The sequence below is a fragment of the Muntiacus reevesi genome, chromosome 10 (genome assembly GCF_963930625.1).
Source record: "Muntiacus reevesi chromosome 10, mMunRee1.1, whole genome shotgun sequence".
Taxonomy (NCBI): Eukaryota; Metazoa; Chordata; class Mammalia; order Artiodactyla; family Cervidae; genus Muntiacus; species Muntiacus reevesi.
The window spans coordinates 25,670,629-25,742,717 of record NC_089258.1 but is presented as its reverse complement, the minus strand read 5'-3'; the positions used below and the strand labels follow the sequence as shown (position 1 = coordinate 25,742,717).

The 72,089-nt window shown below is 36.7% G+C and overlaps 1 protein-coding gene and 1 pseudogene across 1 annotated transcript; one reads left to right on the top strand and one right to left on the bottom strand.

The window, feature by feature from the left end:
* Window positions 1–30,450: 30,450 nt before the first annotated feature.
* Window positions 30,451–33,378, top strand: LOC136176329 (olfactory receptor 13F1-like; annotated as a pseudogene).
* A 17,744-nt stretch (window positions 33,379–51,122) lies between these two features.
* LOC136176679 (olfactory receptor 13C8) lies at window positions 51,123–52,085 on the bottom strand. The gene has a single exon (XM_065947163.1). It carries the CDS (start codon window positions 52,083–52,085, stop codon window positions 51,123–51,125), a length of 963 nt encoding a protein of 320 aa, XP_065803235.1.
* Window positions 52,086–72,089: the final 20,004 nt, after the last annotated feature.

Here is a 72,089-nt window from a genome sequence, read left to right as displayed (position 1 = left end):
ATTTGCTACCATATTGAGTGGAGCATTTTCACAGCAGCATCTTTTAGGATCATAAGTTTTAAATAATTGATTTTTATATATTTTGAACTGATTTAAAATGTGTAGAAAATTTACAAAATTAATTCAAAGGCCCTTACATCTCTCAACTAAACTCTAATGTTAATATCTTACATAACCACAGTATAATTTCCAATAGTGAGAAATTCAGGTTGCTTTGCTGTTGTTTAGCTGCTAAGTCATGTCCAACTCATTTGCAACCCTGTAGACTATAGCCCACCAGGCTCCTCTGTCCATGGGATTTCCCAGGCAAGGATATTGCCATGAGTTGCCATTACCTCTCGAGGGGACCTTTCTGACTCAGGAATCAAAGCCATGGCTCCTGCATTGGCAGGCAGATTCTTTACCACTGACCCACCAGGGAAGCCCTGGATCCAGACTGCCAGTTATTAAATCCTGGTTCTAGCTATATGATCTTGAGCAAGTTACTTTAACTTCCCTTTATCTGTTTCCTCTGTAAAATAGGGATAATGATAGTTTCTTATACTACTATTGTATATAACACTTACAGGCTTACAGTGAAATAATAAATGACTTAATAAAGTGGTTATCACAGTATCTGAAACAGAGTTAGTTCTCAATAAATATTAGCTAGCTACCATTGATCCAGACATACTAATACTTATCAGTATTCATAAGATTTTTGTGCCACACTGTGATAAGGACATTTTATATATTATCAAAAGTTCTCTGTCATTAAAAAAATATACTATAGGAGATTTAGAGACATACTCCTGGGTATTCCTTAACTTATACTAGGGTTACATCCAGATAAACTCATCCTACCAAATACAGCTTAGCCTTAGTACAGTTCAGTTCAGTCGCTCAGTCATGTCTGACTCTTTGTGACCCCATGACCGCAGCATGCCAGGGCTCCCTGTCCATCATCAACTCTCAGAGTTTACTCAAACTCATGTCCATTGAGTTGGTGATGCCATCCAACCATCTCATCCTCTGTCATCCTCTTTTCCTCTTGCTTTCAATCTGTCCCAGCATCAGGGTCTTTTCAAATGAGTCAGTTCTTCGCATCAGGTGGCCAAAGTATTGGAGTTTCAGTTTCAACATCAGTCCTTCCAATGAATATTTAGGACTGATTTCCTTTAGGATGGACTGGTTGGATCTCCTAGCTGTCCAAGGGACTCTCAAGAGTCTTCTCCAATACCACAGTTCAAAAGCATCAATTCTTTGGCACTCAGCTTTCTTTATAGTGCAACTCTCACATCCATACATGACTACTGGAAAAACCAGAGCCTTGTCTAGACAGACCTTTGCTGGCAAAGTAATGTCTCTGCTTTTTGATAAGCTGTCTAGGTTGGTCATAACTTTTCTTCCAAGGAGCAAGTGTCGTTTACTTTCGCAGCTGCAGTCAACATATGCAATGATTTTGGAGCCCCCAAAAATAAAAAAAGCCACCATTTCCACTGTTTCCCCATCTATTTGCAATGAAATGCTGGGACCAGATGCCATGATCTTTGTTTTCTGAATGCTGAGCTTTAAGCCTACTTCTTCACTCTCCTCTTTCACTTTCATCAAGAGGCTCTTTAGTTCTTCTTCACTTTCTGCCATAAGGGTGGTGTCATCTGCATATCTGAGGTTATTGATATTTCTCCCAGAAATCTTGATTCCAGCTTGGGCTTCATCCAGCCCAGCTACTCTGCATATAAGTTAAATAAGCAGGGTGACAATATACAGCCTTGAGGTACTCCTTTTCCTATTTGGAACCAGTCTGTTGTTCGATGTCCAATTCTAACTCTTGCTTCCTAACCTGCCTACAGATTTCTCAAGAGGCAGGTCAGATGGTCTGGTACTCCCATCTCTTTCAGAATTTTCCACAGCTTTTTGTGATCCACACAGTCAAAGGCATTGCCATAGTCAATACAGCAGAAATAGATGTTTCTTGCTCTTGCTTTTCGAACTCTCTTGCTTTTTCGATGATCCAGCAGATGTTGGCAGTTTGATCTCTGGTTCCTCTGCCTTTTCTAAATCCAGCTTGAACATCTGGAAGTTCACAGTTCACATATTATCAAAGTCTTGTTTGGAGAATTTTGAGCATTAGTTTGCTAGCATGTGAGATGAGTGCCATTGTGCGGTAGTTTGAGCATTCTTTGGCATTGTCTTTCTTAGGGATTGGAATGAAAACTGAACTTTTCTAGTCCTGAGGCCACTGCTGAGTTTTCCAAATTTGCTGGCATATTGAGTGCATCACTTTCACAGCATCATCTTTTAGGATTTGAAATTGCTCAATTGGAATTCCATCACCTCCACTAGTTTTGTTCATAGTGATGCTTCCTAAGGCCCACTTGACTTCACATTCCAGGATGTCTGGCTCTAGGTGAGCAATCACACCATCGTGATTATCTGGGCCGTGAAGATTTTTTTCCTACAGTTCCTCTGTGTATTCTTGACACCTCTTCTTCATATCTTCTGCTTCTGTTAGGTCCCTACCATTTCTGTCCTTTATTGAGCCCATCTTTGCATGAAATGTTCCCTTGGCATCTCTAATTTTCTTGAAGAGATCTCTAGTCTTTCCCATTCTATTGTTTTCCTCTGTTTCTTTGCACTGATCACTGAGAAAGGCTTTCTTATCTCTCCTGGCTATTCTTTGGAACTCTGCATTCAAATGGGTGTATCTTTCCTTTTCTCCTTTGCTTTTGGCTTCTCTTCTTTTCACAGCTGTTTTCAAGACCTCTTCAGACAGCCATTTGCTTCTTTGCATTTATTTTTCTTGGGGATGGTCTTGTTCCCTGTCTCCTATACAATGTCATGAACCTCCATCCATACATAGTTCATCAGGCACTCTGTCTATCAGATCTAGTCCCTGAAAATGACAAAACGTGGTCCACTGGAGAAGGGGATGGCAAACCACTTCAGTATTCTTGCCTTGAGAACCCCATGAACAGTATGAAAAGGCAAAAAGATAGGACACTGAAAGAGGAACTCACCAGGTCGGTAGGTGCCCAATATGCTACAGGAGATCAGTGGAAAATAACTCTAGGAAGAATGAAGAGATGGAGCCAAAGCAAAAACAACACCCAGTTGTGGATGTGACTGGTGATCGAAGGAAAGTTCGATGGTGTAAAGATCAATATTGCATAGGAACCTGGAATGTTAGGTCCATGAATCAAGGCGAATTGGAAGTAATCAAATAGGCAAGAGTGAACGCCAACATTTTAGGAATTAGTAAACTAAAATGGACTGGAATGGGTGAAGTTAACTCAGATGACCATTATATCTACTACTGTGGGCAAGAATTCCTCAGAAGAAATCTAGTATCCATCATAGTCAACAAAAGAGTCCAAAATGTATTACTTGGATGCAGTCTCAAAAATGACAGAATGATCTCTGTTTGCTTCCAAGGCAAATCATTCAATATCATAGTAATCCAAGTCTATGCCCTAACCAATAATGCTGAAGAGACTGAAGTTGAACAGTTCTATGAAGACCTACAAGACCTTTTAGAATTAACACCCCAAAAAGATGTCCTTTTTTTCATTATAGGGGATTGGAATGCAAAAACAGGAAGTCAAGAAACACCTGGAATAACAGGCAAATTTGGCCTTGGAGTACAGAATGAATCAGGGCAAACGCTAATAGAGTTCTGCTAAGAAAACACACTGGTCATAGCAAACACCCTCTTCCAACAACACAAGAGAAGACTCCACACATGGACATCACCAGATGGTCAACATCGAAATTAGACTGATTATATTCTTTGCAGCCAAAGATGGAGAAGCTCTATTATGTCAGCAAAAACAAGACTGGGAGCCGACTGTGGCTCAGATCATGAACTCCTTATTGCCAAATTCAGACTTAAATTGAAGAAAGCAGAACACTTACATTAGTCTATAGTTGGGCAAAATCATCTAACACAAAACTTATTATATATAGTGTTTAATACTTTCATGTAACTTATTGATTACTGTACTTAAAGTGAAAAGCAGAAGAGCTGTTTGGACTCAGAATGGTTGTATCAGTTGCTGATGCTCATGATTGCTTGGCTGACTGTGAGCTGCGGTGGCTGCTACCCAGTATCTCAGGAGAGTATCATGTATCACTAACTCAGGGAAAGATAAAAATTCAAAATTTGAAGTAGACTCTCCTCTGAGTGGTACAGCTTTGTTACCATCATCGAGTCGAACAAACAAGTCAAAACATCAGAAGTTGGATACCATCTGCATACATATGAACAGGGAAAAAAAATTATCATTCAGTACTGAGTAAAATTATATTAACTTACCTGAAAAAAATATATGCACCTAGGAGTTTCATGACCCAAAAAACAGAGGAATTACAGAATTTAGAGTAAGGCAAATGTTATGAAGATAACTTATACACTAAGGGAGATGAAATTTCAGGTTCTAAAAAATTGTACTTAATGCAGACACAGGCTGTTTAGTCTATGGGAAGGTCCTCACAATTAATCACAAATATTTCCAGGTTAACTCACAACTGGTCCTTGAAAGAACCAATAGATCCCCATCTGAGAAAATATTGTGTCTGCCCAAATTTCAGTACCATCACCTTAAACACAATATATAAAATTTCCTTTTTAAGCCAACAAGGTCTAATAATTATAATCAAAAATTAAACATAATATTAAAATGTAATTATAAAAGTATAACTCCAGATACATATATGCCTGATATATGCCTAGGAGTGGGACTGAAGTGTGATACCCATTATTTTTATATTGACTTTTAGATAGTTCTCATAGAAATTTATTTGTTTAAAATCTTAATTCCATCTCCTCTTCTACCTGAATAATTTTTCTATATCTAACATATCTAGCCTCAAGCTCGCTAATTCTCTTTCATATAATCTGCTCTACTTTCAGCATATCCTAATACATCCTTCATACCATTTATCAACTTCTTCAGGTCCAGAATTTCTGCTTAGTTCTTTTTATAAAATTTATATCTCTTTAATAAGGCATTTCTTCTGTTCATAATTTTATATCTGAGATCACTGTATTGACTTTCTGAATCTTCCTGTAGCTCACTGAATTTCTTCATAACAGCTATTTTCAATTATCAGTTAGATCACAATATTCCATGCCCTTGTGTCTAGTTGTTGGAAAATATTTTTCTTTGGGGGATGCCATGTTACTATGATCTTTCATGGTATTTGATGATATTTGTCTCTACTTCTGCATTTGAAGGAGTAAATACCATTCTTATTTAGGCAAGGCTTTACTTACTTTCATTCTAATAATTTAACAGATTGGGAGTTATGAGTCTTCCTTTTATTTTCTGAAGGTGGCACTATAGCACATGTTTGTTTTCTATTACCAGCGCTGACTCTGCTAAGATTGGGAGCATGCACTTTTTTTTTTTAAAATTTAAATTAAATTTGACATGTTTTTTATAATCTTTTATCTCTAATTGGAGGATAGTTAGTTTACAATACTGCACATTTAAAAAAGAAAAAGGTGGATCGGGATGGGGAATACATGTAACTCCATAGCTGATTCATGTCAATGTATGACAAAACCCACTGCAATGTTGTGAAGTAATTAGCCTCCAACTAATAAAAATAAATGAAAAGAAAAAGAAAAAGGTGGAAAAGGTGGCAGCAGAGCAAAAGAATGCATGTACTTAGCACTTAGGGCTCTGGCGGTTCCCATGGCCCAGTAGGAGGATCCTCAAATGGGGTGGTCCCAGAGGTCCATGGGCAGTCTTCCTCATTCCTATGGCAGACTTAAGGGATGCTGTCCTTCAGCACTCTGTCTACCTACTTCCTTTTTTCCTGTTCCCCTAGTCACTGTGGTCTCTCTTCAGAGACAGCAACTGGTCCCTCCAGCTGCAGAGTATGTGGCTGGGCAGACCTGCCACTCACCACCTCCACCCACCACTTCCTTTGCCAGAAGGACTGGCACCCTGCCCAACTGGTAGCTGTCTTCCCTGCAGTGACTGCCTCTGCAGCTACGAGCTCCACAGTCAACAGTCCTTGCTCTACTACTTCCTCTGTGGTCTAATTCTCTCACTTTTAATTGTACAGACAAATGGATCTCTCAGGTGTCCTGGTGTGATGTACAGAGGCCATTTTTTCAGTTATGGATGTCTGATTAGTTGCAAATCAAAGGAGAGTGCAAAGAGTAATGATTCACACTGCCATTTTGCGAACATTATTTACCAACTATGTATTATTCTTAAACAAAACAAGTGTCCTTATTTTTAAAAAAGGTTTCATTTCAAAATATTCATTAATAATGAGATTGATCTATATCTAGATTTAGAATTTTGTTGTCGCTCTTATTATAATAGAGAACTAATACTTCATAGCACAATTCTTGGGGTTATTGGTAACATTGCCTCTCTTACTACATTGCCTTATAAAGTATTAGATCTGTCAGTGCTTTAATTTCATCATCAACTAAGTTAAAATTGTACCCAGGACTTTCCTGATTTCCAGAAATGTTCTCAAAATCAAAATATTGTTGTTCGGTCACTCAGTTGTGTCAGACTCTTTGCAACCCCATGGACTGCAGCACGCCAGGCTTCCCTGTCCTTCCCCATCTCCTGGAGCTTGCTCAAACTCATGTCCATTGAGTCAGTGATGTCACCCAATCGTGTCATCCTCTATCATCCCCTTCTCCTCCTGCCTGAAATCTTTACCAGCATTAGGGTCTTTTTTTTTAAATTGGAGACTAATTACTTTACAATATTTAATATTAAAGATTTTCCTTCTCCACTATTTTCTAAACTGGTTCCTTTGTTTGCATTCAAAGGAAATGCATTCATAGTATGTTGGATCTTTATTGCGCTAAAGGAGTGAGGGTAGAATAAGACATTTCAAGAAGTCAGATCTCTGATATCCCCTAACCCTCTAGCTGGCTCTGCCTTTGTTTGTTTTATATGTTCTGTATTTCTTCATAATATTTTATTTGGGAAAAATAAAAGGTCCTGGGAAAAGTTTTAAAACTACTACGGTGTAGTAGTAAGAGTTGAAATCCAGTAAGAGTTGTAAGAAAGAACTGGATACTTTTGGATTGGTGTTTTAGAGGGATCATTTGGAGCTGCAGAGGATGAAGTGTTTTACCTCCGGCTGATAAATTCTTGGTAACTTTCACATTTCTTGACCAGCCACTTGCCCTTACCTTGTTTTCCTTCCTGTAGGCTTCAGAGTACTGAGATCCACCCGTTTCCTTGCAGTTTTTATTCCCATCCTGATTGGTTAAAAGTTTTACTTTAATTAATAGAGGCAACAGAGAAGAAAAAGAAGGTAACATGAATGGGAACATTCCACATGTTTAGAAAATCTTCCAGACATTTCCAGAATTAGCTCTGATATAAGAGAACCAATTTGACTCCTGAATGCAAGTTTCTTCCCTCATTCTTTCCTTATATTTCTGTTCCCTTTTTGGTTTTAAGCTTCACTAAGTACTTATGTATTTTTTTTTTTTTGTCACTGACTAACACTATGCTCTGTAGTATTTCCCCCTCAACTGTTCAGTATTTACATTATTCTACCTTGTTCATTTGTGTTTACAAATATATTCCTATATGAAAATGTAAAGAACATTTTAAGGAAACCTGGAGTTAAATAGTATGGTGTTAGACCAACTCTGAAATCACATGTTCTCTGAGTTCTACAGTTATTAAAATCCAACTTGAAAAATATCAGTTGGTCAATGTGATGTGAGTATCGAATGCAATCCTTTATATAAAAATGTTTGAAAACTTTAAAGTACTAGAGAAATGAGAAATATGATTATTTTATTCATTAGTTTCTCAATAGCAGATCAGAGCTCAAGACCAGATCCTGTATCACTATGGACTTCCATATTAGAACTAATTTTGCTGCATCTCATCAATTTTGTAAGGTTGTTATTCATTGTCATTTATATTGAGGTATTTTCTGATTTCCTCTTTTATTTCATTGTGGACCCATTGGCTTTTCAATATCATGTTTAGTATCCATGTATTTATTTTTTCCTATTTTTCTTTCTGTTTGATCTCCTAGTTTCATAATGCTAGGGTCAGAAAAGATATTTGAAATAATTTCTGTCCTCTAAAATTTGTAGAGGCTTATTTTCTGTCCTAGTATGTGGTTCATGAACACTTGAAATGAATGTGTATTTTTAAAGTTTTTTGAATGTAGTGTCCTGTAGGTGACGATTATGTCTATCTGGTCTATTGTGTCTTTTTGTTTATTTGTCTCTTTTTAAACATTTTTTAAATTGGAGGATAATTTCAATATTGTGTTGGCTTCTGCCCTACATTAACATGAACATCCTTCCCACCTCCCACCCCATACCGCCCCCTAGGTTGTCACAGAGCACCAGATTTGATTTCCTTGAATCATACAGCCAAATTCCCACTGGCTATCTGTCTTACAGACAATAATGTATATGTTTCAGTGCTATTATCTCAAATCCTACCCCTCCTTCTTTCCCCTATTGTGTCCAAAAGTCTCTTCTTAATGGCTGCATCTCCTTTGCTGCCCTGCAAATTTGTTCATCAGTGCTATCATTCTAAATTTCACCCTGTATATCTTGATTAGAGCAGTTAGTCCAGTGCCATTGAAAGTAATTATTGATAGATATGTACTTATTGTCATTTTAACCCTTCTTTCCAGTTGATTTTGTAGTTCATTTTTGTTTATTTTTTCTTCTTTTTGTTTTTTATTTTTTGATTTGATGGTTTTCTTTGATTTTTATGCTTGAGTTACTTTTTTTTGGTGAATCTATTGTACGCTTCTGGTTTCTGGTTACCCTAGTTTTCAAGAATGTTAACCCATTATAATATCTACATGCTTCAGACTAATTGTCATATAAATTAAAATGCATTCTGAAAAGATCTATGTTTCTTTTTTACTTCCCTCCACCAAATTTTGTGATTTTCCTTTCCTATTTTACATGTTCATGTTTATGTATTTATTGTAGCCATAATTGCTTTACAATTGTTTTTTTAAATCTATGTACTGGTTTAGAGTGATCTTCAGTCCTTTTGTATATTTGTCTTTCCTGTTGTGATTTTTCCCTTCCCTATAGACTCTTGCTTCTTTGCTGTTTGGAGAGGACCTTTCAGTATTTCTTTTAGATTAGGTTTAGTATTGCTGTAATCTTTTAATTTTTGCTTGCTTGAGAAATCCTTTAGTTTTCCTCCTATTCTAAATAATAATCTTGCTGAGGAGAGTATCCTGGAGTTCAGGTTTTTTTCCCTTTCTGGATTTTGAATATCTCATGCCACGCCCTTCGGACCTGAAAAGTTTCTGCAGAGAAATCAACTGACAGCCTTATGGAGGTTCTCTTGTAACTGACTATTTATCTCTTGCTACCTTTAGAATCCTCTCTTTAATTTTTGCCATTTTAATTAGTTATGATATGTCTTGATGTGAGTCTGTTTGATTTCATCTTGTTTGGGACCCTCTGTGATTCCTTCACCTAACCCTTTTATAGATTTGGTAAGTTTTCAGCCTTAATTTCTTTTTATGCATTTTCAATCACCTTCTCTCTCTGTTCTCCTTCTGGAACATATTATGCCTAGGTTGGCACTCTTTATATCTTATCATAGATCTTGTATATTGCATGTCTATATATATACAGGACAATGCTGCTGCTGCTGCTGTGATTCTTCAGTTGTGTCCACCTCTTTGTGACCCTGTGGGCTGTAGCCCTCCAGGCTTCTCTATCCATGGAATTCTCCAGGCAAGAATACTGGAGTGGGTTGCCATTCCCTTCCCCAGGGTATCCTCCCGACCTAGGGATCAAACCTGGGTCTCCTGCACTGCAGGCAGATTCTTTACCATCTGAGTTACCTGGGAAGCCCATACATGGGACAGTAACAGTTGACAAACCTAGACAGCATATTAAAAAGCAGAGACATTACCTTTCTGACAAAGGTCTGTATAATCAAAGCTATGATTTTTCCAGTAGTCATGTATAGATGTGAGAGCTGGACCATAAAGAAAGCTGAGTGAGTCGGTGAGTGAAGTCGCTCAGTCGTGTCCGACTTTTTGTGACCCCATGGAGTGTAGCCTACCAGGCTCCTCAGTCCATGGAATTTTCCGGGCAAGAGTACTGGAGTGGGTTGCCATTTCCTTTTCCAGAAAGAAAGCTGAGCACTTAAGAATTGATGCTTTTGAACTGTGGTGTTGGAGAAGACTCTTGAGAGTCACTTGGACTGCAAGGAGATCCAACCAGTCCATCCTAAAGGAAATCAGTCCTAAATATTCATTGGAAGGACTGATGCTGAGTCTGAAACTCCAATACTTTGGTCACCTGATGGGAAGAACTGACTCATTGAAAAAGACCCTGATGTGAAAGATTGAAGGTAAGAGGAGAAGGGGATGACAGAGGATGAGATGGTTGGATGGCATCACCAACTCTATGGACATGAGTTTGAGCAAGCTCTGGGAGTTGGTGATGGACAGGGAAGCCTGGCGTGCTGCAGTCCATGGGGTTTCAGAGAGTTGGACACAGCTGAGTGACTGAACTGACTGAAGGAGAGAGAAAAATGAATGATTCATGGTGCCATAATGTTGATGTTATTCCAGGTTTTGGATTCTTTATCGCCTCTATTTGGGCTTCCCTGATAGCTCAGTTGGATCACCTCTATTCTTTTGTTAAACCCATTCCATGAATTTTAAATTTCTGATATTATAGTAATACTTTCCAGTTATAGACTTCCATTGGTTCTTTCTATAGTTATTTCTCCACTGAGATTTGGTATTTTTTCCTTCTTTGTGAATATTTTTTCCTTTATCTAAATAGTTATACTAGTTGTTTATCATCCTTTCTTATAATTTCAACATTTGGGCCATCTCAGAGTTTTGGTTCCTACTGACTGCCTATTATCTTGAGAGTGTGTCATCTGTTTCAGCTTCTTTATATGATAAGTACTTTTGGATTGTTTCCTGGACAGTGTGATATTTGGAGACTGAATTACAATAAATTCCTATGTGCTGGTTTTGTGATGAACCTGGTTTGAATCAAAATGTAAATGTGGTCTTTTTGTTAACTGTTCACATTTTAGTTAAATGTACATTTTTCATCTTTATCTGAGTTGTGCATACATAGCATAGGAGTCAATCAGAGAACCTGGTTAAGATTTTAACATAGAACATGATGCTTTTTCTGTATCTCTTCTTTCTGGAATTCTCTCTTTAAGTTATAGTGGCTGTGTTTTCCTAGAACACAGCTGGCTTGTCCAGAGAAAGTGCTGGTTTAATATCAGAGTTTTTCCCATTCTATACAATGCCTAGTTCAGCCAATAGCCCGAAATGTGAAACTGACATAAAAACATTACTTCTCTGAATAATTTTTTTTATACTTTGTACAAAGTTTATAGTTGTCATCTCTGAGAATCTTGAGTTTCATAGGAACTCTTTCAGTCACAGTGAAAACAATAGAAAAATTAGAAGCTCCTGCCACATATTTTATGACTAAGAAGGTTTATACCTCTTCCTTTCTATGAGATTGCCCTCTTCCTAATTCATTAACTAATCACACTTATGTCATTTCCTAGTATACATCAAAAACAAAGTAATGCTGATATTTGGAATGGAGAATATGCTACAATGAAAAAGGAATTTGAAATTCTCCTGAGGCCAGATTTGAGCATACCATAAGGGTTAAACTATTAAGAATAACTGAATAGTGAAATTTGAGTGTATTATTGTCTTACTAAGGGTTAAATGAGGCATTATTTGAAAGCATCTGGCTCATAGGAGGCCTCATTACATTTTGTATTTCTCTTTTTTTTCTGTCTGGCTTGTCAGTCTCTTTCCACCTCAAGTCTCCCCATCATCTATTCCTTCCTTGATCAGGTAAAATGAAGGCTGAACTCCCAAGTGTATTTCCTTTGGCCAACTCCTCCTCTTTAGTCACTTCCTATTAGTGCTTCGTCCGATTTGCACTTTACTCAAATGGAACCACTCAGGAATTCATGATTAACTACCTTATTGTCCCAAACTCAGAGAACATTAGATAATTGGTATGTACATAAAATATACTAGGTAAAAAAAAATAACAGTAAGCTCATTTATACTATCTTAAAGTTTCTTTTAATTAAGTAATAACAGTGAAAAGTGCAGCATAAGATTGTCTCTCACTGCCTCATTCAGGTACAGACACCCATGAATCATGGCTTAACTTCTTTATTTTCAAAAACCAGAGAGCAAATAAGGAAGGCAAGTAGGTAAAAGAGGCAGTATAATTTAACTAATTTATAAGACATCTTTGTGGTGTGCTAGATGTCCTGTATACACCATCTTTTTAAAAAAAATATTTATTTTTAAATTGAAGGATAACTACTTTACAGAATTTTGTTGCTTTCTGTCAAACCTCAACATGAATCAGCCATAGGTGTACATACATCCCCTCCCTTTTGAACCTCCCTCCCATCTCCTTCCCCATCCCACCCCTCTAGGCTGATATACCATCTTTTAAATTTTGTTTTGTTAATTAATAATGATAGATAGTGTTAATGTTAAGTGCCGACTCGGGGTTGATTTCTTCTTTAATTTATTCAACACTGTGGATGTGCCTTGTGTGGACTAGGGATTCATTATAGATATAACATTTTCCCTACTCTTAAGGATTATCACCAGGTAATGTTGTAAGATAGATGAGAAAATTTAGGCTCGAATAAAGATCACACAGGTCATATATGGTGGCCAAGACTTGAGCCCATTGTATACCTGTATTCCCTATGTTACTTTTAGAAGATATTTGAGGAATAAGCTAAATATGAGCAAATATTTCAGGAAGACAAGAAGAATTGTGAGAAATTCTTGAAAAAAAAAAAAGGGTTGTCTATTAGTCTTACTTCCATTTCTCTGAAGAAGTATTACAATTTTGATTCTTAATTTTTATTTTGAATCAGAGAAATCTTTCCATTTGTGCTGCAAACTGAGTTTTTTTCATGGCAAAACAAAACAACAAAAAATCTTTATCTTCCATAGACTTTTGACAACATAATTATCACCAGCATATATGTGGAGGTAACTTAAAATTTGTTCTTAAAAGTAAAACCTGAGTTTATAGTGCAGAATTAGAGTGGAAATATAAAATAAGAGGGTCAATGGGATCTTAAGAAACAGCACCATGCATTATAACTCATTAGTCAATCAAAGGGAGAATTTTTTAACTTCTTCAGCATATTCTACTCAGTTGTTTATCTTCCATTGTTTTACCCTACATATAAAGATTATGTTCTATTTTACAAAAATATTTGGAATTGTGGTTTGGGGGATTAAATAATATATAAATTTTTCTTATTGTGCAATATTTTAGATACTTGGATTTATATTTATACTATTTTTCATTTTAACTAATTCAGTGGTCAATGATGGCCTACTATTATTTTTTTCATTTATTTTTATTAGTTGGAGGCTAATTACTTTACAATATTGTAGTGGTTTTTGCCATACATTGACATGGATCAGCCATGGATTTACATATGTTCCCCATCCCAATCCACCCTCCCGCTTCCCTCCCTATCCCATCCCTCTGGGTCTTCCCAATGTACCAGCCCTGAGCACTTGTCTCATGCATCCAACCTGGGCTGATGGTCTGTTTCACCCTTGATAGTATACTTGTTTCAATGCTATTCTCTCAGAACATCCCACCCTCACCTTCTCCCACAGAGTCCCAAAGTCTGTTCTGTACATCTGTGTCTCTTTTTCTGTTTTGCATATAGGGTTATCGTTACCATCTTTTAAAATTCCATATATATGCATTAGTATACTGTATTGGTCTTTATCTTTCTGGCTTACTTCACTCTGTATAATGGGCTCCAGTTTCATCTATCTCATTAGAACTGATTCAAATGAATTCTTTTTAAAGGCTGAGTAATATTCCATTGTGTACCACAACTTCCTTATTCATTCGTCTGCTGATGGGCAGCTAGGTTGCTTCCATGTCCTGGCAATTATAAACAGTGCTGCGATGAACATTGGGGTGCACGTGTCTCTTTCAGATCTAATTTCCTCAGTGTGTATGCCCAGAAGTGGGATTGCTGGGTCATATGGCAGTTCTATTTCCAGTTTTTTAAGAAATCTCCACACTGTTCTCCATAGTGGCTGTATTGGTTTGCATTCCCACCAACAGTGTAAGAGGGTTTCCTTTTCTCCACACCCTCTCCAGCATTTACTGCTTGTAGACTTTTGGATAGCAGCCATCCTGAATGGCGTGTAATGGTACCTCATTGTGGTTTTGATTTGTATTTCTCTGATAATGAGTGATGTTGAGCATCTTATTAAACTTAAAAGCTTTTGCACAACAAAGGAAACTAGAAGCAAGGTGAAAAGACAGCCCTCAGAATGGGAGAAAATAATAGCAAATGAAGCAACAGACAAAGAATTAATCTCAAAAATATACAAGCAGCTCCTGCAGCTTAATTCCAGAAAAATAAATGACCCAATCAAAAAATGGGCCAAAGAACTAAACAGACATTTCTCCAAAGAAGACATACAGATAGCTAACAAACACATGAAATGATGGCCTACTATTTTTAATTAGCTTAGCCCTGGACTTTTTACAGAGAACAGTGGACGATAGTATGCCATTCGGAAGATTTCAGAAGCTAATAAGTGGGTATAGCATAAAAGAAAAATTGCTGGAGTAGGTAAGGGTCAGGGTAGCATAGAGGGAGGGAGTAACTAACTCGACGGAATCTTGAAAGGCTTTACAGGGGATGTAAGATTTGACCTGTGTCTTCTGTTGTTGCTAAGATTTCACCAGAGAAGGAGAAATGTCACAATACAGAGGAAATTGTGTGTATTATTGTCGTTACATGAGAAAAAACATGAAATAATTGGGTAACGACACTGAGTGCAGCACAGTATGTGATAAGAAAAGGGGGCAATATTGATAGGAAACCAGAGTTGAAATATGTGGTTCAAATGTACGCTGGGGCAGATGAGGTCTCTAGATAAAAAAAATAAGCAAACATATATAAAAATATTTCAGGTAAAAGGTACTGGAAATATTTGTGTTGAATTTTCTGGAAAAGATAATTTTAAATATATTTTTTTGTTTTGTCCTCCTAAGTTTACTTACATTTCTTAGATTACTTAACCCTACTTAAAAAAATTATTTATTTTTTATTGAAAGATAGTTGCTTTACAGAATTTTGCTGTTTTCTGTCAGACCTCAACATGAAACAGTCATAGGAATACATACATGCCTTCCCTTTTGAATCTCCCTCCCATCTCCCTTGCCATCCCACCCCTTCAGTCTGACACAGAGCCCCTGTTTGAGTTTCCTGAGCAGTACAGCAAATTCCTGTTGGCTATCTATTTTACATATGGTAATGTAAGTTTCCATGTTACTCTTTCCATACATCTCACCTTCTCCTCCCTCTCCCATGTCCATAAGTCTATTCTCTATGTCTGCTTCTCTACTGCTGCCCTGTAAATAAATTCTTCGGTAACATTTTTCTAGATTCCATATTTATCTTTCTCTTTCTGACTCACTTCACTCTGTATAATAGGTTCTAGGTTCATCCACTTCATCAGATCTGTCTCAAATGAGTTCCTTTTTATGGCTGAGTAATATTCCATTGTGTATATGCACCACAACTTCTTTATCCATTCACCTGTCAATGGGCATCTAGTTTGCTTCAACCTTCTAGCTATTGTAAATAGTGCTGTAGTGAACAATGGGATACATGTGTCTCAATTGATTTCCTCAGGGTATATGCCTAGGAGTGGGTTTGCTGGGTCATATGGTGGTTTTATTCCTCATTTTTAAAGGAATCCCTATACCGATTTCCATAGTGGCTGTATCAATTTACATTCCCACCTACAGTGCAAGACCGTTCCCTTTTCTCCACACCCTCTCCAGCATTTATTGTTTGTAGACTTTTTGATGATGGCCATTCTGATCCATGTGAGGCAATAACCTTATTGTAGTTTTGATTTGCATTTCTCTAATAATGAGCAATGTTGAGCATCTTATCATGTGTTTGTTAGCCATCTGTTGGTCTCCTTTGGAGAAATATCTCTTTAGATATCTTTTCCACTTTTTAATGGGGTTGTTTGTTTTTCTGGTATTGAGTTGTATGAGCTGCTTGTATATTTTGGAAATTAATCCTTTGTCAGTTGTTTCATTAGCTATTATTTTCTCCCATTGTGAGGGTTGTTTCACTTTCCTTAGAGTTTCCTTTGCTGGGCAAAAGCTTTTAAGTTTAATCAGGTCCCACTTGTTTACTTTTGTTTTTATTCCCATTACTGTAATATGGGGTTTCCCTCATAACTCAGTTGGTAAATCATCTGCCTGAAATGCAGGAGACCTGGCTTCGATTCCTAGGTTGGGAAGATTCCCTGGAGAAGGAAGTGGCAAACCACTCCAGTATTCTTGCCTGGAGAATCCCATGGACATAAGAGCCTGGCAGACTACAGTCCATGGGATCACTAGAGTTGGACACAACTTAGTGACTCAACCACCACCACTCTAGGAGGTGGACCATAGAGGATCTTGCTTTGATTTATGTCATCGAGTGTTCTGCCTATGTTTTCCTCTAAGAGTTTTATAGCTCCTGATCTTACACCTAGGTCTTTAATCCATTTTGAGTTTATCTTGTGTATGGTGTTTGGAAGTGTTCTAATTTCATTCTTTTACACGTAGCTGTCCAATTTTCCCAGCATCATTTATTGAAGAGGCTGTCTTTGCCCCATTGCATATTCTTGCCTCCTTTGTAAAAAATAAGGTACCCAAAGCTGCATGGGTTTATTTCTGGGCTTTCTATCTTCTTCCTGTGTCTATATTTCTCTTTTTGTGCCAGTACCATACTGTCTTGATGACTGCAGCTTTGTAGTATAATTTTAAATCAGGAAGGTTGAGTCCTCTAGCTCCATTTTTCTTTCTCAAGACTTCTTTGGCTATTCGGGGTCTTTTCGATTTCCATATGAATTGTGAAAATTTTTTGGTCTAATTCTGTGAAAAATGCCATTGTTAATTTGATAGTGATTGCATTGAATCTGTAGATTTCATTTGGTAGTATAGTCATTTTCAAAATATTGATTCTTCCTGCCCAGAAACATGAAATATCTTTCCATCTGTTTATGTCATCTTTGATTTCTTTCATTAGTGTCTTGTAATTTTCTGTGTACAGTTCTTTTGTCTCCTTAGGTAAGTTTATTCCTAGTTATTTAATTCTTTATGTTGCAGTGGTGAATGGAATTGATTCCTTGATTTCTCTTTCTGATTTTTCATTGTTAGTATATAGAAATGCAAGTGATTTCTGTGTATTGATTTTGTATCCTGCAACTTTGCTAAATTCACTTATTAGCTCTAGTAATTTTCTGGTACTATCTTTATGGTTTTCTATGTACAGTATCATGTCATATGCAAACAGTGAGAGCTTTACTTCTTCTCTTCTCATCTGGATTCTTTTATTTGTTTTTCTCCTCTAACTGCTGTAGCTAGGACTTCCAGAACTATGTTGAATAATAGTGGTGAAAGTGGACACCCTTGTCTTGTTCCTGATCTTAGGGGGAATGCTTTCAGTTTTTCACCATTAAGAATAATATTTGCTGTGTGCTTATCATATATGGCCTTTACTGTGTTGAGGTATGTTACTTCTATGCCCATTTTTGAAGAGTTCTAGTCATAAATGGGTGCTGAATTTTTTCAAAGACTTTCTCTGCATCTATTGAAATTATCATATGGTTTTTATCTTTCAATTTGTTAATATGGTGTATCACATTGATTGATTTGCATATATTGATGAATCCTTGCATCCCTGGAATAAACCCAACTTGATCATGGTGTATGAGCTTCTAGACGTGTTGCTGAACTCTGTTTGCTAAAATTTTGTTGATGATCTTTTCATCTATGTTCATCAGTGATATTGGCTTATAGTTTTCTTTTTTTTTGTTTTGTCCTTGCCTTGTTTTGGTATCAGGGTGATGGTGACCTTGTATAATGAATTTGGAAGTGTTCCTTCGTCTGCAATTTTTTGAAAGAGTTTAGAAGGATAGCCATTAGCTCTTCTCTAAATGTTTGACTGAATTCTCCTATGAAGCCTCTGGTCCTGGGCTTTTGTATTTTGGGAGATTTTTGATCACAGCTTTGATTTCAGTGCTTGTAATTGGGTTGTTCATAATTTATATTTCTTCCTGGTTCAGTATTGGAAGATTGAATTTTTCTAAGAATCTGCCCATTTCTTCCAGGTTATCCATTTTATTGCCATATAGTTCTTCATAATAGTCTCTTATAATCCTTTTTATTTCTACTTTGCCTGTGGTAACCTCTTTTTCATTTCTAGCTTTGTTGGTTTGATTCTTCTCTTTTTTTCTTAACGAGTCTGTCTAAAGGTTTGTCAATTTTGTTTATCTTCTCAAAGTACCAAACTATTTTATTCTTTAATAAATTTAATTAATTAATTAAAAATTATTTTATTAACCTTTACTATTATTTCTTTCATTTATTTCCACTCAGATCTTTATGATTTCTTCCCTTCTACTAATTTTGGAGGTTTTTTGTTCTTGGTTTTCCAGTTATTTTAGGTGGAAAGTTAGGCTGTCTATTTGATGTTTTTCTTGTTTCTTGAGGTAGATTGTATTGCTATAAACTTCCCTCTTAAAACTGCTTTCACTGTATCCCATAGGTTTTGAGTTGTTGTGTTTTCATTGTCATTTGTTTCTAGAAATTTTTTTATTTCCCGTTTGATTTCTTCAGAAACCTGTTGGTTATTTAGAAACAAGCTGTTTAGTCTCCATGTTTCTGTTTCTTACAATTTTTTTTCTTGTAATGGATTATCTAGTCTCATAGCATTGTGGTCGGAGAAGATGCTTGGCATGATTTCAAATTTTCTTAATTTTACTGAGGTTTTATTTGTGACCCAAGATGTGGTCTATCCTGGAGAATGTTTCATGTGCACTTGAGTGAAGGTGTGTTCTTCTGCATTTGGATGCAATATCCTGAAGATATCAATGAGACTCATCTGATCTAATATATCATTTAAGACTTGTGTTTCCTTATTCATTTTATGTTTTGATGAAAAGTCCATTGGTGTGAGTGGGGTGTTAAAGTCTCCAACTATTATTGTGTCACTGTCAACTTCTCCTTATATATATGTTAGTGTTTGTGTTATGTGTTGAGGTGCTCCTATGTTGGGTGCATAAATATTTACAATTGTTATGTCTTCCTCCTGGATTGATCCCTTGATCATCATGTAGTGTCCTTCCTTATCTCTTGTAATCTTCTTTATTTTAAGGTCTATTTTGTCTGATATGAGGATTGCTATTCCAGCTTTCTTTTGCTTCCCATTTTCATGGAATATATTTTTCCATTCTCTCAGTTTCAATCTATATGTGTCTTGAGGTCTGATGTGGGTTTCTTGTAGATAGCATATATATGAATCTTGCTTTTGTATCCATTCAGCCAGTCTGTGTCTTTTGGCTGGAGCACTTAATCCATTTACATTTAAAGTAATTATTGTTATATATGTTCCTATTGCCATTTTCTTAATCATTTGGGGTTGATTTTGTAGATCCTCTTTCTTCTGTTGTAGTTCTTGACAATATAAGTCCCTTTAAATTTATTGTAAAACTGGTTTGGTGGTACTGAATTCTCAACTTTTGCTTGTCTGAAAAGCTTTTTATTTCTCCATCAATTTTGAATGGGATCCTTGCCAGGCACAGTCATCTTGGTTGTAGATTTTCCCCTTTCAGTACTTTAAATATATCCTGCCATTCCCATCTGACCTGAAGAGTCTCTGCTGAAAGATCAGCTGTTAAGCATATGGGGTTTCCCTTGTATGTTACTTGTTGCTTCTCCCTTGCTGCTTTTAATATTCTTTCTTTGTGTTTAGTCTTTGTTAGTTTGATTAGTATGTGTCTTGGTGTGTTTCTCCTTGGGTTTATCCTGTATGGGACCCTTTGTCCTTCTTGGACTTGATTGACTATTTCCTTTCCCATGTTGGGGAAATTTTCAACTATAATATCTTCAAACATTTTTTCATACTCTTTCTTTTTCTCTTCTTCTTCTGGGACCCCTATTATTTGAATGTTGGTGCATTTGATACTGTCTCAGAGGTGTCTGAGACTGTCCTCAGTTCTTTTCATTCTTTTTACTTTATTCTGCTCTTCAGAAGTTATTTCCACCATTTTATCTTCCTGCTTACTGATTCATTCTTCTGCTTCAGATATTCTGCTATTGATTCCTTCTAGAGTATTTTTAATTTCAGTAATAGTGTTGTTTGTCTATGTATGTTTATTCTTTAATTCTAGGTCTTTGTTAATTGATTCTTGCATTTTCTTGATTTTATTTTCAAGGTTTTTATTTTTATCATCTTTACTATCATTATTCTGAATTCTTTTTCTGGTAGTTTGCCTATTTCTTCTCCATCTATTTGGACTTCTGTGTTTCTAGTTTGTTCCTTCATTTGTGCAGTATTTCTCTGTCTTTCAGTATTTTTTTGTTTTGTTTTGTTTTAAGTTATTGTGTTTGAGGTCTCCTTTCCCAGGCTTCAAGGGAAGTTGAGTTCTTTCCTTGAAGCAGGTTGAATTCTTTCTTCCTTTTGGTTTCTGCCCTCTAAGTTTGGTCCACTGGTTTGTGTAAACTTCTTATAGGGTGAGATTTGTGTTGAGTTTTTGTTTGTTTGCTTTTCTTCTGATGAGCAAGGCTGAGTGAGGTGGTAATCCTGTCTGCTGATGATTGGGTTTGTATTTTTGTTTTGTTTGTTGTTTAGTTGAGGCATCCTGCCCAGGGTGCTTTGGTGGTTGGGTGATGCCAGGTCTTATATTCAAGTGGTTTCCTTTGTGTGAGTTTTCACTATTTGATACCCCCTAGGGTTAGTTCTCTGGTAGTCTAGGGTCTTGGAGTTAGTGCTCCCACTCTAAAGGCTTAGCACTTGATCTCTGGTCAGGAACGAAGATTCCACAAGTGGTTATGGCATTAAGTGAGATTAAATAAATATCCAAAAAATGAGAAATCAAAGATGAACCCCAGACAAATGGCAGTTACAAAATCAGGCAAATAATAATTAAAATAATGAAATATGCACATATATATGTACACCCATGAGCAAAGTCAAAAGAGTCCAACAAAAATAAAGTACAGTAGATTGACCTGGCAAACAAAGGAAATCAAAAATTATAATTAGCAGTTAAGAACAAAACTAACTTAAGCACAAACTGGAAAACAAAACTAAAGCAAGATACCAAGGAGGGAATAAAGCAATGAAAACAAAATTAACAGATATGTTGAGAGGAAAGAAAAGAAAGAAAGGATATATATGCAAAGTTAAACAGAGGTAGATGAAGAAGATTTATATACGTTAAGGATTAACTGCAAGAGGAAAAGAATAGTGGGAAAGGCAAACAGAGGAATAAATGTAGAAAAAGTATAATAGGTTTAAAAAAATGAAAGTTAAAGTTATGAAAAAGAGAAAAAAAACCAACAACAATAAAAATCAGAAGAAGTTAAAAAGAAGAAAAACTCCACGGAACTGCAAAAGCCCAATGTAGAGGCAGAGGTTTATAACAACAATGACAAGTGTGACTGAATATATACCCATAAGCAAAATCAAAACAGTCCAACAAAAATAAAGTATGATAGGTTGACCTGGCAGAGAAAAGAAATCAAATATATCTACCAGAACAAAACCAATTAAAGCACAAGCTGGAAAACAAAACTAAAGCAAGGTGCCATTTGGGGAATAAAGCAATGAAAATAAAACTAACAACTATGTTGAGAGGAAAGGAGAGTAAGAAAAGAAAGAAAGGATAGCTATGCAAAGTTAAATAGAGGTAGAAAAAGAAGAATTATATATGTTAAAGATTAACTGCAAGGGGAAAAGAACAGTAGGAAAAATAAGCAAAGGAATAAATGTAGAAAAAAAATAATAATAAGTTTTAAAAATTAAAAATTGAAATTTAAAAAAAGAGAAAAGAAAAAAAAAAAGAGGAAAACTCCATAGAACTGCAAATACCCAATGTAGAGCACAGATTTGTGACAACAATAAAAAATGTGACTGAGAGAAAAAAAAAGCTCAAAAGTTTAACTGGATTTCTTAGTGCCTATAAAGTCGACAAGTACAACAGAGGGTGGAAATAAGGGAAGTAAAGGAAAAAAAAATCCAAAAGAATCTACTGAACAAGCCAAAAAGTAAGAATAATAAGTGTTTTTCCTGAGGCACTGCTGTCAGAGTCCTTTCCCTCGCCGGGCTCACAGTCCACCTCACCTCCCTAGGAGGCCCTCCAACGTTGTGCTGATCTCTGGACCTGCTGTGGGGGCAACTCAGATTCCAATCTGGTCCTACTCCTCTGTGTTCCTGCCTCCAGTGCCCGCAACTATCAGAAACAGTGCGTTTTCTTTTGTGGGAGCTCTCAATGGCCTTTTATATATTCCATAGACACAGAGTCTGCTTAGTTGATCATTTGGATTTAATCTGCACTTTATACAGCTGGTGGGAAGGTTTTGGGTCTTCTTACTTAGCCACACTGCCCTTGGGTTTCAATAGTGGTTTTATTTCCACCTCTACATGTGAGTCATACACTGGGGTTTGCTCCTGAGTCTGCCCTGGAGGACTTGGGTTTGCCCCTGTGAGGGCCAGGTGTGGAGGTGGTGCAGCTGCTTGGGTCGCAGGGGTTCTGGCAGCAGCAGGTACTCAGGGGAGTTGGCGGCCAGGGCAGCAGGAAATAGAGTGCTCTAGAAGGGTATGGAAACCAGTATTGGCCAATATGCTCCAGTATTCTTGCCTGGAGAACCCTTCTCTCTGACAGAGAAGCCTGGCAGCCCAGTCTGCAGAGTCGTAAAGAGTCAGACACGACTGAAGCGACCCTGTGTGCATAGACACAAGACTATTTTTGCCTGTGGCAGCTGTGTCCCAGTGAGAGTTGAGCATGAAGGTGGCGCAGCTGCTTGGCTTGCAGGGACCCTGGAGGTGCCAAGTTTACAGGGACATGGACTGCCTATGCCACAGAAGTTATGGCCCTATCAGAATATTTTTTCAAGCTTCTTGTAGTTGGTGATCAGAAGGCCTCTTTAGCCAGTCTTTCTCCAAACTCAACTTTTTTTTTTTTTTTTTTTTTAATTTTTAGTTGGAGGATAATTGCTTTCCAGTGCTGTATTGATTTTTACCATGCGTGCATGCATCCTAAGTCTCTTCAGTCATGTCCAACTCTTTGTGACCCCATGGACTGTAAGCCACCAGGCTTCTCTGTCCATGGGATTCCCCAGGGAAGAATACTGGAGTGGGTTGCCATACCCTCCTCTAGGGGATCTTCCCCACCCAGGGATCAAACCCAAGCTCTCTTAAGTCCCCTGCATTGGAAGGCAGGTTCTTTACCACTGTGTCACATGGGAAGCCTCAGCCATAGTATACATGTTTCCTTTTCCTATTAAACCTCCCTCCCATCCCCCACCCCACCCGACCCCTCTAGGTTGTCACAGAGCACTGGGTAGGACTCCCTGTGTTATGCAACAGCTTCCCACTAGCTGTTTTACATATGGTAATGTAATGTGTATGTTTCAATGCTACTCTCTCAATTCATCCACCCTCTCATTCCCCAACTGTGTCTACAACTCTCTTCTCTTTGTTTCTGTCTCTATTCCTGCCCTACAAATAGGTTCATCAGTACCATTTTTCTGGACTTCATATATATGTGTTAATATACAATATTTGTTTTTCTCTTTCCGATTTAACTTTACTGTGTATAACAAGCTCTAGTTTAATCCACTTCACTAGAATTGACTCAAATGCATTCTTTTTTATGACCGAGTAGTTTTCTATTGTATATATGTATTCCGCAACTTTTTTATCCATTCATATGTTGATCAACATCTATGTTCTTTCCATGTCCTGGCTATTGTAAATAGTGATGCAATGAACCCTGGTGTACATTTTTCTTTTTGAATGATCATTTTCTCAGGATACATGCCCAGCAGCTGGGATTGCTGGGTCATATGCTAGTTTTGGGACTTCCCTGGTGCCTCAGACGGTAAAGCGTCTGGCTACAATGTGGGAGATCCAGGTTTGATCCCTGGGTCGGGAAGATCTTCTGGAGAAGGAAATGGCAACCCACTCCAGTACTCTTGCCTGGAAAATCCCATGGATGGAGGAGCCTGGTAAGCTACAGTCCATGGGGTTGCAAAAAGCCGGACATGACTGAGTGACTTCACTTTCTTTCTTTTCTATGGTAGTTTTATTCCTAGTTTTTTAAGGACTCTCCATATTGTTCTCCACAGTGGCTGTATCAACTTACATTCCCTCCAACAGTGCAAGAAGGTTCCCTTTTCTCCACATTCTCTCCAGCATTTATTGTTTGTAGATTTTTTGATGATGGCCATTCTGACTGGTGTGAGGTGATAACCTCATTGTAGTTTTGATTTGCATTTTTCTAATAATGAGTGATGTTCAGCATTTTTTTCATGCCTTTATTAGCCATTGGTTTCTCTTCTTTGGATAAGTGTCTGTTTCGGTCTTCTGTCCACTTTTTGATTGGGTTTTTTTTTTTTTTTTTTTTTTCCTGATACTGAGCTGTATGTTCTGCTTGTATATTTTGGAGATTAATCCTTTGTCAGTTGCTTTATTTGCAATTATTTTCTCCTGTTTTGAGGGTTGCCTTTTCATCTTGTTTATAGTTTCCTTTGCTGTGCAAAAGCTTTTACGTTTAATTAGGTCCCATTTGTTTATTTTTGTTTTTATTTCCACTCTAAGAGGCGGGTCGAAGAGGATCTTGCTGAAATTTATGTCAAAGAGTGTTATGTGTTTTCCTCTAAGAGTTTTATAGTTTCTGGCCTTACATTTAGATCTTTAATCCCGTTTGAGGTTTTTCATATGTATGGTGTTAGAAAGTGTTCTAATTTCATTCTTTTACACATAGCTGTTCTGTTTTCCCAGCACCACTTATTGAAGAGGTTATCTTTCCTCCATTGTATATTCTTACCTCCTTTGTCAAAGATAAGATACCCATAGGTACTTGGATTTGTCTCTGGGCTTTCTATCTTGTTTTGTTGATCTATATTTCTGTTTTGTTCCAGTACTATACTGTTTTGATTAGTCTTACAATTTTATGAGATCACAGATGTTTTCAGAACATGATATAATTAGACTTGTGATCATGACATTTCTAACTGAAATTCTATGATTCTACATATGACTTTCTTTTATTCTGCTCCTATTAGAACTCTTGACTCAAAATACATAAGCTTGTTTTGTTCATAAACTCAAATATGTCAGTTTCTTATCATTTTCTCCATAACCAGAGTTTACTCACTATTTTTCTCATAGGACCTCCTTGTTCTTAGGCTACAGATGATAGGAGTGATTATGGGGGTGACTACCCGTAGAACAGGGTAATCAGTTTGTTCAAAATCATTCTTTGGACTTTAGCTTCATGTCCATGAAGAGGATTGTTTCGTAAAACACAATCACCACTTCTCAGTACAGCATAGATGATGAAAATATAGGCAACAAATGAGCTGTAATGGAGTAAATGAAAATATTACATTGCCCAACATTATTATACTCATTAAAAATATTTATGCAGACCGCTTTATTAAAGGCACTATTTCACAAAAAATGATTAATTATATTTTTTCCACAAAGGAACACTCATAATGTGAGTACATTTTGTGCCAATCCATTGAGAAAGTTTAATCCCCAGATAGCTGCCATCTAAACACTAAGTGTCTTATTTACAATGATGAATTATCTCAGAAATTTGTTTATGGCCATGTAGAAATCTCGTGCCATCCCTGACAGGACAACACACTCTGTGGACTGCATTACATAAAGAGATAGGCATTTTTAAAGTTATGAATTAGATAGGTTTTTTTAATAATAGGAAGGGGGACAAGAGATGATGTGTGCCAGATATCCTGGAAGGAGAGAGTACCAAAAAAGAAGTCCATGGTGTTCATGGCATGTGGAGGAAGACTTCTTAGAGGGTGAAGATGACTAAGGTACTGTTTTCAGGGTTTATCAGGCACATCACTAAAGACATGACAAAAATGAACTTTTGTCAGTTCCTTGGTACTCAGAAAGGTCTTTCAGAATGAATTCAATTTCAGTTGTCCGGATGATTCTTTGCATTTTCTTTTTCTTTCTTGAAATGATCCAGAAAAAGAAATAGCACATAAGTTAAACGAGTTGTCCTATGTTACATAAAGTAAGAGGTAATTGGGGTGGAAGATGTAAAAACTATGTGAGCACTATGTGGAGTATTGGTAATATCAGTGAGATCAGCTCATGGGATTTCTCTTCTAGAGCATAAAACAGCTGAGCAACATCAGTAGCTTATTAAAAATACAGGCTGCTATATTCCATTTCCTGGGACTGTGATACATAAAATCTGAAGCAGGGAAGAATGACTTGCATTTTTAATAAATATCTGTTATTAGATAGGCTAAAAAATAGAAACTAAAATTTATCTGTCAAAGAATATAAAAGAATAATTTCATTTGCTTGAACCATTGTCCTGATGTTACTTATTTGGGTGCTTCACTTAAGTAATGTTGGACATAGGATTTTGAGAACCCCTTGTGACTTGGGGTGAAGAAAGGAAGAAATAGTTGAAGAGCTCTGTTCTTGGAGAGAAGCTTAATCATATGGTGACAGACTAGGACCTAATATGATGTTCAGAAACCAATTCCTTGTAATCAGGTCAATAAACTTTAGAAACAATGATGTTGGATACCCAGTTTTAACTACTTCCTTGTTCAGTTGCTGTTTTTCCCCCATTATCTTCAGACTTTTAGTCAAAATTTGTTTTACCTATGTTAGTGGTTTGTGGTAAACAAACTGTGTTCACTATTTGGGTGAAGCAGTTCAAGGAAAGGTGAGTTTTGCCTGCAGAAGTAAAAATATATAAATAAATAAATAAAAAACAGCTCAGGGCACTTGGGATATATATGTATTCACCATTACCTCCTAATTGTGTAAATTAGATAGATAGTGACTACATGTCAGTTAATTTGGGTATATCTCTTTGGGTAAATTCTTTGTAGATGCTTATATAATGGAATGGGATTGAGTTAGAAGTTAGGTTGTGGAGTTATAATAGAAAACTGAATAGTGTGATGGCTTATAGGTTTCAATTACATGATTTCAAACTTCTGAATTTGTTGTGAATTTTAAAATGCCACTCATATTCACATAGCACATGTAAATTCTCAGTTTCAGAGTCAGATGAAATAGTTATTTTCTACAATAAAACCCTTTTCTCTTTACTCACTAATTGATTAACAAATTAGAATTAAATAATATATATAAAATTCTGACAACAGTGTGTAGAAATTTGTCTTTTTATTATTATTTTTAATAACTAAGAGTTAATGTAGCTAAATGAGGTCTTTCTGCAATATTGTGAATAAGACAGTAGGATGAACAAAGATGTGGATAAAAACATTAAAATATGTTTGGATTAAGGATTCCAGCCATATATCATAAGATTGAGAATGAGATAAGACATATTCTCAGTACTTCTGATTGGTTATTTGAAATACAGTAATGGATTTAATATAACTAAGTCTTTAGGGCATTATTCTTGAAGTTTTCAAAAGTTTTAAACATTGCCCCCCTGAGCAATTTAAACTTATAGCTTAGAAAATTTCATGAATCCCTGGAAGCAAGAAATATTTAAATTGCCTTCCTGAGTCTGGAGAAGATTCTTTAGAGAAATTCCTCGGTCTTCACAATGGGGCAGTGTTTCTACTTGGGTTTGAAGGGCAGATGAAATCTTCCATATTCTTAAATATTAACTTCCCCCTTACTTTTGTACTAGCAGAATCAAAATATACTCCCTTTGTAAACAATCTTATTTGGCTCTAATGTATAGGAGCTTTTAGAACAATTTGGAATAATGCCTTTGCTATTAATGTTTTCCAGAGAAGTCCTGTGATATTATGGCTCCTCAGTGGTAATACCTTCAGAAATTTATCAACCTCGTGGACAATTTTGTACAATATGCTACAAATATAAGACCAGTGCAAAGCGATCTGCTATGTGTTGCAACCTAGGAGGCAAGCTGAACTTCCATTTACGGTAATAGCTGAGAACGTACACTAAAAACATATTTCTAAGGGGATATTAAACTGAGTCAAAGTAAGCCATGTGTTTTGGAGATAGAATATATTTTTATCATGAATCATCTATAAATAATAGGAATTAAAGAAATTCTAAGATGATATTTTCTTTGGTATACTGAAGAGAAAAATGAAAAATAGAACCAAAACAGTAATTTGAAATCTGAAATAATTTGAATATCCTCAAAAGCTGTATATTTAGGTCAAGAATCCATCATTTAATCAGAATATGGTTTCCTTGTCTTTGGTTTGGTGTAAATGAGTACATGTCTACTGGTGTCATTTCTTACTGGTCCAGTGAGGTTGCTGTGAAATAGGCAGCAGATTTGCAGTTTTATCTAGAACATAAATTAGGCTGGTGTCACCAGAGTTCTGATTCTATACAGTTTACCTCATGGCACCAACTCAGTTTTCTGTGGTTTGGTTTGCAAACATTTTTTACAGTGCTGATCATGAACAGACAGCCATTCCCTACCCTGCAGCCTCTCTATTTTCAAAACTTTGTTACTTGTTCTTGAATACATTTTCTGATTTGTGTGAAAATGAAATGGAACAACGAGTCCTTGGCTAACAAAATAATTTTGACTTTCATAGATATTATGTATGCATGAGTATTTTTGGAATTGTTTTGAGAAATTTTAATTTTTTTTGTTGTTGTTGCTGGTGATGTGTTCCTGTGAAAACTTTAGACCCTTGAGATCAAACCCATGAGACCATAATATTTGTGACACACACTCATTTAACATTTAACAGAATGAGTTGAAATACCTTTAAAAAAATCAACCTGTAAGTTCCTTGTTTTCAATGGTGTTGGCTTTTGCTACAGTGGTAAACACTCTTCACCACAAAGTGAGGAAAGTTTGATATAACATGCATCAATATTATATCATGTGTGATGAAAATTATACATGGTTATTTGGGGAAGAAGAGAACATATACCTGAACGGATCTGATTGATAAAAATTTAGTGGTACCTTTGTAAGTATGTGAAACTGGGGGCAGAAATGAAAGAATTTGAAAAAATGAACAATTGAAGATGAAGGAAACCAAAATAGTGTTTACCACATGCCAGATGTGTTTATGCATTTAAACTTTATCTCTCTAAAGAACACCACAATGAGGCTGTTAAAATCTCCATGGTAACATTCATCAGGGCAATATAATACTCAAAATTGAATATTCCAAAATATATTTACAATTAATATTGTTCTTTATCTGTGTTAGCCACCTGGAGATAGTTGCTCTGAAAATCCTTCAGCCACAAATCATCTTAGTCAATTTTGCACAATAAAATTTAGGGGATTGAAGAAATCAATAAATTATGTGTTAAAGAAAAAAAAATCCCCATGTGTAGGTGAGAATATTGAGATATAAAAGTTGTTTGTTCAAAGTCACATATCTAGTAACTGGTCCTGTTAACAGAAAGGATATGGATGAAGGATCCTAGTTGTGTGGTCACTGCTGGCCAGAGACAGGCTTAATCCATAGGGAAATCATGTATAGTGCATGTTCATATGTTCTTCGCAAAGACAGAGGCCTGTTATTCATCCAGTCCACATACAAGATCTTTTTCTTTTGAGCACTGTGCCAGATTAATAAGAAAGTCTGTGCTGAAGATCAACTTTAAATATTGAAGCACACATCAGCCAGAAAGGAAAGATGCTTGTTCCATGTGCTGAGGTAAATGGGAGCAAGATGTTAGCCATCTCTTTCTGTAGTCTCAGATTTACAAAATTTGTTAATGGGTCTCAGCTAGGCCAATAAAGCAGAATAAAGATATTTACTTTAAAAAGAAGTAACTAGTTGGTAGGGAAAATGAGTTGAAGACATGAGTCCTGAGGATAAAACTTTTGGCTATATATTCCAGACATTTACCTCAGACAAATCCTAACCAAACGTCTCTCAATTTTAAAAAGAGCAAGTTGGATTAGAAGTTCTCTAAGTCTATTCTGGCTTCGACATTTAGAAAGAAAGAGAGGAGTTAGTTGGGAAATATTTAATTATCTTAGCATTGGAATCAGAAATCATTATAGAGAAAGATAAAATGTAAAATGTCTTGGAGTACTGAAAGAAAAGAAAGAAGAAAGTGAAGTCTCTCAGTCGTGTCCGACTCTTTGCGACCCCATGGACTGTAGCCTACCAAACTCCTCCCTCCATGGGATTCTCCAGGCAAGAGTACTAGAGTGGGTTGCCATTTCCTTCTCCAGGGGATCTTCCCAACATAGGGATCGAACCGGGGTCTCCCACATTCCTGGCAGACGCTTTAACCTCTGAGCCACTCTGACAAAGATCTAAGATAAGGATGAAGAAAGTGGGACTCAATCTGCATGAGAAAAGGAAAAGACTTCATTGGTTTGCTTCTGAAAGTGGACAGAAGAGTGGTGAAGTGAGACAGAAAGGAGAGATGGGACATGAAGGGCCAGAGCCAGAGCACTGAAAAGAAAAGAAAACTGAGTGCTGGGTGGGGAAAGCCCAACAGAGAAACCCTCAGTGGAAGTGAAGTATTCACTGACCAAAGTGGGTGTGTGAGACCAGGCATGCCTAACTTTTGCCTTTCTGGAAATAATAAGTAAAGTGTTTTATTTTCACACATGGATTGGGGGTTGAAATTTTAATAGGTTGTGAAAAATGTGATAAATTTTAAAAATTTGACTCACTGTGGGCCAGCACAGGAGAGCATTCAGGCAATTATGCTTCTGGAAAGCGGGGTGTCCTTGAAATCATAAATGCATTACTGTGATTCTCTGAAATATTGGAGAGACCATGAAATTGGGATTATGGAGGGAGAATTTCAAACAAGTTAATCTAGATCTTTCATATCTGTACTAGATAGGAATTATCTTCTTTGTGTATATTAGGAAAGCAAGTTTCAAAAAGTTCAAGTGATGATTTGCCTAATTTTATGTACCAGTAAGAATCATGGTTTGATTTAGAGCCCAGATTTCACACTCTGAGGATAGCGTTCTAATGCTCTACAGAGGTTGACTGGAGCCTCTTCTTTTAGTAAACGTGGTCTTCATCTTCTTTCCTTTCAGATTCTACATCAAATAAGGTTTAAAAGCTAATTCAACTACATTCTTTAATGTCACATGTAAGAAAGCAGATGTAAACGAATTGAGAAATCTTCAGGTTTTTATTTTGGCTTAGAGATATATGGTAAAATTTATGCATTTTACAGGTATCAGAAGTTAGCATAGTCAAGGAAGCATTGTGTTGTTAAAAATCTTTAGTGCAAGTTATCATCTTGCTGGACTGTGGGGAACAAGCTCCTGAAGCTCACAGTGCAAGGTGGGAAGAATAGAAACATGCACATCTGAGTATAGTTCATTGTGATATACTTCAATAACATGTGCAAAGAATGAAACTGCAGTTAAGATTTTTGCACATGGTTTTGATGATTGAGCAATGTTATTAAGAGTAATATTATGAAAGACAAGATTGCAGATGGGAAACAAAACAGTCCAAGGAGGCAAAATATATATTTAAGACATAAAAATGTGAAATTCATGATGAATATAGGAATGACAAGTCTATTGCTATTTCAAAGCAGAAAGTGTGCGTGGAAATAGAGTATTGGGAGATGAGGATAGAGATGTAGATAAAAGAGAACATGAGGCCTATGTATGTGAAGGCTCATCTGAGCCTGCTCTTTAGAAAGTGATTTTTAAACATATGTCTCAATATGTGGTTGGTTGTTAGATATGTTGTAAGAATTTTATTTGAATAATAAAATGGTAAAACTTGGAAAGTGATTTTGTTTCTAAGAAAGGAAGGGGTTCAATATTATTTTCATATTCAAATTGCCTTCTTGAGGAGAGAAACTGGGTGACATTATAGTTGGACATGACTGAAGCGACTTAGCACGCACACACGCGTAGTCATTGGACTCCAGCCAATCTTCTCAGTCTTACTCCTAATGTTCCTTGTGTCAGTGTGTCTGTCTATTCATAAGATAATTTTCAGCTTTATGAAGGGCAAGCAAACTCTCTCTCATTATAACTTTGTAGAAAATTGCTCCTCACTTGGCACATCTCCCCTGGTCCTTGACCTGATTAAGTTCAGTGCTACTTTTGATTGATCATCTGCTCCCAACATAGAGATAGGGTTCTTATTCTGTTTGCCTATTGCCCTGGGGCATGCATATTATGGTTTTGACTGTGCCCTGTATTTGATTATGAACTGCCTGAAAGAAGGACTTGTGTTAACTCAGCTCTAGATTCTCAGTGTATTTAGTAAATGTGGCATGAATGAGTGAATAATTAATGTGATATTGCTAGTAATATTGGAGGGCAACGCTCTTTTTAAAGTTCTCCTAACAAAAGTCCCTTGAAAGTTGCTAGAATGTAAAATTTAAACATAGGCCATGCATACTTTTATTCACTACTACAGATGAACAAGGAGGATTAAAATGGGCAAGACAAACTCAACAGTCATTTCTAATTTTTTTCTTTCTGGGATTTACTCACTATACCAAAGTTGAAATCACCATATTTGTACTGTGCTTGCTGATGTACTTGATCACCTTACTGGGTAACGGTATTCTGATTTCTTTTAATGTTCTGGATTCTCACCTACACACATCCATGCACTTCCTCAGCAACCTGTCATGTCTGGACATCTGGTATACTTGTGTCCTGACTCCAATGCTGGCAAACTTTGTTTCAGGGAAAAGCACCATCTCATTCTCAGGGTGTGCTGCCCAGAAGTACTTCTCTCTGGCCATGGGCCCCACTGAGTGTGTGCTCTTATCCGTGATGGCATATGGCCGATATGTGGCCATCTGCAACCCTCTGAGATAACTCGTCATCATGAACAAGAAGGTTTATGTACAGATTGCAGCTGACTACTGGGTGACAGGCTCCTTCACTGCCCTGTGTCTGTGTTGCAGCTGTCTTTGAGTGGAAGTGGATGTCATTTCACTTGTGAAATTCTGGCTGTCCCGAATTCAGAGTCCTGAAATTGGCTTGTGTAGACACTTCCAAGTTTCAGTTAATCATGTTGGTGATCAGTGTACTTCTTTCTTGTGCTGATTTTGCTCATTTTTATTTCTTGCATGTCCATCCTCTCCAGCATCCTAAGAATCAGCAAAGTGAATGATCGAAGCAAAGCCTTTTCAACATGTGCAGCCCACCTAAGTGTAGTGGATTTGTTCTATGGGACAGCTCTCTCCATGTAGATTCACAGGAAATAGATAAATTTATGGCCCTACTCTGTGTGGTTTTAACCCCCGGTTGAATCCAATCATCTATAGTGTAAGCAACAAAGAGATGAAAACAGCTGTGAAAAAGATGCAGATTAAAAACCCCTTTTGTACTTTCTTAGTCCCCAGTGGCAAATAACATTGATAAGCACATGTGAAAACACATAAATCTAAGGAATGTTTAGTGGTCAAGGTACATCAGAGCATTGGAATTGGGGAATACACTCATTTCAAATATGACTTGTGGTTTTCTAAGTCTGTTTCTTGAACTATAATTGAAGTTGTTAGATAATATAAAAATATATATCTCAAACTCTTACATAGATCCTAATGATGAGAAATTTTATTTCAGGGAGTTAGAATATAAAATTAACTAATGTCAGTATAGCCAATTATTGAGCATTCAGTATTATAAATATGTAATATATAAGCATAGTAACTAGCAGATTTTTGAGCTAATTTATGATTAACATTTTTCTGAATAGTGACATTTGATGATAGCAATCATATATTCTATAAATGTGTGGTTGTGTTTTACATATTTGGGTATGTTTTTGTATCCAGATAGACGTGTGGGAATGTCTGTGTACAAATATAAAAGGTCTGCCTAAAAATAATCCTAAATAAAACAGGGGTGGAGATGTGTCATTAGGAACAAAAAATCAGGGTTTAATGATACGTTGTTTATCATAGAGTGCTGACTTTATATTATTAACTCAAAGAAACTACAGAGTACCTCAGTGAAACTATCACCTCATTTCTGTTGTGCTTTTTTCAGATGCCTGGTTGTTTAAATCCAAGAATATAAATGAACTATTAACATTTAGAGAAGAAAGGCAAGACATGAACCCTATATTACAGAATTTACAATACCCCAGACTCATTAAATTGGCATAAAATATTGAAATGTATGAAGATATTTTATTCTATAAACCACAATATATGAGTAATTACAAAGTGCACAGTCAGCAGCTTTTGTAACATTTATATTCTGCCTGTGGACCAGTTGCTTAAATGTGAGATTGATATGCACATCTAATTTACCCTTTGTCATGGAGATGTTACAGAGCTAATGGAATTATAGTGGTGGCTTTAATTCAAGCTGAAGATTACCACTTGCAGAAAGATAGAGAAAGCTTTAGAGGGTAAATCTTAAAGCGAGTGAGAAAATCATACTAAAGGTTGAACTAGTCTGTCCAAAGAGTAACAACCTCATCAAAACAGGTAGATAGGTTGTGGTTATTGTATTAATGCCTTGGGACAATGTTCTATGGTCATTGGAAAAGTAGAAGAATGAAAGAGTGGAGATAATGGTAGAGAAGAATGACTAGCATTCTATGCTCCAAGGAGGAAGGAGAGTATAACAACTACACAGTGATTGGATTTAAAGCAGTTATTAATTTCAGCCAATTGTGCTCACTCATTCTACCTTCATTCAGAGATTTAATCTACACTTCTGTGGAAAGAACTATTATGCTTCTGATTTACAAAATCAATACTTGTCAACTTAATTATTTCTACCACAGGAATAGCAGTGTGGTATTATGGAAAATCATGGGCTTTAGAATCAAATAACTCAGGATTGCATTTGTACTCCTCCATGTCTTAGCTGTGTGACCTTGGAAAAATCTAACTTGACATATCTATAGTTTGGTTATTTAGTTTGGAATATGGACAGGGTATTGCCTACTGATTACTGACATGACAGTCATGAGGGATAATTATGAGGCTGACATGACAGTCAAATGAGAAAATACTGAATAAATCTGAAAGCCCCAGTCAATTGATAATGATTTTTATTGTCAAAGGATGCTCTTTCATGTGTGCTATTTGAAGGAGAAAAAATGATACTATCGCCTATAAGGATTCTCATAAATGTATCTAGGTTCAGTTTGAGACATTAGAGAGGTGTTTTGGGGTGGTAACATCTGGTAATTATTTAGTGCCATTTTTTCCCCAAGCCAATCTTCATATTTTGATTCCTGAATAACACACTTTAAACAACAAAGATGTGAACTGATAACGTCCAGGTATTCCAACTGGATTTAGAAAAGGCAGAGGAACCAGAGATCAAATTGCCAGCATCTGTTGGATCATCAAAAAAAGCAAGAGAGTTCCAGAAAAATATCTACTTCTGCTTTATTGACTATGCCAAAGCCTTTGCCTCTGTAGGTCACAACAAACTGTGGAAAATTCTGAAAGAGATGGGAGTATCAGACCACCTGACCTGCCTCCTTAGAAATCTGTATGCAGGTCAAGAAGCAACAGTTAGAACCAGACATGGAACAAAAGGCTGGTTCCAAATTGGGAAAGGAGTATGTCAAGGCAATCTAATTTGTTTTCCTTGTACTGGAAATAACTTAAGGTTACTCTCTAGAGATGGGATTGTGGAATGAAAAGATAGGAAATTAGAGAATTCTTAGTAAATGTGAAAAATTATTTTTATGAAACATTTTATTACTCTGCTACTGCTGTATTTGCAGAGACCACTTTTTATTTTTTATTTTTTATTTTTTTTTGCCTTTTTTTTGAATTTATTTTTCAGTGGGTTTTGTCATACATTAATGTGAATCAGCCATAGAGTTACACGAATTCCCCATCCCGGTCTCCCATCCCACCTCCCTCTCCACCCGACTCCTCTGGATCTTCCCAGCCCAACAGGCCCGAGCACTTGACTCATGCCTCCCACCTGGGCTGGTGGTCTGTTTCACCACAGATAATATACATGCTGTTCTTTCGAAACATCCCACCCTCCCCTTCTCCCACAGAGTTCAAAAGTCTGTTCTGTACTTCTGCGTCTCTTCTTCTGCCCTGCATATAGGGCCATTGTTACCATCTTTCTAAATTCCGTATATATGTGTTAGTATACTGTAATGTTCTTTATCTTTCTGGCTCACCTCACTCTGTATAATGGGCTCCAGTTTCATCCATCTCATTAGAACTGATTCAAATGAATTCTTTTTAACGGCTGAGTAATATTCCATGGTGTATATGTACCACAGCTTCCTTATCCATTCATCTGCTGATGGGCATCTAGGTTGCTTCCATGTCCTGGCTATTATAAACAGTGCTGCAATGAACATTGGGGTGCACGTGTCTCTTTCAGATCTGGATTCCTCAGTGTGTATGCCCAGAAGTGGTATTGCTGGGTCATATGGTGGTTCTATTTCCAGTTTTTTAAGAAATCTCCACACTGTTTTCCACAGTGGCTGTACTAGTTTGCATTCCCACCAACAGTGTAAGAGGGTTCCCTTTTCTCCACACCCTCTCCAGCATTTATTACTTGTAGACTTTTGGATAGCAGCCATCCTGACTGGCGTGTAATGGTACCTCATTGTGGTTTTGATTTGCATTTCTCTGATAATGAGTGATGTGGAGCATCTTTTCATGTGTTTGTTAGCCATCTGTATGTCTTCTTTGGAGAAATGTCTGTTTAGTTCTTTGGCCCATTTTTTGATTAGGTCATTTATTTTTCTGGAATTGAGCTTCAGGAGTTGCTTGTATATTTTTGAGATTAATCCTTTGTCTGTTTCCTCATTTGCTATTATTTTCTCCCAATCTGAGGGCTGTCTTTTCACCTTACTTATAGTTTCCTTTGTTGTGCAAAAGCTTTTAAGTTTCATTAGGAATATATATATTTCAGAACCAGAGAATGTATTTATTCTTTTCTATTTATTTGTTATTTTACTTTTGACTGCACTGGGTTTTTGTTGCTGCACAGGCTTTTCAGTAGTTGTGGAGAGCAGGGGCTACTCTCTAGTTGTGGTGTGCAGGCTTCTCACTGTGGTTGCTTCTCTTGTTGGGGACATAGGCTCTAGGGCGTGCAGGCCTCAGTAGTTGTGGCATGTGGGCTCAGTGGTTGCAGCTTATTGGCTCTAGAGTCCAGCCTCAGTAGTTGTGGCCCACAGGCTTAGTCACTTCAGGGCATGTGCAATCCCAGGAGCAGGGATTGAACCAGTTTCTCCTGCAATGGCAGGCAGATTCTTTACAGTGAGACACCAGGAAAATCCTATTTGCTATTTGTATAAAACATTACTTTGCTTAACTTTTTATTCCTAGTTGATTTACCATTTCCTCTATACTACTATTTATATTTACCTTTTTATTATTCGTTTGTACCCATTGCTTAACTATCTTGGGTTTTGACAATTTTCCTCTTAATTTATATGCTGCTACTGTTGTTACTAAGTCGCTTCAGTCGTGTCCGACTCTATGCGATCCCATAGACGGCAGCCCACCAGGCTCCCCCATCCCTGGGATTCTCCAGGCAAGAACACTGGAGTGGGTTGCCATTTCCTTCTCCAATGCATGAAAGTGAAAAGTGAAAATGAAGTCACTCAGTCGTGTCCGACTCTTAGCAACCCTATGGACTGTAGCCTACCAGGCTCCTCCATCTATGCGATTTTCTAGGCAAGAGTACTGGAGTGGGGTGCCATTGCCTTCTCCATAATTTATATGAACACTTAATATTACCACTTTCTCTTCAAATTTTCTGCAAATGCTTTTCTAGTTTGTGGTTTTCCTTCTTATTTTTGACATGCTATATAAATTTTCTTTAAGATTTTCATATTATCCCTAAAAATATGAGCAAAATTTTCTTCTATGGTTTTATTTGGCTTTGTTTTTTCCATATGATAGCTATGTTGTTTTGTGTCTAATGTGTAAAATAGACTGATATTTTAAAAATATTAACTAATTTTCCCAAAATATTTTATTAAAAACATGTCATGCTCTTTTCCCATTATTCATTTATCAAGTATTTTTTGAACACCTGTTAAGGGGCAGGCACTATGGTCAACATTGGGATGAACTTGGACATAATTAATTGAAAAATACAGTTTCAAAAACTTTAAAGATAAACATGGGAAACATTATATTATAGATCATAAAATTTCTATGTTTATTTATAATTTGCATCCTGTTAGGTTTAACAGTAATCATAAGCATTTTTCACATATCATCAGATATTCAGGGTATAGATTTATAATGCCTATTTACTTTTCTATTAGGACTTCCCAGGTGGCACTGTGTAAAAAATCCACTTGGCGGTGCAGGAGATGCAAGAGACATGATTTTGATCCCAGGGTTGGGAAGGTCCCCTGACGTAGGAAATGGCAACCTTCTCCAGTATTCCTGCCTTGAAAATTCCATGGACAGAGGAGCCTGGTGGACTATAGCCCATGGGGTCACAAAGTTGGACACGACTGAGTGACTGAGCACACACATATATTAAATACACGTTTCAAGATTTATTTAATCTAGTTTCAAGTAATGGACATATACCTTGCTTTAATTAATTAATTAATTTTTACTATTATAAGCAATGTTGCCATGATAATTCTAATATTTCCTTTAGGGGGAATGCATATATTTTATTTTGGAATAATTTCAATAATGGTAAAGTTGATTAAACACATACTTTTATACAGTCACACTCTTGTAAAGTCAGACTTTATTTTCTTGGGCTCCAAAATCACTGCAGACGGTGACTGCAGCCATGAAATTAAAAGATGCTTTCTCCTTGGGAGAAAAGCTATGAGAAACTGAGACAGCATATTAAAAAGTAGAGACATTACTTTACCGACAAAGGTCCGTCTAGTCAAGGTTATGGTTTTTCCAGTAGTCATGTATGGATGTGAGAGTTGGATTATAAAGAAAGCTGAGCACTGAAGAACTGATGCTTTTGAACTGTGGTGTTGGAGAAGACTCTTGAGAATCCCTTGAACAGCAAGAAGATCGAACCAGTCAATCCTAAAGGAAATCAGTCCTGAATATTCATTGGAAGGACTGATGCTGAAGCTGAAGTTCCAGTACTCTGGCCACCTGATGGGGAGAACTGACTCATTGGAAAAGACCCTGATGTTGGGAAAGATTGAAGGCAGGAAGAGAAAGGGATGACAGAGGATGATGGTTGGATGACATCACTGACTCAATGGCTATGAATTTTGGCAAGCTCCAGGAGATGGTGAAGAACAGGGAGGCCTGGCGTGCTGCAGTTCATGGGGTCACAAAGAGTCGGACTTGACTGAGACCCTGAACTGAACTGAACTGATACAGTCACACCAGAGGAAGAATCAAATTCTAAATGATTCCATCTCAGAACTGGAAATCATCTTAAAGTTAATTTATTTCTAACCCTTATGAGATTACAGAAACACACTTGTAGTGTGGTTGATGGTCATTTTACTTCATCCCCCAATCCAGTGGCAATTAGAGCACTTTATGTAGACACTCAGGTTACTTCTGAATAATTCTCATTATTGGAAAGTTCTTTATATTTAGCTCTATATTAACTCTCTGTATGCAACCTCCATCTTTCCTTGTGGAAAAACAAGAATAATTATATGCTCTTTTTTCATGACAACTTTTTAAGTACTTCCAGATTGCTGTTTCTGAGTCTTTCTTATACCAGGCTACAATTTTTTACTTCCTTCAGCCATTCCTCATATGTTTTGTCAAAATATTCAAGCACATGTGTTGGTGAAGAGAATGTTTTAGGATTGTGAGATTCTCTGTGATAAAGGAGGATCTTTCCTCTGTATTATACTTGTGGCTTTATTGATTCTACAGGAGCAGAGCATTTTCTGTCATTTAGGAAGCAGAAGAGTGAGATGGTTGAGAACATTAGACTCCGGAGTTCAATAGCCCAGGTTTGTCAGATACTACCTCTATGACCTCAGTGAGGTCACTTACACCTCTCTAAGACTCAGTTTCCGTGTCTGTAAGATTAGGAACTCAAAGATACCTGATATTGTTATTCTTAGAATTAATGAGGGAGTGCATATGAAAAATTTAAGGTAGGTATGGGTACATACTAGGTATTCAGTAAGGGTTCTTGCTATTCTAATTATGTTGATGATTTAAAATATGCATCTTGCAATTATAAAAAGAGAATGGCTTTGGAGTTCAGTATCCTGACTCTGAGGAGGCCTTACAAATAGCTGAGAAAAGAGAAGCAAAAGGCAAAGGAGTAAAGGAAAGATATACCCTTCTGAATGCAGAGTTCCAAAGAAGAGTAAGGAGAGATAAGAAAGCCTTCCTAATGAACAATGCAAAGAAATATAGGAAAACAACAGAATGGGAAAGACTGGAGATCTCTTTGAGGAAATTAAAGATACCAAGGGAATATTTCATGCAAAGATGGGCACAATAAAGGACAGAAACGGTATGGACTTAACAGAAGCAGAAGATATTAAGAGGCGGCAAGAATACACAGAAGAACTGCATACAAAAAATATCTTAATGACATAGATAACTACAATGGTGTGATCACTTACCTATTTCCAGACATCTTGGAGTGTGAAGTCAAGTGGGCCTAAGGAAGAATCGCTACAAACAAAGCTAGTGGAGGTGATGAAGTTCCAACTGAGCTATTTCAAATCCTAAAAGATAATGATGTAAAAGTACTGCAGTCTATATACCAGTAGTGGCCACAGTTCTGGGAAAGGTCAGTTTTCATTCCAATCCCAAGAAGGGCAATGCCAATGAATGTTCAAACTACTACACAATTGCACTCATTTCACAGGCTAGTAAAGTAATATAGAAAATTCTCCCAAGCTAGGCTTCAATAGTACATGAAACGAGAACTCCCAGATGTTCAAGATGGATTTAGAAAAGGCAGAGAAACCAGAGATCAAATTGCCAGCATCCATTGGATCATAGAAAAAGCAAGAGAATTCCATCCAGAAAAACATCTACTTCAGTTTCATTGACTGTGCTAAAGCCTTTGACTGTGTGGATCACAACAAACTGGAAAATTCTTAAAGTGATGGGAATGCCAGACCACCTTACCTGCCTCTTTTGAAACCTGTATACAGGCCAAGAAGCAACAATTAGAACAGGTCATGAACATGGACTGTTTTCAAATTGGGAAAGGAGTACGTCAAGGCTATATGTTGTCACCCTGTTTATGTAACTTATATGCTGAGTACATCATGAGAAATACCAGGCTGGTTAAACCACAAGCCAGAATCAAGATTGCTGAGAGAAATATCAATAACCTCAGATATGCAGATGCTACCACTCTTAAGGTAGAAAGCAAAGAGGAACTAAAGAACCTCTTTATGAAAGTGAAAGAGGAGAGTGAAAAATCTGTCTTAAAGCTCAGCATTCAAAAAATAAAGATCATGGAATTGGTCCCATCATTTCATGGCAAATAGATGTACCTCATGGCAAATAGATGGGGAAACAATGGAAACAGTCACAGACTTTATTTATTTGGGCTTCAAAATAATTGTAGATGGTTACTGCCACCTTGAAATTAAAAGATGCTTGCTCTTTGGAAGAAAAGCTACGACAAACTGAGGCAGCATATTAAAAAGCAGAGACATTACTTTGCCAACAAAGGTTCATCTAGTCTAAGCTAATGTTTTTCCAGTAGTCATGTATGAATGTGAGAATTGGACTGTAAAGAAAGCTGAGCACTGACGAATTGATGCTTTTGAACTGTGGTGTTGGAGAAGACTCTTGAGAGTCCCTTGGACTGCAAGAAGATCGAACCAGTCAATCCTAAAGGAAATCAGTCCTGAATAGTCATTGGAAAGACTGATGATGAAGCTGAAACTCTAATAATTTGGCCACTTGATGTGAGGAACTGGCTCCTTGGAAAACATCCTGATGTTGGGAAAGATTGAAGGCAGGAGAAAAAGGGGATGACAGAGGATGAAATGGTTGGATGACATCACCAGCTCGATGAACATGAGTTTGAGCAAGCTCTGGGAGTTGGTGATAGACAGGGAAGCCTGGCATGCTATAGTCCATAGGGTCACGAAGAGTTGAACCCAACTGTGCAACTGAACTGAATTGAGAGTATAGCTTAGTAAGGTAGATATGTACATGACATTTCAATCTAAATTGTTTGGCCACACATACTATTTCATAACCAGTAATTTTTTCTGCCTCCCTTGACAAGCTAAATATTCTTACACCCTAAAAAGTTCTTCCTTAAAGTGCATCACACTCATGACCTTACGTTTATTCAGCAGTTTTCTGGTTAAAAAACTTTGTTGATGGTGATTACTTTCTGTTACTTATTAAGTAGAAGTGTATTAATTATTTTCCCCTGGAGGATGGTGCAATACTGGACTCACAACAAATTCATGTATTATCCACTCTTACTCATGGCGTTTACCATAATCACCAAGGACTTGATCATATTGTCTCCTTAATCTGTCACAGATATATCCAGTTAAGGGCTTTGGAGAAATTACGAGGTTAAATCCAGTTAGGATATTTTAACTTTCTTGGTCTCTAACATCTTTGGATCAATTCTCCTGATTTAGATACAACTGGACTTTGACTGTGTGGATCACAATAAACTGTGGAAAATTCTGAAAGAGATGGGAATACCAGACCATCTGACCTGCCTCTTGGGAAACCTATATGCAGGTCAGGAAGCAACAGTTAGAACTGGACATGGAACAACAGACTGGTTCCCAATAGGAAAAGGAGTATGTCAAGGCTGTATATTGTCACCCTGCTTATTTAACCTCTATGCAGAGTACATCATGATAAACACTGGGCTGGAAGAAGCACAAGCTGGAATCAAGATTGGTGGAAGAAATATCAATAACCTCAGATATGCAGATGACACCACCCTTATGGCAGAAAGTGAAGAGAAATTAAAAAGCCTCTTGATGAAAGTGGAAGAGGAGAGTGAAAAAGTTGGTTTAAAGCCCAACATTCAGAAAACTAAGATCATGGCATCTATCTGGTCCCATCACTTCATGGGAAGTAGATGGGGAAATAGTGTCAGACTTTATTTTTTTGGGCTCTAAAAATCACTGCAGATGGTGATTGCAGCCATGAAATTAAAAGACACTTACTCCTTGGGAGGAAAGTTATGACCCACCTAGACAGCATATTAAAAAGCAGAGACATTACTTTGCCAACAAAGGTCCTATGGTTTTTCTAGTGGTCATTTATGGATGTGAGCACCAAAGAATTGATGCTTTTGAACTGTGGTGTTGGAGAAGACTCTTGAGAGTCCCTTGGACTGCAAGGAGATCCAACCAGTTCATCCTAAAAGAGATCAGTCCTGGGTGTTCATTGGAACACCTTCATTGGAAGGACTGTTGTTGAAGTTGAAACTCCCAATACTTTGGCCACCTGATGTGAAGATTGACTCATTGGAAAAGACCCTGATGCGGGGAAGGATTGAAGGCAGGAGGAGAAGGGGACAACAGAGGATGAGATGGTTGGATGGCATCACCAACTCAACGGACATGGGTTTGAATAAACTCCGGGAGTTGGTGATGGATAGGGAGGCCGGGCATGCTGCCATTTATGGGGTCGCAAAGAGTCGGACATGACTGAGCAACTGAACTGAACCCTAAACTGCTAATTTTATTAGCATTTAACACTGATTATGGCAGGTACTCATTCTGATAGTTTGGAATGAGAAGTTGCTTCACTTGCCATAGAAGTTATTAAATATTTTGAATATCACTGCTACTCATTTGTCATTTATAAGTTTGTTTATCTTAGGTTGTAGAGTTTTTATTTAGTTAATTCCCTTTAGTTTCATTGAGAGAACATGGACTGTTTATTATTTTTTCACTGATTTAGCAGATTCTTTCTCTCAGGCTAAAAAAGTATCAATTTTTATACCTGTTCCACATGTAATTTAGGATAATGTGCATCCCATTATAGTTGTGTTGTTAGGTTTGTTAATTATTTTATTCAAATAGAACACTTCCCACATCCTGGTTGTGGCTTCAGGTATTTCTACATTTCTGGAATCAGGTTTCTGTTCTGTAAAGTTGGGGAAACAGTAGGTCGTTGAAAAGTTATCATGAGGATTCAATAATGTGATCTTGATAAATTATTTTGGAAAATATATGTGCCTTTCTGATATTGTTTCTTTCATTCATTTATTTATGCATTAATTTTTCAAATTAGTAGACATGGCAGACTGTGTATCTGGCATGTAATTAATTAATAGGTGAGTGCTAGATATGCATTGCAAAAAAGAAAGGAGGTATGTTTTTTTATTTGTTTCTCTCAAGGTCCTAAGTTTTTTCTTTGTTACATGTATTTCAGGACTTGATGAACTACTTGATGTTTTCTTTTTGTATGATCATATGGTAATTATTATATTTCATTTTGACTATAGAGATTTTTATAATCTACATTTTAGACACAAGGAAGGAACTTTAGAAGAAATACAGATGTCTTTCCCAGTACTTGTTATTCAGTTACGTATGGAAATGAAAAGTGTTAGTCACTCAGTTGTGTCCAACTCTTTGTGACCCTGTGGACTGTAGTCTACCAAGCTCCTCTGTCCATGGAATTCTCCAGGCAAGAGTACTGGAGTGGGTTGCCATTTCCTTCTCCAGGGGATCTTTCCGACCCAGGGACTGAACCCGGATCTCCCACATTGCAGGCAGACTCTTTACCGACTAAATAACCAGGGAACCCTGTGGAAATGAAAAAAACAAATAGATTTGATCAGATGGAAATGACAATCTGACCAAATCTAAAATCTATTTTTTTGTTTTTTTAATCGGAGAATAATGGTTTTACAATGATGTAGTGTTCTCTGCCATACATCTTCGTGAAGCAGTATTCATTATATATATGCATCCCCTCACTTATAACCCCCAACTCCCCCGCCTCAATTCCATGCATCTAGGTGGTCATAGAGCACCAAGCTGGGCTCCATGTGTTAGACAGCAGCTTCCTGCTAGTTATCTATTTATGCTCCAGCTGATTCACTATAATTCTCAAGCATAGAATTGGATATTTTATCATTTTAAAGATACTTCAAGACAAAGTAAAGACTTAGCATGGCTATTTATATACCAGAAGTGAAATCTCAGTGACAGATTCAAAGCTCTGAGGAATAGCACTGGTAGAAGTGCTATTTTCTTGAAGCCACTTTTCTTGGCTTATAGAAAAGAAGAAATAAAATCTGAAGCCAATACTGGAAGCAGCTAAGAATTTGCCATTATATTGGTGAAGAACCATAAGCAGAGTGATGCTAACATGAGCAGAAAGCTAATACAAAGGGTCAAGTCCCTTATCCTCATCAAACCTTTAATTCTCTCTCTAGCAATTCTTTTGGAAGAATTTGATAGATGCTAGCTAGCAAAGAAGAAATGTGGTTTTCAGTGTCTCAGCTGAAACTCATAAAGAAAAGTGGATTTGAAGCTGAGAGACAATAATATAATATCATCAAAATTACTCTGTAAAAATGTAAGAATGATAATTTTGTGCCTATTCAAAGTTTTATGACCTATTAAAATACACTGAGCATTAATAAAAAAAATCACTGATGTTTATTGGATGTTAGGGTGTTCTAGGCAATATTTAGTGCTAAACATGAATTGATTTATTTAGTCTTATGAAAAATAATAATTATGTGTTATCAAGAAAGGAAAATGTTAAGGCCCTGCTTTTATAATTTAGAAGTAGTTATAGTCTTTTACTTTTGATGTGTGTTCTATATTTCAGTTCTCATCGACTCTTCAACAGGTTGGAAGAAAAGAATGCTTTCTTCTATTGACCTATCTGACTCAATTCCTTCAACAGAAATGGGGTTTCCATTGCTAACATTGGCACTGCTCCAATGGCTGCATACTTCAGGCAATAGAAATTGTCTCAAGTGGAGCTCTGCTTACCCTCCAACACCAGAAACTTTGTAGCTCTTCAATATGTTGAATAGCTTGCCACTTCTTATCCTCTTAGCAAAATTGCTGTTGGTTACCAGTTATGTTTAGTTCTCCAGCCACTTAGAAACTGTGTGATCCAATGCAGAGATGAGATGTCTTCATTATGATCTGATCTCTTTTCAAAGTTTGAAGGGAATTCCCTGCTACAATGTCACTTCTGTTTTTATTGGGTTAAAACTTAGGGTGCATTACTAGGGGACTCTTTTACCTTAATCTCATTATGTTCCAAACCCGGAAAAGTTATGGTAGCTGATAAACAAAGCCTCTCCCTCTCCTTTATGATACACATCACTTTAAAAAAAAAAAGGTAATTTATTATATTAAGGGAGATCGTATGATAAAATGTTAATATTGTTGTTGTTGTTCAGTCGCTAAGTCATGTTCGACTCTTTGCAACTCTGTGGACTCCACCACACCAGACTTCCCTGTCCTTCACTATATCCTTGAATTTGCCCAAATTTTTGTCTATTGAGTCGATGGTGCCATCCAACAATCTCATTCTCTGTCATCCCCTTCTCTTTCTTTCTTCAATATTTCCCAGCATCAGGGTCTTTTCCAATGAGTCAGTGCTTTGCATCAGGTGGCCAAAGTATTGAGGCTTTAGCTTCAGCATCAGTGCTTCCAATGAATATTCAGGGTTGACTTCCTTTAGAAATGACTGGTTTGTCTTGCAGTCCAAGGGACTCTCAAGAGTATTCTCCAGCACCACAATTCAAAAGTATTAATTCTTGGTTGTGCAGCCTTCTTTATGGTCCAACCCTCACATCTCTACATGACCACTGGAAAAATAGTAGCTTTGACTATACAGACTGTGGCTAGCAAAGTGATATTTTTGCTTTTTAATGCACTGTCCAGGTTTGTCATAACTTTCCTTCCAAGGATTCTTTTAATTTCATGGCTGCAGTCACTGACCACAGTGATTTTGGAGCCCAAGAAAATAAAATCTGCCACTGCTTCCACTTTCCCCCATCTATTTGCCATGAAATGATTGGACCAGATGCCGTTATCTTAGTTTTCTGAATGTTGAGTTTTAAGTCAGCTTTTCCACTCTTCTCTTTCACCCTCATCAAGAGGCTCTTTAGTTCCTCTTCACTTTCTGCCATTAGAGTGATATCTTCTGCATATCTGAAGTTGTTGATATTTTTCTCAGCAATCTTGATTCCAGCTTGTGATTAATCCAGCCTGGCATTTCACATGATGCACTCTGAATGTAAATTAAATAAACAGGGTGATAAAATACAGCCTTGCCTTACAACTTTCCCAATTTTGAGCCAGTTCATTGTTCCACGTCCTGTTCTTACTGTTGCTTCTTGACCTGCATACAGGTTTCCGAGGAGGCAGGTAAGGTGGTCTGGTATTCCCATCTCTTTAGGAATTTCCCACAGTTTGTTGTGATCCACACAGTTAAAGGCTTTAGCATAGTCAGTGAAGCAGAAGTAGATGTTTTTATAGAATTCCCTTCCTTTCTATATGATCCAAAGTATGTTACCAATTTGATCTTTGGTTTTTCTGCTTTTCCTAAACCCAGCTTGTACATCTGGAAGTTCTCGGTTCACGTACTGCTGAAGCCTAGCTTGAAGGATTTTGAGCATGACCTTACTAGCATGTGAAATGAACACAGTTGTCCAGTAGTTTGAAAATTCTTTGGCCCTGTCCTTCTTTGGGGTTTGAATGAAAACACCCTTTCCAGTCCTATGGCCACTGCTATTTTCTAAATTCGCGGGCATATTGACTGCAGCACTTTAACAGCATGATCTTTTAGGATTTGAAATAGCTCAGTTGGAATTGCGTAACCTCCACAAACTTTGGTCATAGTAATGGTTCCTAAGATCCACTTGACTTCACGCTCCAGGATGTCTGTTTCTAGGTGAGTAACCACACTATCATGGTTATCCCGGTCATTAAGAATTTTTTGTATAGTACTTCTGTGTATTCTTGCCAACTCTTCTTAATCTCTTCTTCTGTTAGGTCCTTACCATTTTTGTCCTTTATCATGCCCATCCTTGCATGAAATGTTCCCTTGATACCTCCAGTTTTCTTGAAGAGATCTCTAATCTTTGCTATCCTATTGTTTCCTCTACTTCTTTTCATTTTTCACTGAAGAAGGCCTTCTCTCCTTTCTATTTTCTGGAACTCTGCATTCAGTTGGGTGTATCTTTCCCTTTATCCCTTTCTTTTTGCTTCTTTTCTTTCTTCAGTTATGTGTAAAGCCTCCTCAGACAACCACTTTGCCTTCTTGCATTTCTTTTTTTGGGATGGTGTTCATTGCCTCCTTTAGTTAGGAGCCTCCATCCACTGTTCTTATGGCACTCTGTCTACCAGATCTAATCTCTTGAATCTATTTGTCACCTCTACTGTATAATCATAAGGAATTTGATTTAGGTCTTATCTGAATGGCCTTGTGGTTTTCCCTACTTTCTTCAACTTAAGAAATTGAATTCAATTTTGCAATAAGGAGCTCAAGATCAAACTTCACTGTTATTCCAAATATCTCTTGACTTCCTACCTCTGCATTCCAATCCCCTATAATGAAAAGGATATCTTTTTTTGGTGTTAGTTCTAGAAGGTCTTTGTGGGTCTTCATGGAGCTGGTCAACTTCAGCTTCTTTGGCATCAGTAGTTTAGGCATAGTCTTGGATTACTATTTTGGTGAAATGTTTGTCTTAAAAACAAACCTAGATCATTCTGTCATTTTTGAGATTGCACCCAAGTACTGAATTTCAAACTCTCTTGTTGACTCTGAGGGCTACTCCATTTCTTCTAAGGGATTCTTGCACACAGTAAATATAATGGTATTCTGAAGTAAATTCACCCATTCCTGCCCATTTTAGGTCACTGATTCCTAAGATGTTGATGTTCACTCTTACCATCTCCTGCTTGACTACCTCTAATTTAGCTTGATTTCACGGACCTAACGTTACAGGTTCCTATGCAATATTGTTCTTTATATTGTTCAGAATTTACTTTCACCACTAGACACTTCCACAGCTGAGCATCATTTCCGGTTTGCCCTGTTTTATTCTTTCTGAAGCTATTAGTAATTGTCCTCTGCTCTTTGCCAGTAGCATATTGGACACTTTCTGACCTGGGAGGCTTATCTTCCTGTGTCTTCTTTTTGCCTTTTCATATTGTTCACATTCATGGGATTCTTGCAGCAAGAATACTGGAGTGATTTATCATTCTCTCCTCCAGTGAACTATGTTTTGTTAGAATTCTCCACTCTTGCCTGTCCATCTTGGGTGACCCTGCATGGCATGGCTCATAGCTTCATTGAGTTACACAAGCCCCTTCACCATGAGAAGATTGTGATCCATGACGGGAAAAATGTTAATATAGTTAATTCATAAAATATTATATTGAATCAGATATTTTTTTGAAAAACCATTGTTAACTCAGATATGGCAGATACAAATTTCAGTGTTTATACATGATGTGGTTAATTTTATTTTTTTAAAAAAAATTTATTGAGCATCCATTATATGTCATGTCCTCTACTAGATCTTTTTGATATTATAGGATAATAAAAAGTTCCTGCTCATCATGAAGAGCTTTATGTGTTGGTGGAGAGAAATTATAAATAATGAACAATATAAGAATAAATATATGATATATGTACTAATTCATAGTGATTTTGAATAATTGGCTGTGTACTTATTTTAGGTTACAAAGTATCTTTTAAAACACCTTTTGTCTTTATTATTATTTTCTTTTTAATTAATTTATTTTAATTGGAGGCTAATTACTTTACACTATTGTGGTGGTTTCTGCCATTCATTGACATGAATCAGCCATGGTTGTACATGTGTTCCCCATCCCGAACCCCCTCCCACCTCCTTCCCTATCCCATCCCTCTGCGTTGTCCCAGTGTACCAGCTTTGTGTGCCCTGTTTCATGCATCAAACTTGGATTGGTCATCCATTTCACATATGGTAATATGCATGTGTCTTTATTAGTTTCTAAATATTTAAGAGTGATTATGTTTTCCTGGGGCTTCCTAAGAGATTTTCAATATTTTGCATTTCCATAATAGTTTTCTGAAAAGCCACAAGCATGTTTAATTTCTGCAATTAGAAATGAAAAAGTAACTAAAAGTGACAACAGTAACCAAGACATATTTTGGCAACCAAGATATATCATATATTTATATGTCATAAATATATATTTTATCATATATTTTAAGCTTTTAATTTGTATTGGAGTATAGTTGATTAGCAATGTTATAGTATTGTCAGGTGTTCAGCAAAGTGGTTCAGTCAAACATTTACATGTACCTATTCATCTTCAAATTCTTTTCCCATTTACTTTTTACATAATATTTAGCAGAGTTTCGTGTGATATGTTGAATGTATTTGTTGGTTAATGACTTTAAATACAGTAGTGTAATTCTCAAACTCCTTAAATATTCCTACACACCACCCTTCAGTAACCATGTTTGTTCTGTAAGTCTGTGACTCTCCATTTTATAAAGGAGTTCAGTTGTATCACTTTTATATTCCATATATAGGTAATATTATACAATATTTCACTTTTGCTGTCTGACTTACTTCACTCAGTATGACCATCTTTAGGTCTGTTTATGTTACTGCAAATGGCATTATTTCACTCTTTTTAATGGCTGGGTAATATTCCATTGAGAGCTGAAGAATTGATGCTTTTGAACTGTGGTGTTGGAGAAGACTTTAAAAGTCCCTTGTATTGCAAGCAGATCAAACCAGTCAATCCTAAAGGAAATCAGTCTTGAATATTTGACTGATGATGAAGTTGAAACTCCGATATTTTGGCTACCTGGTGGGAAGAACTGACTCATTGGAAAAGACCCTGATGTTGGGAAAGATTGAAGGCAGAAGGAGAAGGGGATGACAGAAGATGAGATGGTTGGATGGCATCACTGACTCAATGGGCATCAGTTTGAGCAAGCTCTGGGAGTTGGTGATGGCCAGGGAAGCCGGGTGTGCTGCAGTCCATGGGGTTGCAAAGAGTCGGTGACTGAACTGAAACTGAATGATCTTGCCATCACGTTCCTCATCATATATCTGGAGAAAAGCATGGCCTGAAGCAACAGTTGCAATTCAGTGATCTTGTAGCACTGTTTACAATATCTTACAGTTTTGAATGACGCTTTATGAAATTGTTTTCACATGGTAATATTCTCTATTTGAATTTTGTGTCTTCAGCAGCTTTGAATTCTGAGTTACATAGTATAAACCATTACTCATATTCCATCAGAGAAGTTTTTTCTACCCAGCATGTTCCTCACAGCAATCTTTACATCCTTATTCCTCAGACTATAGATGAGAGGATTGAGCATGGGGGTCATCACTCCATAGAGGAGAGAGATGAGGGCATCAATGATGTCTTGATTATCTGTACCAGCGGAGCTTTTAGATTTGGGCTTAGCATACATGAAGAAGATTGTTACAAAGAATACAATCACCACTGTAAGATGGGCTGAGCAGGTGGAGAAGGCCTTATGTTTTCCTTCAGTGGAAGGGATTCTTAGAATAGTGGCAACAATGAAAATGTAAGAGATGGAAATTACTAGCAATGGAATAACTAGAACCATCAGATTTGACCCTGCCATGCTGATCACATTAATTGAAATATCAGCACAGGCCAATTTTAGGATAGCCAGAATTTCACAAACGAAATGGTTAATTACATTGTCAGCACAGAATGGTAATTGCATTGCAAGAGATGTCTGCACCACTGAGTCAACAATACCTGCAGCCCAGGATCCAGCTGCCATGGGCACATAAGCACTTTTTCTCATGATGACAGGGTATCTCAGTGGGTAGCAGATGGCCACATAGCGGTCAAGTGCCATCATGCCTAGAAGTATACACTCTGTGGCTCCCATGGCAAAAGAGAGAAACATTTGTACCATGCATCCAGAAAAGGAAACCCTTTTCCTTACTGTAAGAAAACTGTCAAGAATTAATGGGACAGAGGAGCTTGTATAGCAAATGTCCAGGAAGGAAAGATTACAGAGGAAGAAATACATGGGGGTGTGCAAATGAGAATCACAGATGATTACAGAGATAAGGACTCCATTTCCCAGCAGGATCATCAAGTACATACACAGAACTAACACAAAGAAAACTGTCTGGAGCTCTGGGTGAGCAGAAAGCCCAGTCAGGACAAATTCTCTCAACATGGAATCGTTGGTTCTTCCCATATTGTGTATATCCTTTCTCCAACAGCGCTCTATGGATAATACAATGGATATTTGTTAATACAGTGTCTCCAAGAATCTGTTTTAAGAATCATATTCTTTATTATGAAAGTGTTAGTTGCTCAGTTGTGTGCAGCTCCTTGTGACCCCGTTGTCTGTAGCTCACCAGGCTCCTCTATCCATGGGATTCTCCAGGTAAGAATACTGTAATGGGTTACCATTCTCTTCTCCAGGGGATCTTCCTGACCCAGGAAATGAACCTGGGTCTCCTGCATTGCAGGTGGTTTCTTTGCCGACTGAGCCACCAGGAAAGCCCTTTGTTACTATAGTTCTGTACTTGAAAGCAATAAGGTAACTCTGGGATAATTTCTTACTCTAAACCTTGACCACTAGAGCAGGAATCCTAAGCTAATTTTCTCAGAGTTAAGAGGGAACACTTTTTGATTGTAGGATGCTTGAATCTCAAGCCAGTTTATTGCCCTTTCTAGTGGTTCTACTTCTTAACACATTGATTTAGTATCAGTGATCTGGATGCAGCAGGCAGATAAAACTTATATGCAAGTAGTTCCTGTGCTGTGTTTTTTGAATTTGTAAATTTGAATTACATTTTAAAAATGAATGTTTTAAAGGTAGGATATAAGCTGTAAAATTATTTTCAGCTTGTGTTAAAAAAATTGTAGCATTTGAAAACATTAAATTCATTTTCATTATCGAGCTCAGGTATAACTGACTCATTAGGTTTGAAGCACATTCTCCATTTTACTAGAGTGTACCAGAGTACCCTCTTCTCTCTCTTCTTTGCTTGTCAATGGAGATGATTATTAGTTACCAATTGGTGGCTCAATGGTAATGAATTCACCTACCAAGGTAGGAGCCATGGCCTTGATCCCTGGGTTGGGTAGATTTCCTGGAGAAGGAAATGGCAACCTACTCCAGTATTCTTGCCTGGGAAATCCCATGGACAGATAAGCCTGGTAGGCTACAGTCCATGGGATCACAAAGAGTCAGATACAACTGAGTGACTAATTGGCACTTAGTATGTCTACATTAATAACAACATAGATGTAAGATGTAAGGTTTAATCTTATTTTATAGAAGAAAGGGTCCATGAAGGCAAAAATGTCTAGGGCTCATCAAACTCCTAATCCAGTCCTGTGTGACTAAGTCTCTTTTTAGAGCTCAGTATCATCTGGTGGTAGTTAGTCATTGCAAACTGCCCCATGAGGACAGTGGCCTCAGGGAGGAGACATGTCTGTGTATCACTACAGTATCTTAACTCCCTCAGTATACTGAGGAATTATGTGTTCCAGTCACTGTTTTTTCTTTTTTAAATAGAAAATAAATGAATATATTTAGGAAGCCATTTTTATTCCGAATAGAGAATTATAATATTGTATATTGTAGGCCTCACATAATTTATTTTTACCTATGCAAGAACTGTCACTTAAGGAATCAACTCAAGTAACAATGCTTTTATTCAAAATACATTTAAATATTAGTGATATACAACCATCATTTTTTTCACAAATAATATTTATAAGAAGGATAATATACAAAGCAAATAAAAGAGAGTTTCTCTGATATAAGTTACACTGGTTTGGAGGGAAGAGAAAAGCAATACCTCTTCAGGGTCTTATTCACTGTTCCTCCTTTAATTTGATTTTTATAGGATTCCAAAGGACATAGTTTGAAAACCACCAATGCAATAAATAATAGATAATTTTAATAACCTGCATTTTAAGTAATTTTATTAGCAACAATAATTATAAAATAATAATATATGTATTGATTACCTTATGCCAGATATATTTCTAAAAGTTTGTATTCATAACAATCCAAGGAAGGACTGTTATTTTATGGCATATGGATTGTTCTTCCTTAGACTTTTGTTAAACATCACCTGTAAATCATAATATCAGTAGATGAAAGAAAATAAAAAGCAAAGAAAACCATAGAAAAAATGAAAAGACAACCTAAGGAATGGGAGAAAATATTTGCAAATGATGCAACAGATAAGAGCTTATTCTCCAAAGTGTAGAAACAGCTCATACAACTCAACAACAAAAGGCAAACAAGACAACTGAAAAATGGTCACAAGACCTTAATAAATATTTCTCCAAAGGACACAGATATGGTCAGTAGGCACATGAAAGGATGCTCAACATCCTTAATTATTAGAGAGAAACACAAATCAAAACTACAATGAAGTACCCACCTCACACCGGTCAAGTGGCCTTCGTTAAAAAGTATACAAATAACAAATGCTGGAGAGGATGTGGAGAAAAGGGAACTCTCTTAAAGTTGGTGGGAATGTAAGTTGGTGCAGCTACTATGGAAAACTGTGTGGATGTTCCTCAGAAAACTAAAAATAGAATTTCCGTATGATCCAGCAATCCCACTCCCAGATGTATACCTGGGCAATACTGTAATTAAAAAAGATACGTGCACCTGTATGTTCATGGCAGCACTAGTCACAATAGCTAAAACATGGAAACAACCTAAATGCCCATCAACAGACGAGTAGGTAAAGAAGATGTGATCCATGTGTACAATATAATACCACTCAGCCATATAAAGAACAAAGGAATGTTATTTGCAGCAACATGGATGCAACTAGAGATTACTGTACTAATCAAGGTAAGTCAGAAAGAGAAAGACGAAACACCATGTGATATCACTTATACATGAAATCTAAACTATAGCACAAATGAACCTATATACAAAACAGAAAGAGACTCACTGACGTAGAGAACAGACTGTGGTTGCGAAAGGGAAGGAGGGTGGGGGGAGGGAAGGTGTCAGAGTTTGGGGTTAGCAGTTGTAAACTATGGTACATAGGGTGGAAAAACAAGGTCCTACTGTATAGTATAAGGAACTATATTCAATACCCTGTGATAAACTATAATGAATAAGAATATAAAGAAGAATGTGTGTGTGTGTATAACTGAGTTACTGTGCTGTGCAGCAGAGGTTGGCACACATTTTAAATCGACTATACTTCAATTAAAAAAATTAAACAAAAATAAATAAAAAGCAGTTATCTCAAGAGAAGCACAAAATAAATTTGGTGAAGATCAATTGATAATTTTCATATAAACTAGTTGAAGTTCACAAACAGAAGGTTACTTCCTAATCTTGAAACTACATTAAAAATCTATAGGAAATTACTATTCACTAATAATTAGTGGAGACAGGTTATACATTCTAATTGAGATCTGGATTAAGATAAGGATGCCTAGTTTTACAGCTGCAAGGGCTTTACAGAAATCATTAAAAGTTAAATAGCATAGCAAAACAGGAGTAATTCAAAAGTATGGTATGTTAAGAAATGGGATAAAAATATAAGGCTTCAATTTTCCCCCAAATTAGTCTACACATTCAATTAAATGCATTCTAATTTTAGCTGGATTTTTTTTGAGGTATATGAATACCTGTTCTAAAATGTATATGGAGGAATAAAATTGTACAACTTGCACACAATTTTATAAAAGAAAAGGAAGGGGGAAATCCATATTTAAAACACTCCAACAAAGCCACAGTGACAAAAGTCTTATGATAATGGTTCAGGAACATTTAAATAGTCTGGTAGAAAAGAAAAGAGATCTCAAATATAGACACATTGTTTTACTGGAATGTGGAATATTGTGAAATTGTCATACTAAAACAGTGGGGAAGTGATAATTCATTTGGTCATGTCAAGAAAATGTCTTTATATATGGAAAAAAAAATTTGATCCTTGGATTATCATATGTACAGTTGGAAATCAAATATATTTACAACTTACATGTGAAGAATTATTAAATTAATAGAGAGTATAGAAAATCTTGGGAACTTTTGGTGGAGGAAAAACTTCTAAAATGTAGAAACTTAAACTAATAGAAAATTGATCAAAGGATATCAATTAGTGATTCACAGAAGGGTTGACAAGTACATGGAAAGATTCTAAAACTTGGAAAACCTGAAAAATGATTACTAAATGTTCCATATCAGAAAAATTCTCATTGAAATATCCATGAAATATTCATTTTCTTTAAAAAAGTATATGTATCAAATGTTGGCAAGTATGTGGGCAGGTAGAACTCTGCTGGGAGTGTACACTGATATACTGGAAAATGCTATGGGTGTATTAAAGTTGGACAGGACCCAGTCATTCCTGTCCTGGGAATATGGCTCAGGTAAGTTCCTGCCCATGGCTGTAAGGAGATAATCATGAGGATGTTTATCCTTGTGTTTTTTTCTGGCAAAAGCAGTTTGGCAGCATCTTTGGTACCTTCATCATCTGAGGAATGAGTCTGTCATATGTGAGCATGCATTATGGAACAGTTTATGTAAGTGAGGAGCAAATGAACTAGATGTCAATGTAGCAACATAAATAGATCCTTGTAAAGTGTTGAAAAAAATAAGCAAAGTTGTGATTAGTAGCATGGTAAAATTTATACATCAAATTTAAATATATATTTTACAAGGGTTCATTCATTTTTTGGGAAGAAAATGATAGTGGAATCAGTGGTTATAGGAGAATGTAGGTGACTTTTTAAAGACTGAGGAAAGTAATGTACACATAAAAGAAAAAATACAGAAGAGCATGATTAACTAAAACCTAAGTTTTAAAGCAGAACAAAAACACATGTAAAATCATAAAGAGCAACATAAGGCATACACATATGAAGGAACTCTGATCAATAATATAGTTTAATAGAAGGAACTCTCATATATGTAAAAGAAAAAGAAAGCTGAGTTAAATATCAAAGAAAAGGAAAATTGAGTTCTGACACCATAAAAACAACATGTAATGGATTGGGAGAAAACATAAGGCATTTGAAAAACAGCTTAAAGCTTAGTTAGACAAGATATGGCAAATAATTTTTAATTTAGTTTAAAAAAAATCAGTCATAGATTGGTTGGTCAGCATTGAAGAATGAAAGGATGTTTCCAGGGTCAATGAGAGGCAGTGCTCATCCAGCAAATTTTAAATCAAGTATAACTTTGGAGGGACTTGGTGGTCCAGTGGTAAAGAATCTGCCTGCCAATGCAGGGGACTTCAAAGAAGGGGAGATCATGTGAGAGAGCTCTAGGGCAATATTTCATTGCATCAATTGAGTTTGACCTTGATGAGGTGAGGAAGAATAGTTTTAGGTAATGGGTTGAGATAAAAATGCATCAGTGGGGCTTCTGGAAAAGAAAACAATGTATAGGGGTGCAATAGTCAGAAAAATAAAGAAAAAGAGGAACAAAGATTTGCCAGTTTGTAAAGTACATTAAATATAGTATTCATCAAATATAATTCATTCTCCAGACAATTGGGAAGCTTTGGAATTTTGACCAAGGGAATATTAAGATGAAAATACAGAAAAAGGTTAGCATAGAGACATTGTTCAGGGTCATGTACTTTTCTCACCAATATTGAACTGTGCTTGGTGGGTCTGTAAACATTGTTTTTGAGGGCAGTCATTGGCTCCTCCTCCAGCTTTTAGAGAACCTGACTCATTTGGAGTTACACACAGAATAGAAGTAATAACTTTATAGAGCTATTGCCAACTGGGTGAAGAAGAACATATTCATTTTGTCTTCAGTTATTCTCCATATTCCCTAGGATGTGTTGAACATTATAAGCAATAGTAGCCAAGTGTACATGAGCTTAAAAAAATCTGGTTATATCTCTTATGAGCTCTGTGACATTATACTTAGATTTTTAAGCTTCTCTCAGCAGCTGTGTGCTCACCTGTATAATGGAGCAGCTTGGTCCAAATTTATCTATTATCACACGTGCTAAGTTTATGGAATAGAGTAGGAACTTAAGAAACATTTGACCTTTCCTACGGTCATAACTGTTGTTGTTCTGTTGCTAAGTCCTGTCTGACTCTTTGTGACCCCATGCACTGCAGCATGTCAGGTCTCCCTCACCTTCACTATCTCCCTGAGTTTGCTCAAACTGACGTCCATCGAGTCAGTGATGCCAGCTAACCATCTTATCCTCTGTCGTCCCCTTCCTCTGCGCTCAATCTTTCCCAGCATCAGGGTCTTTTCTAATGACTCTTCACATCAGGTGGCCAAAGTATTGGAGTTTTAGCTTTAACATCAATCCTTCAAATGATTATTCAGGGTTGTCTTCCTTTAGAATTGACTGGTTTGATCTCCTTGCAGTCCGAGGGACTCTCAAGAGTCTTTTCCAGCACCACATTTCGAAAGCATCAATTCTTCTGCGCTCAGCCTTCTTTATGGTCCAGTTCTCAAATCCATACATGACTACTGGAAGAATCATAGCTTTGATGAGATGGACCTTTGTTGACAAAATGATACACTGTCTAGGTTTAATACGCTGTGTAGGTTTGTCATAACTTTCCTTCCAAGGAGCAAGTGTCTTTTAATTTTGTGGCTACAGTCACTATCTGCAGTGATTTTGGAGCCCAAGAAAATGAAATCTACCACTGTTTCCACTTTCTCCCAATCTATTTGCCTTGAAGTGATGGGACTGGATGCTGTGATCTTCGTTTTTTGAATATTGAGTTTTAAGCCATCTTCTTCACTCTCCTTTTCACCCTCATCAAGAAGCTCTTTAGTTACTCTTCACTTTTTGCCATTAGGGTGGTATCATTTGCATATCTGAGGTTGTTGATATTTTTCTCCCAGCATTCTTGATTCCAGCTTGAGCTTCATCCAGCCCTGCATTTCACATAGTGTACTCTACATATAAGTTAAATAAACAAGGTGACCATAAATAGCCTTGACGTACTCCTTTCCCAATTTTGACCCAGTCCTTTGTTGCATGTCCAGTTCTAACTGCTGCATCTTGACCTGCATACAGGTTTCTCAGGAGGCAGGTAAGGTGGTCTGGTATTCCCATCTCTTTCAGAATTTTCCTCAGTTTATTGTGATCCACACAGTCAAAGGCTTTAGTATAGTCAGTGAAGCCGAAGTGGATTTTTTAAAAATTCCCCTGCTTTTTCTATGATCCAACGAGTGTTGGCAATTTGATCTCTGGTTCCTCTGTCTTTTCTAAATACAACTTGTACATCTGGAAGTTCTCGGTTCATGTACTGTTGAAACCTAGTTTGAATGATTTTGAGCCTTATCTTGTTAGCATGTGAAATGAGTGCAATTGTACAGTAGTTTGAACATCCTTTGGCAGTGTCCTTTGGGATTGGAGTGAAAACTGACCTTTTCCAGTCCTGTGGGCCCTGCTGAGTTTTCCAAATTTGTTGGCATAATGAGTGCAGCACTTTCACACCATCATCTTTTAGGATTTAAAGTAGCTCAGTTATAATTCCATCACCTACAGTAGCTTTGTTCATGGTGATGCTTCCTAAGGCCCACTGACTTCACATTCCAGGATGTCTGGCTCCACGTGCGTGACCACCCTGTTGTGGTTACTCAGTTCATTAAGATGTTTTTGTACAGTTTTTCTGTATATTCTTGTCACCTCTTCTTAATCTCTTCTGCTTCTGTTAGGTCCTTTCCATTTCTGTCCTTTATTGTGCCCATCTTTCCATGAAATGTTCCCTTGGTATCTCTAATTTTCTTGAAGAGATATGTAATCTTTCCCATTCTTATGTTTTCCTGTGTTTCTTTGCATTGCTCACTAAGAAGACTTAGGATGTCATAATTAGTTGTAATTCAAAGAAAATGTGACCTTAAATTATATTCTTAGAAAACTGAATTCCAAATTCTATGTTTCACATGCTCTGGAGGAGAGGGCTGCACTACTTTTCAGAATCTAGGTTTACTCATCTGTTATCACAAGCTTATTCATACATTCCGTGAATGAATCCAGAGATATAATGAAAGCACTTTGGAAACTAAATGTAATATCCAACATTAATTCATTCAACATATGTGTAGCAATGGCTTTTTGTACCACAGAATATAATAAGGATTGGTGGGGAGCAAATGAAGTCATTACAACCATCTATTTCTCTCAAGACTGAAGGAGAATTCTTCATACAAATATTTTAGTATATGTTAAACAACTTACTGTTTTCTTTCAAGGTTACAATTTTGAACCTTACAAGGCATTTTCCTAAGCTCTTGACTTTTCATTTTAGAAACAAAGAAAGCAATTCTGAGTGAAGGTAAATTACTTACTCAGAGTGAAGGTAAATTACTTACTCTGTTCTGTGCCTAATTAATTGTGTGTAGGAAGCAAGTGTTGACTGGTTTTAAAGGTCACTCTCTTTCCAAACAGTGTGTTATCTCAGACAGGGGAAGTGTGCTGTGTTAATTTTATTAGTTTTAATGGCAATTGGAGAGAGGCTAAGTCAAGTAAAACTTGGAATATAAACAGAATAATGGGCATATGAATAATATGACAACCACAGATTTATTTGCTCCATTGAGCCAAATCTCTCCTATAAATTACATAGCATTTAGCACAGTGTAGGAATAGATGGAATAAATGCTTTTTTCCCTGTCACGTTTGTGTTATACAAAGTTAGTAGAGTAATCCAGACCAGTAGTAATCAAAACAAGAGATAGAGGGCCTATGGTGGACTTTTGCTTCTACATAATTTACTCTCTGTAGTCAAAGTTAACTCTGGAGCTCAGGGGCATTTGATTAAGAGGTACTGATGTTGTTATTCTGTCCCAAGGAGCTTCCAGACAGTGTTCATGGAAGAGGTGGTTTGTGTTTATTTATACATACAGGTTTAGATATAGGAATCATATTGTTTGTCATAATTTGAATCAATACTTATTTTGAATATAATCATTTAGGTGATACGGTATCTCAGGTATAAAAGCTTTTAAAAACATATTTTTAAATATGGTGGTCATAGCAACAGCTAAAGATGGTAAAATGATTGCTTTGCAGTTCCATACATTTAGGACAGGTTACTATTTTTGGCAGATTATAGGTCTAATACTAGCATTCAGATTGCTTAGATGTTAAAGAAAATTTCAGATAACACCTGTTTCTCAATAATGTCTCTAAGATCACTAATTAGAGGAATCTAATGTTCTCATTCTATTTGCTGTGGGGAGGGCGGGAGAGGAAGAAGTGTTTTTGAAGAGGCAGATGTAGCAAAGAACACTGTATTTTATTTTAGAATATCTAGATTTGAAAATGATTTGGAGTATTTTTTCTCTTCTTTAAAGGCAGCCAAATCATACCCTCAGATCTTTGATGTGAAAATTACCCATTAATGGTCTAAAATATAGCATGGAACATTATGACACTAAATGATGAAAACTTGAAAGATGAGAAATTAGATGTAAGTTAAGTATATAAAATTGATATCTTACCGAAATCTGAGAAACAGTATTTACAGCAGGTGAATATGGAACATTTTATCATTTATGTACCTCTGAGCCTGAGGAATGATTTCCTTTCCTTGGTTTGAGATCAGTCTTCTTCCTTAATTGCAGATTTGCTTTACAGACTCAAAAAATGCTTTCAGTTTTATGTATAATATTCAGGATAAAGAGAGGAGATATTGGTAAGCATTAGATAATAATCAGGGTGCTGTAATTACTTTCTTCAAGTTTTGACTTACCAATAGATTATTCGTCAGGTAAAACTGATAGATGAATCTATTAAAAATATTTTCCCTCTAAAGTCCAGAGTTTCTAGTTTAAGCTTAGGAAAAAATATGTAAAATAACTCAGAGATTCTTGGGGACTTTGTGGTTGTCTAACTGCTTTTTTACATTTTGAACTCCAGAAACATCCTCCAAAAGACCAACCATTAGCCTTCCAAGGCAATTTATAAGCTTTTGTGGTAAGTCAGGGAGGGGTTCAATATTTGAAAGAAAATGAAATTAAGAATGTAAACATGGAGGATTAAAAACTTTCCCAAACTCCAGGGGGAATGGAGTTAGATCCAATTATATCATATAATTAGCATATTCTTGTTGTAATGCAACTCAAATACGAAACATGTATCACTGTCTACATTACTGCAACATTTGAGGATTTTAAGACCTAAACAGAAAAAAAGTCTTTAATTAAGTATTAGTGATTTGGTGGGGGAGGGGTGGCATTATTTGAAAACATTGTTTTCATTTGCATAGTACTTTCAATTAGCAAATGTGTTTCTTAGAATACTACAATGAGTTAGTCCAATTATTCCTATTACACAAATGTAGAGGTGGTATTTATAACATTAGCTAACAATTTTATCACATCCTATTATTATTTTTTGATGGTAAGAACTTTTAAGACCTAGTCTTTTAGAAACCTTTATGTGTAAAGACAGTTTTGTTAACTATAATAACAATGCTGTGCATTAGATTCCCAGAATGTATTCATCTTGTAAGTTTATACACTTAGACCAGCATCTCCCCAGTTCCTTTAGCCTCTGTTAACCACCATTCTACTTTCTGTTTCTGTAAATTCAGCACTTTTAGATTCCACATGTAAGTGATATCAGATACTTTGTCATTCTTTGTCTGACATCTCATTTACCATAATGCTCTCAGAGTCCTCCATTCATGTTGTTTCACAAGGCAGGATTTCCTTCTTTCTCACGTCTGATTATTGTTTCATTGTTTGTATATACCATATTTTCTTTATCATTCACCACTTTGACAGACACATAGATTGCTACCATACCTTGGCTATTGTGAATAATGCTATAATAAACAAGCAAGTACAGGTATCTTTTTGATATCCTGGTTTCATTTTCTTTGGATGTATACCCAGGAGTGGGCTTTATAGATCATATAGTAGTTTTATTTTTAATTTTTTGAGAGATTTTCATACTATTTTCCTGGTGGCTGAAGCAATTTATAGAAACATCAACAGTGCATAGGCCTTTCTTCTTCTCCAAATCCTTACCAGCACTTGCTTGCTCTTGTCTTTCTGATGACAGCCATTCTGACTAATGCGAAGTGCTCTCTGATCGTGGTTTTGATTTGCATTTCCTTGAAAATTAAGTGTTGAGCATCTTTTCATGTACTTGTTGGTCAGTTGTATATCTTCTTTGGGCAATGTCTGTTCGGTTCCTCTGCCCACTTTTTGACTGGACTGTTTATGTTATTGAGGTGTGTGATTTCTTTATCTATTTTGGATGTTAACCACTTTTCTGGTGCATCGCTGTGTCTGTCATACATAGGCTGTGTTGTATTCTGTTGCCCTTTGTCTGTGCAGAAGCTATCCGGGTTGACGTGGTCCCACTGGTTCATTTTTGCTCATGTTCCTTGTGCTCTTGGTGGCATATGCAAACCTGATCGCCAGGACCAATGTCAAGAAAATGTTTCCTTATGTTTTCTTCCAGGATTTTATAATTTCAGGTATTATATTTAAGTCTTTGATTTATTTTGAGTTACTTTTGTGAGTGGTGGAAGATGAGGGTACAATTTACTTTTACTGCATATAGCTTTCTAGTTTCCCAACAGAGTTTATTGAAGAGACTATACTTTTCTTATGGAGTAGTTTTGGCTCCCTTGTCAAATATGTTTTGACTGTATAAGTGGGGTTCATTTCTGGGCTCTTTCTTTTGTTCCATTGGTCTATGTGTCTATTTTTATGCCAGTACCATGCTCTTTTGATTGCTAGAGTTTTGTAATATAGTTTGCCCCCAGGAATGCCTTCAGTTTTGTTCTTTTGTCTCAGGATTCCTCTATTTGGAATTTCTTATGATCCCATACAAATTTCAAGATTTTTTCTAATTCTGTGAAAAATGTCACTAGAATTTTGATAGACATTGCATCGAATGTATAGATGACTTGGGTAGTATGGATATTTTAACAATATTAATTCTTCTCATATAAAAATTGAACTATCTTTGGGATTCGTGTCTTCTTCAGATCTTTGATTTCCTCAAAGTCTTATAATTTCACTTCCATGGCAAAATTAATTCCTAAGTATTTTATTATCTGTGATGACATTGTAAATGGGATTGTTTCATTTATGCTTTCTCAGATATTTTATTGCTAGTATATAGAAATGCATTGAATTGTATTTCTTCAAAAAGCTTATGTTGAAAGTCTAACCCCCATTTCCCTCCTCCCTGCAATGCCTAGTACCTTAGAATGTATCTGGATTTAGAGAAATGGCCTTTTAAAAGGTGGTTAAATTAAAATGAGGCCATTAGTGTAGGTCCTTATGCAATCTGAGTTGTGTCTTTATAAGAAAAGAACATTTAGATGCACATAAATACACTAGTGACGCTCACCCATAGAGGAAAAGACATAGTGAGAAGGTGACTATCTATAAGTTAAGGAAAGGCATTAGAAGAAATCAAACCCTCCAACATGTTAGACTTCAAGCTTCCAGAACTGTAAGCAAATAAATTTGTTTTTTTTAAGACATTCAATCTGTAATGTTTTGTTATGGCAGCCTTCTCAAACTAGTTTAACCTCTTGTTCAGCATTGTTAATAGAGGAAAACAATAGAATGAGAAAGGCTTTTCAAAAAAATTGAAGATACCGTGGGAACTTTTCATGGAAAGATGGGTACAATAAAGAAGGGAAGTGGCAAGGACCTAACAGAAGCAGAAGACTTTAAGGAGATGTGTCAAGAATACACAGAATTGTACAAAAAATATCTTAATGACCTGGATAACCACAATGGTGTGCTCACTCATCTGGAGCCAGACATCCTGGAGTGTGAAGTCAAGTGGACCTTAGGAAGCATTATGATGACCAAAGCTAGTGGAGGTGATGGAATTACCACTGAGCTATTTCAAATCCTAAAAGATAATGCTGTTAAAGAGCTGCGCTTATTATGCCAACAAGTTTGGAAAACTCAGCAATGGCCACAGGATTGGAAAAGGTCAGTTTTCGTTCCAATCCCAAAGGGCAATGCCAAGCAATGTTCAAACTACTGCACAAACACTGTACTTGCACTTGTACAAGCACTGTGTACTTGCACTGTACAAACTTACTGTACATTGCCCTCATTTTGCATGCTCTCAAGGCTGAAAATCATTCAAGCTAGGTTTCAACAGTACATTAACTGATAACTTCCCGACGTATAAGTTGACTTTAGAAAAGGCAGAGGAACCAGAGATCAAATTGCCAACATCCTTTGGATCACAGAGAAAGCTTCATTGACAATGCTAAAGCCTTTGACTACGTGGATCACAGTAACCTGTGGAAAATTCTTTAAGAGATGGGAACACCAGACTACCTTACCTGCCTCCTGAGAAACCTGTATGCAGGTCAAGAAGCAACAGTTAGAATGGGACATGGAATAATAGACTGGTTCAAAATTGGGAAAGGAATATGTCAGGGCTGTATATTTCTATTCTGCTTATTTAACTTATATGCAGAGTACCTTGCGAGAGATCCAGGGCTGGATGAATCACAAGCTGGGGTCAAGATTATTGGGATAAATGTCAACAACCTCAAATATGTAGAAGATGCCACTCTAATGGCAGAAAGTGAAAAGAAACTAAAGAACCTCTTGATGAAGGTGAAGGAGGAGAGTGAAATAGCTGGCTTAAAACTCAGTCTTCAAATAGCTAAGATCATGTCATCTGGTCCTATCACTTCATGGCAAATACATGGGAAAAAAGTGGAAACAATGATAGATTTTATTTTCTTGGCCTCTAAAATCACTGCAGACAATGACTGTAGCCACAAAATTAAAAGATGGTTGCTCCTCAGAAGAAAAATTATGACCAACCTAGACAGCATAATAAAAAGCAGAGACATCACTTTGCTGACAAAGGTCTGTATAGTCAAAGCTATGCTTTTTCCAATTGCCATGTATGGATATAAGAGCTGGAACATAAAGAAGGCTGAGTGCCAAAGAATTGATGCTTTCATAATGTGGTGCTGGAAAAGACTCTTGAGAGTGCCTTGGGCTGCAAAGAGATCTAGCTAGTCAATCCTAAAAGATATCAACCTTGTGTTCACTGGAAGGACTGATGCTGAAGCTGAAGTGAAGAGCCATTCTATGTGAAGAACTGATTTATTGGAAAAGACCCTGATACTAGGAAAGACTGAGGGAAAGAGGAGAAGGGAGTGACGGGATGAGATGACTGGATGGCATCACTGACTCAATGGGCATAAGTTTGAGTAAACTCCAGGAGATAGTGAAGGACAGGGAAGTCTGGAATACTACAGTCCATGGCATCTGGTCCCATTACTTCATAGCAAATAGATGGGGAAAGAATGGAAGCAGTGGCAAACTTTGTTTTCTTGGGCTCCAAAATCATTGCAGATGGTGACTACAGTCATAAAATTAAAAGAAGCTTACTCCTTGGAAGAAAAGCTATGGCAAACTTAGACAGCATATTAAGAAGCAGAGGCATTACTTTGCCAACAAAGTCCATGTAGTCAAAGCTATTGTTTTTCCAGTAGTCATGTATGGATGTGAGAGTTGGACCATAAAGAAGGTTGAGTGCCAAAGAACTGATGCTTTTGAATTGTGATGTTGGAGAAGACTCTGAGAGTCCCTTGGACTGCAAGGAGATCAAACTAGTCAATCCTAAAGGAAATCAACCCTGAATTTTCATTGGAAGGACTGATGCTGAGCCTGAAGCTCCAATACTTTGGCCACCTGATGCGAAGATCTGACTGATTAGAGAAGACCCTGATTCTAGGAAAGATTGAAGGCAAGAGGAGAAGGGGATAACAGAGGACAAGATGGTTGGATGACATCATTGACTCAAAGGACATGAGTTTGAGCAAGCTCTGGGAGATGGTGAAGAACAGGGAAGCCTGGTGTGCTGCAGTCCACAGTTTCGCAAAGAGTCAGACATGACTGAATGACTGAAGAACAAACAATCATAAGTATATATAAGTAACAGCTATCACAGTGATGAAATTAAGGCAATAATTAATTTCAACTAGTCATATTCATTCATCTGACTTCATTCAAAGATTAGGCTTTTACTGTCTTTGTAAGACTAGGGTGTATCTGATCTGTGGATGAAGAGATAAAAATTATCCAATCTTCAAAAGCCCTATTTCTATATGGACTCTTCCAAATTAAAGTTTGTATTGCTTTTAAGTTTTCAGTTATCTGTCCTTGGGCCTAATATCTCCAAGTGGGTACATTTCTGCAACTGACTTCACCAAGATCTGTAAGCATATGATTATGCCTTAAGAGCTGTGAGTTGGATCCCTAGGTTGGGAAGATCCTCTGGAGAAGAAAATGGCAACCCGCCCCAGTTTCTTGCCTGGAGAATCCCAGGGACAAAGGAACCTGGTGGGCTACAGTTCAGGAGGCTGCAAAGAGTCAGACATGACTTAAGCGACTAACACTTTCTTTAATTTTCTTTAGTTCGTGAAGGTGTCTTAAGGCTTCTGAAAGTATTATCAGTATTAGTATTGTGGTTTTATCTGCCTGATTTGAATAAACTTTAGTAGTACAAATTGTAGATAATTGTGGTTTTCTCATTCTTTTATTGTTTATGACTAATACTTGGTTATTTGGTTATTTTAATACATTTAATATTAGGATGGGATAGCATTACTCTTTTCTTTTTAAATACAATGAAATGGAGGGATTGGAAGTCAATGTTAATGGTTTATCCTGTATAAGAAATAATCAATTCCTTTTAAAGTCAACACATAGAATGCCTCTGTATTAAACAGACATTGGAACAGATTACGATAAATAAAAGGGTTTGTGAACAAAGTGAGAAGCAGTGTTTAGTCATATTAGTAAAGAAGAAGACAGATTAGTAAAATCCAGAAGAGAAATCAGGACTAAAGCTATATATCTAAAAGTCCTTTGCACAGAGATGGAAGTTGAGCCCTAAGTGTAGATGATGTGAGTTTTAGGACAAATATGTATAAGATGATTGGTTATGTTTTTCTATAATTGATCAGAGTTGTGGTGTAGGGAAAGAACAGTGTACTTGGGATCTGGAGTAAAGAATTCAAATTTGGTTTTCATATAAATGCTGAGTGGTATTAGGTTGTTTTTAAACATTCAAGTCTAATTTTCTCTTCTATGAAATAGGCATAGTTTATTTAATATACTTATAATAATTATTATTTTAATGTTCTTTTTTGCACATCCAAAAGACCACCTGTCTGTCATCTAATATGTTAGATTTATCACTTTGATGCAATCAGGGATTATTTGATACAGTAAGTTTTTGATGTTTATTCTGGCTAGATTCTGACTTCAGTCAGTCTAAATTTACTTGTGATTTCAACTGTATTGAGCAATGCCCATTACTGAATTGTAAGTCTAGGCCTATTTACTCTGGCTACTTAGGGATATAAGCAGAAAATACCCCACGATCTCTCTCCCTCTCGTTTGCTGTCACTCTGTTTCTTCTCTCTGTCCAACATTATCTACCTCTCTTTCTCAGCTTTACTCCATTGCCTCCACACTGGAATATACAAAAAATATTTCTTTTGTAGGGGACAGATAGGTGGGGAGGAGTTACATTTCTGTTTCTAACCAAGAAGGAGTAACAGGGACCATATTTGCCCTTCTACCTGAAGCACTAAAAATAGCCCCCCCTAAAATGTGAAATACCATTTTTTCAGATGTTGAACATTGAGCAAGAGAGGCCAATGATCCCTGGGAGATGAGAAATTAATGAAGTGAGCCCTGTAGTTTTCCCAGCTTACCTCCTTGAGTGAGTTTCCAGGTAATAAAATAGGGAGAGGGAACCCATTTGAAAAGGGTTTAGGGGATGGAGTTGAGAGGCCAGGGAGAACAAGGCAGCTAGTTTTCAAGTCGAAATCCAGAGAGGAGGAAGCAGCAGAAGAAAAGAACTCTGGAGATCTAAAGCGACAGCCCTGCACTTTCAAATGAGTACTTATCACTGCAGGTACATGAAGAAACTAACTGGGGCCTGGGAAGGCATCATCCAAGAAGATTGGAGGGAATGATTTTAAGAGGTCACATAAAACCAACAGATTATACACCTGAAAAAAGCCAATTTGTACAACCTAAATATTTATATTTTTAGTTGTTCAGTTCAGTTCAGTTCAGTTCAGTTCAGTTGTGTTAGACTCTTTGCAACCCCATGGACTGCAGCATGCCAGGCCTCCCTGTCTATCACCAACTCCCGGAGTTTACCCAAATACTTAATAAAGCTGAAAAAAGAAAGCAGATGTTTAAAAAAATGTAAACATAGCACTGATATAATTACTGGATGTGGCATTTAAAAGTTATTCTGACTATATCTCATGTAGTTAAAAAGGTAGAGAAAAACTCAAGCATGTCTTTTGAGATAGAAAAGATGATATTTAAAGATATAGCACATGTCTTAAAAAGATAATTAATTAGATCTAGGAATGAAGGATATATCTCATACAAATATATCTACCATACTTTGGGTGGGATCAAAATAATTGGACACTGCTGAAGGAAAGATTAATGACCTTGAAATCAGGGCAATACTAACTCTTTATTTTTTAAAGTTCATTTATTTATTTTTAATTAATTAATATTTTAATTGGGGGCTAATTACTTTACAGTATTGTAGTGGTTTTTGCCATACATTGACATGAATCAGCCATGGGTGTACATGTGTCCCCATCCTGAACCCCCCTCCCACCTCCCCCCTATCCCATCCCTCAGGTTTACCCCAGTGCACCAGTCATCCCAGTGCACCAGCCCTGAGTGCCCTATCTCATGCATCAAACCTGGACTGGTGGTCTATTTCACCTATGGAAATATACATGTTTCAATGCTATTCTCTCAAATCATCCAACCCTCACCTTCTCCCAGAGAGTCCAAAAGTCTGTTCTTTACATCTGTTTGTCTTTTCCTGTCTCGCATATAGGGTCATCATTACCACTTTTCTAAATTCCATATATATGTGTTAATATACTGTATTAATGTTTTTCTTTCTGACTTACTTCACTCTGTGTAGTAGGTTCCAGTTTCATCCACCTCATTAGAACTGATTCAAATGCATTCTTTTTAATGGCTGAGTAATATTCTATGGTGTATATGTACCACAGCTTTCTTATCCATTCATCTGCTGATGGGTATCTAGGATGTGTCCATGTCCTAGCTATTGTAAACAGTGCTGCAGTGAACACTGGAGTGCACGTGTCTCTTTCAGATCTGGTTTCCTCGGTGTGTATGCCCAGCAGTGGGATTGCTGGGTCATATGGCAGTTCTACTTTCATGTTTTTAAGGAATCTCCACACTGTTCTCCATAGTGGCTGTAGTAGTTTGCATTCCCACCAACAGTGTAAGAGGGTTCCCTTTTCTCCACACCCTCTCCAGCATTTATTGTTTGTACACTTTTTGATAGCAGCCATTCTGACTGGTGTGAAATGGTACCTCATTGTGGTTTTAATTTGCATTTCTCTGATAATGAGTGATGTTGAGCATACTTTCATAAATGCAGGATAATTATTTTACAATATTGTGGTTTTTGCCATACATCAACATGAATTGGCCACAGGTATACAATAGTAACTCTTTAAAATAAAGCGAATGAAACAAAGAGAAAATAAGACTGAAAAAGTGAACAGATTGGGTGAGAAGGCTTTAAGTAGTCTGATATACATGTAATTGGAGTACAAAAAAGAAAAAGCATTAGCAAAAATGTATTTAAAGAAATAGTGGATGGAAATTTTCTAAATTTGATGAAAAAAATAAATATACAGTCACAAGAATATCAATAACCAGAAGAATGAGAAACTGGAAGAAAACCACACCAAGGTTAAGATTTTTGCCAGCACCATTCTTGGCACTGGCCTTGGTTCCTCTTTAGTGGAAAAGTATTACACTTAGAAATCAAGATCTGGCAATAGATGTACAATTACTATTATCATGTCTCTGATCCCAAGCCCTCTCAGTGGACATATTTGGGAATAAATGTGCTTTTTTATGTACATGTGTACATGTAAATATATACACATTTACAAACATTTACATCCATTGTTGATTTCTAAATATATACCTATATCAATCTATCTCTCTATCTTTCTGTATGTCTATTACTCTCTCTATGTATATATTGAAGGCAGTGAGCTCACAGTCTCTAATTCTAATCCAGTACCACAGGGCTTATTCTAGTTTTTCCTCTTTTCGTGTGTTTTATGCCTCCACTAGTAGAAACCTGGCTGTCACTATACCTTATATGTTTACTTGTTCTTTCATCCCCTGTATGTAATTTTGCTCACATTTCTTTTGATTCACATTACTTTCTGTCACTTCACTGTCCCTATGCTGGTATCCTTCCATTTTTTTCTTACAAAGTGGTAATACTTTATTTGATCAACAAGTAGAATTTTAATTTCAATATGTCCTTATTGTCAATAAATTTTAATATATGAAACTACAAAAAGCAAAATGTATATGATGATGTTTCTAAAAATGCATTTTGGAAAGAAGTTATAGCTCACAAGAAATTAATTGTGGAACCACGTTCATTAATTCACCCCACCTTTCAGAATAATACATGTACATGCAAATCTTTCTAATACATGACTGAAGGATGAAAGTGTTTATCTTTTGCAGGGGACCAATAGGAGGGGGAGGATTTAGATAGAAGTTTAGGGGTTTATTCCTTATTTTTATTTTCCCTATTTTATTGAAATATAGTTGATTTACAGTATTAGTTTCAGATACACAACTTAGTACTTCAATGTTTTAATAGAATAAACTCAATTTTTACTTGTCATGTCCAACTCTTTGCAACCCTATAGACTGTAGTATCTGTCTCAATTTAGAGTTATACAAGATAATGTATATATTTCTCTCTTCTACATAATGTATCCTGCTGCTTTTTTATTTTATACATAGTAATTTGTGTCTCTTAATCCCGTACACCTATCTAGCTCCTTTCCCCTCCCATCTCCCCACTCTCCAGTGGGGAGCACTGGTTTATTCTCTATATCTGTGAATCTCTTTCTGTTTTGTTACATACATTCATTTCATTTCATTTTTTAGATTCCACATGAAATTGATAACAGTATTTTTCTTTTTCTGACTTATTTCACTAAGCCTAATAAACTCTAGGTCCATCCATGTTGCTTCAAATGGCAGAATTTCATCTTTTTGTGGCTAAATAGTATTTTATATATATACATATGTGTGTGTGTGTGTGTGTGTTTGTAAATATATATGAAACTGTAAGTCACTCAGTCTTGTCCCACTCTGCATACCCATGGACTGTAGCCCACCAGGCTCCTG

Coding starts and splice junctions, on each gene's coding strand:
- LOC136176679 (XM_065947163.1), bottom strand. CDS start 52,085: ATGGGAAGAACCAACGATTCCATGTTGAGAGAATTTGTCCTGACTGGG.